This window comes from Grampus griseus, assembly GCF_964374135.1.
Source record: "Grampus griseus genome assembly, chromosome: 7".
Taxonomy (NCBI): domain Eukaryota; kingdom Metazoa; phylum Chordata; class Mammalia; order Artiodactyla; family Delphinidae; genus Grampus; species Grampus griseus.
This window is the reverse complement of record NC_139001.1, coordinates 107,521,044-107,593,132: the sequence shown is the minus strand read 5'-3', so window position 1 is coordinate 107,593,132 and position 72,089 is coordinate 107,521,044.

Here is a 72,089-nt window from a genome sequence, read left to right as displayed (position 1 = left end):
AGTTGGGATTTTTCATATTTGAAGTGCTCAAGATCATAAGTCCTGGAAATGGCAACCTTCAGAAAGCAGAAAACACGGTCAGGACACCCTAGCTTGATGTCTGAGCTTCTTTATCTGCTCCCAGACAAGTGGGGTCTGGGAGTGTTTCAGGGAGCCTGCCTCAGAGGAAGAGCATGGCAAGTTCTCAAAATGTAGACCAGGAGGACAAGGGAGACCTCAAGAGTGCTCATCGGTGTATTTGGATTGAGCTCAAAGCAGAAAGTCCTTGGGAAACCTCCATGTTGAAGAGTTGGTCAATAAGAATCAGAAATAAGGTATAAATGTTGGAAATATGAAGCTGGAGTCATAGCTTGGAGGTGGTAGAATTTAACAGAATTTAATGGTCGTAATTCAATCTGAACTGAAGGAAGATTTGGACATCAAAGACTCAGAGAGAATAAGGAATTAGAACCACAAAAATCTAGACGAAATTTTAAGTGTACTTCCTTGCCATATCAGAAAGGAGTGGCAGAGAAAATGCTACTTGATGCCTGCAGACATGTTTGCAGGCATTTGCAGATTACAAAAAGGACATAGGGTCATATATTGCCCCCAAATATTCAAGACTAAAGATGTCTATCATTTAACTCTAAAATGCCTAAACCTTTCCCTCCTTTCCAAAATATATTTTACTAAGTATCCTTATATTTAGAAACTTGATTAAATAGTGTGTAAAGCAAGAGTAGTTAGGGTTTGATTGAGATTCTGAAGATGGGACAAATATCATTGTTTTCTCTTTGCTAGATGGGCAGTGGTGTTAAGTGCATGTCATGTAGTCACCAGTCAGTTTTTTATGATGTTAAGCATCATGAACAAGACAGTGTCATAGAAGTGTCACCAGAGTCATTTGCCATGGTAGACAGCAGGTATGAAAAATCATGGTATTTGGATTCAGTCATAAAGGTAGTGGTAGGGAATTTTCACAATAAGTACCTCTGTTGTTCTGGCAGAACTGCTTAGAGAAATGTTTTTGCTATGGCCTAAGGTTGCTCCAGTGGCTGCCAGAGGGATTCTGGCCTGTTAAGCAAAAGTAAGTCAGACTTCCTGTGTAGCCACATTCTGTCATGTGAAAGGGCCCACTGTGGATCTTGATTTGTCTCCCCTGCCAGCAGGATCCTCCAGATGTAGATCAATCTACTGCAGACACATATAAATATTCCAAGGTTGGATTCCAGGTCCTCCAAATTATCTCTTAAAAAAAAATGTCAAATATGAAAATCTATGGGTTCACACTTAGAAGATACAGAAAATTATCAAGCAGAAGAAATGCAATCACCATTCAGAGACAACAACTTGGCATTTAGGCAAAAATTTTTTCTATGTTTTTCTTGTATGTATGTAGTCATACATGTTTAACTTTGTATGTACTAAGTTGGAATTGTGCTGTCCTCTTGCTCAACAAATATCTTTTGGTGAATGTCCTTTATACTTAGGGAGAAAAATAAATATGGTAGCATTTGACAACTGCTGTAATAGAGGTACACAGGGTGCTACAGCAGTATGTGAGAAACTCCCAAACCTGTCTGGGTGAAAAGGGTTAATTACAAAAGAGATGATACCTGATAAGAATTCTAATGGATTAGTAGAAATTCTTCTGGTAAATGGTAGGAGGGAGAACAGGATATGTGAACAGAGAGTAAGTTGTTCAGAGTTACAAAGCTAAAGCTTGGTTGCAGCATATCAGAAAAACTGCAAGTGGCTTGTTATGGCTGGAGCGCAGCATTAGGTGTGGATATCAAGGAAGGGTGAATGAATTATTGGAGAAATCAGTTAATGGAGTGTCAGACACCCCTGTTCAGTATTTTGTGAAATCTGTAAACAGTTAACTGAAATACTGAATATTGAATTTTATTGAAAATACTGAAATAATGAATTATTTCATTATTGAAAATACTGAAATAATGAATTATTAGAGAAATCAGTTAATGGAGTGTCAGACACCCCTGTTCAGTATTTTGTGAAATCTGTAAATACTGTCTTAAAAATACAAACATTTGTGGGAGGATGGTGGTCAGTGAAAGTGCCAAACTAAGAACCTCCAAAAATGCAAAACCCCGCTTCATAATAAACAACAACAACAAAAAAACCTGGAAAATTTGTCAGAATAATTTTAAGGAGTCTGGAAATTAACCAAAGGCTTGCAGCAATCCAGGGAGTACTTATTCAAGAAAAGTGACTGAACCTCAAGAATAACTATGAGCTGAGGGGCTTTTTAACTTGTGCTTTTTTCATTCCACATCTCCAGCTCCATGTTAGCCTTAAAAATGAGCAGCCAACAATCATGGCCAAACCTGCAAGATGGCTACTGGAGGAGGCCAAATGGAATTGGTGCTCCTTCAAAGCTCCATTTCCAGGAATTGTTAAGATTGCCTTCTCTGGCTGTTTCCTACTCATTTGTCTTAACTTGGAGCTCCCTCAAAGTGAATAGCCTCTGCCCTGGGGCATTTGTTTAAAAAAGAAATAGCTGTTGTTTAACATTACAGCTGCCTGAGGCAGCAGATTATATTTTGAACAAATAATAGCTACCCAGAAGCCTTTAAAGGAAAAACTTGGGAATGAGATATTCATAGGAGGCTGTAAAAATGTCTGACATGTTCCTGGGATTATATAAGGCCACGTGCATGTGTGGGGCTCTGCACTTGCCCAGGGCTATGCACGGGGTCAGAAGAGTCATAAGGATGTTCTAACCTCTCGTTGCTAAACTTGAGGACCTGCACAAGAGGAAATAAAGGCAGAATTAACTGCCTGGCCTAGTGTTTAAGGGGTGCCCTGACACACACAGAGCCTATTGACAGAAACTGGGAGACTTGCTAGTTCCAGGCAGTTAAAGAAATTTTCATCTAATCATTAGGTGACACTAAGATATCCAGAGAGAGACTTCATTATACATACATTTCAAAGAATACAGACTTTGCAGAATTAGTTCAGAAAAGTTACTAAACAAACACACCACAATAAATAGAAACAACAACAAACCCTGAGTAGGGAAGAGAATTTTATTTCCAAAGTTACAACATATAATTACATATAATTATAATTACAACATATAATTTAAAATAAACTAATTCAGAAAAAAACAAAGTTAGACAAAAACAAGAAAGTATGGCTTATATTAAAACAAACAAACAAATAAACAAAGAACATTGAATTGTACATTTTAAATGAGTGACTTGTTTGTTCTATGCAGGGGGGTAAAAACTATCAATGGGAACTACCCCTTAGGAAGTCCAGACATTGGAAAATTTATGGAAAGATTAAGATGAGTACAAATTAAGAGAAAGATTTTAAATCAGCCATTTTACATATGTTCTAAGAAGTAAAGGAAACTATGTTAAAAGAATAAAAGGAAAGCATAACTGATATCTAATCAAATAGAGCATACAATGAAAAGGTAGAAATTTTAAAAACAAATCAAAGAGAAATGCTGAAGCTGAAAATTAAAATAACTGAAATGAAAAATTTACTAGAGGATTTCAGTAGCAGATTTAAGAAGGCTGGAAAAGGAATCAGCAAACTTGAAAACAAGTCAATTGAGATTATCCAGCCTAAGGAACAGAAAGAAAAGAAAAGTGGTTAGAGCCTCAGAAATCTATGGGACCGTCAAGGGCATCAACATGCACATAACTGGAGTCCTAGACAGAGAGGAGAAGCGGAGGCAGAAAGAGATTGAAGAAATAATTTAGAAAACTTTCCAAATTTGATCAAAAGACTAATCTACACATCTGAGAAGCACAATGCACTCAAAGTAGGGATAAGAAAGTCATGCCTAGACAAGCAATAATGAAACTGCTGCAAAACAAAGAGAATCTTTAAAGCAACAAGAGAGAAGTGGCTATTCACATATGAGGGATCTTCGCTCAGATTAACAGCTGATTTTGCATCAGAAACAGAAGGATGCCAAAAGGTAGTGAGATGATATAGTCAAAGTTCTAAAGGAAAAAGAATGCTAACAAAAACTTCTAGATCCATCAAAACTCTCCTTTGAAAATAATAGAGAAATTCAAGCATTTCTAGATCAAAAAAAAAAAAAAAAAAGAAAAGCAGAAAATTTGCCAGTAGCAAATCTTCCTTACAAGAAATAATAAAGGGAGTCCTTCAGAGGAAGAAAGAAAAAAACAGTAGACAGTACTTAAAACGACATGAAGAAATAAAGGTAACTGGAAAAGGTAACTGCATACATAAACATATAACGTGTGAATGCGTTTTTACTTGCAACCTTTAAAAAAAAACCTATCTGATTAAAAAGAAAACGAGTAAGTGATAATTCTAAATCATGGTGATTAAATTTTATGTGCCTACTAGGCTACAGTGCCCATTGTTTGATCAAACACTGATGTTACCGTGAAGGACTTTGTATACATTATTTTCACCTATAGTCAATTGAACATAAGTAAGGGTTATTTTCTTCTATAATGTGAATGGACCTCATCTGATCAGTTGAAAGCCTTAAGAACAAAAACTGACATTTCCCATAGTAAAAGAAAGTCTGCTTCAAGACTGTAACATTGAAATCCCACCTCTGTCTGCAGCCTGCCAGTCTGCGCCTACAGATTTCAGACTTAGGAAGGGAGATCAAGTCCTTTTGATTTTCCAGCCTAATGGCCTGCTCTATGGATTTCTCACTTGCTTGTTCCCACAATCGTGTGAAGAAATTCCTTACAATAAGCATGTCCTGTCGGTTCTGTTTCTCTGGAGAAACATGGCTGAAAAATCATGGGATGTATACAGATACACAGTCAATTCTCATCATTCATCATAGATATGTTCTACAAAACACTGAATTAGTGAATACCAAACCATTGTTCCTTGGGAAAGTCATAGATACAGATATAGACACAGATATAGATAGTATATTTATATATATGTAATCAATCTCATGGATTATAATATTAAATCCTAAAAACAACTCATCTTGGTGGATTCTGGTTTTTTTTATTTCACAAAGGAGAAAATGAGATTCAGATGTGTTAAGTGACTTGCTGGAGGCTCCCCCCACTAACAGGTGCCAGAGTTTAGATTCAAACCCCATCCAACTGGCTCTAGAGGGAGAAATTCTTGCAGTGCACTACACTTCTCCATGCCACTTCCACCCTTTGGTCATCTTTGTATGAGAGCTGAAACAACAGGCAGAGCACTGCCGTGTTTGACCTCAGATGTGAACGTACACGCTGGGTAACTCAGTTCTTTTTGCTATCATGTACCTGTCCTCAAATCACCACAAAAGTGTCACTAGTATTGCTTTTGGAGTTACAAATGTATTTTAGCATGTAGGGAAATGTGGAAATATAGAATCCATGAATAATGATGTGTGTTGACAATAAGCACCAAAAAAGGTGGAAGAACTATAGCTATATAGGAGGAAAGTATGTGTATTCTTCTGAAATTATGTTAGTATTTATACAAACTAGATTACTATAAATTAGGATGTTAATTGTAAACCCCAGGGAAACCATTAAGAAAATTATTAAACAACAGTAAGGGAAAAAGTAAAAGAATGGCAAAGTAATTAATATGATGCAATATTATTGAACACAAAAGAAGACAACAGTGAAAGAACAGAGGAAAGACAACAACAACAACAAACAGCATAAAACATACAGTTAACAAATAGCTAGCCAAGTAGCAGATGTAACTCCTGCTTTATTGTTAATTACATTAAATGTAAATACATTAATCATTCCAATTAAAAGACAGAGACTGGAAGAATGGATTAAAAAGAAAACAAAACTTGATCAAAACAAATTGTTGCCTACAAGTAACACACTCTAGATTGAAATACAAATAAATTGAAAGTAAAAAAGAGTGAAAATAGATATCCTAGGTAAACAGTAACCAAAAAAGAGGTGGAATGGCTGTACTGATATGAGAAAAAAATAGAACTTAAGGCAAAACTTATTATTAGAGATGGAGGATAATACTTATCATGATAAATGTCATTTTTTGAAAAAGATATAACAATATAAATATGTACCTAACAAGAAATCCCCTAAAGACATGAAACAAAAACAGACAAAATTGGAAAAATAGACAATTCTGCAATAATATAGGTGTCAATACCCCACTTTTAGTTACAATAATGTTTTAGATAACAGGTTTTCACAAGTGTGAATGAATTATAAACACTCCTTTCATCCTCATCTTGTGAGCCTCTACTCTCCTTCCAGGTCCTGCTCCAAGCAGCTCTTGATCAAAGTTTGGCCTGTGTGACACTAATTTTCCTCCTGCATCCATTTGAATTTGGTCTTGGCTCACACTATTTTTGGTTCTCTCATAATCAGGTATCTTTTCTTTGCTTCTCAGTCAAGAAGATGAACTCCATGAATAAAGAAAGCTCATTCTTGAGTATATGCTCTGCTGTAAGTGTATGCTTTATAAAATGAAACTGGGTCATTTGTAGAGACATGGATGGACCTAGAGACTGTAATACAGAATAAAGTAAGTCAGAAGGAGAAAAACAAATATCGTATATTAACGCATATATGTGGAATCTAAAAATATGTTATAGATAATATTATTGCAAAGTAGAAATAGAAACACAGGTGTAGAGAACAAACTTAGGGATGCCAAAGAGGAAGGGTGGGTGGGATGAATTGGGAGATGGGGATTGACACATACACACTATTGATACTATGTATAAAATAGATAACTAATGAGAACCTACTGTATAGCACAGGGAACTCTACTCAATGTGCTGTGGTGACCTAAATGGGAAGGAAATCCAAAAAAGAGGGGATATATGTATACATATAGCTGATTCACTTTGCTGTACAGTAGAAACTAACACAACATTGTAAAGCAACTATACTCCAATAAAATTTAAAAAATAAAAATATTTGAAAAAATGGAATGAATATCCATTAAGTTTTTTCAGTTTGTACTAAAAGGTGAGACTGGCTGAGTTATATAAAGATTGACACAAGTTTGAAGGGACTATTATACTAATAAGAAGTTTGAAAACAATTCTGGAATTATTCATTAACTTCTAGGGCTTTCCCAGTAACTCTATGACCTTTATTAATATAATAGGCTGATTAATAAAGGCTAAATATGCTTTCTATTTTCCAGAAATTATCAGTATTAACTTTATTGGAACTTCCCTCATGTAACAGTTGGTATTTTGTTTTAATTGTCCCATATGATTATTCAATAGCTGTGAAGTCGGAAATTAATAATTGAAGATGTGAGGGCTAAGCTATTTGGCCCTTTTCTTCTCAGATGGAAATTTACAAAGTTTTGTTTTCAAAAGTAAGGAAGGTTGAAAAGTCAAATGGATACAAGAAATCCCACAGAGAAACAAATAGAAGGATTGATACAAAAATCTCTGTTGTTCTCTTCAAACTTCCTGAAGAGTGTGTGTGTGTATATAAAACCCAGAAACAATTTTATATCTAACTGGATTTAAGTAATAAAGGATAAGGGTTTAAAACAGCTGCAAAGAGATTAGAAACATTGTTTTCACAGGTAATAATAAAAAGGTCAAATGTAGATGAATAAAATTTCCTTATCTCTTTTTTTTTTTTTTTCATGGTTTATTTTCTCCTTTCTGTTGGTTATAAGAACTGCCATTCTTATCCTGGACCAGTTATTGCAGACATTTTCAATAGAATCTAGTTAGTAAAAGGAAACTGAAGCAGTTTCTGTAAAGGGAAGGGCCTCAATTATATGGTAAATGGATTGAGGAGAAGGGCAGGTGAGATGGTCAACATTGTATTCATTTGCCAATCACTTAATCATTCTGGGCTGAGGGGAAGCAATTAGAACTCTGAATTGTTTTCCACCAAAGACCACTAGGAGCTCTTCCCCACTGTCATTTTGATGCAAGTGTGTGTGTGCACACTGCCTGTATTCTAATTTATACCATGCGTTTTTTTGTGTTTGTTTTAAAATGTTGGAAGATATGGGTAAGATATAGGTTACATTTCTGAACGCTTGACAATTGTAAAGTTTTAATAAAAAGCAATGCAAATTTTATTCATTCATTAGACAATTTTTCTTTTTTATTCTAGGCACATGTTCTGTACATCCTGTCTTATAAGAGAAGATTTTGGTCCAAAATTATACAAAACAATATATTTCATTCAGAAAGCTTTTTTTAAAAAAAATAAATGGCCTAGTAATCTACTTCACACACACCTACCTCTCAGAGCTCCTAAAGGGTGTGATATCTGGTGAGCTTCAAGAAAGATTAGAGAAGTGATTGTCATGGTGTGGTCTAAAGACCAGCACTGTTCCATTACCTTTTGTTATGGGTCTGCAATAAGATAAACACAAGCATTTAAGTAAGAAACTTACTTAGAAATTTGTTATTGCTGCAGTTCCCAAGCGTTGGATATTTTTTCCAAATTTCTTTTTAATTGAAGTATAATTAATTTACAATGTTGTGTTAGTTTCAGGTATACAGCAAAGTGATTCAGTTATATATATTCATATATATATATATATATATATAGATATATACACACACACATAAATACATTCTTTTTAAGATTCTTTTCCATTATAGGTTATTATAAGATACTGAGTTGTTTACCTATTTTATATATAGTAGTGTGTAAATGTAAGTCCCAAACTCCTAATTCATCTCCCTCCCCCATAACCACGTTGTCTTCTATGTCTGTGAGTCTATTTCTGTTTTGTAAATAAGTTTATTTGTATCATTATTTTAGATTCCACATATAAGTGATATCATATGATATTTGTCTTTCTCTGTCTGACTTACTTCACTTAGTATGATAATCTCTAGGTCCTTCCAGGTTGATGCAAATGGCATTATTTTATTCGTTATTCATTTCTCTGTTAATGGACACTTAGGTTGCTTCCATGTCTTGGCTACTGTAAATAGTGCTGCTATGAACATTGAGGTGCATGTACCTTTCTGAATTAGAGTTTTCATCTTTCCCAGATGTGTGCCCAGGAGTGGGATTGCTGGGTCATATGGTAGTTCTAGTTTTAGTTTTTTTAAGGAACCTTCAAACTGTTCTGCATTGTAGCTGCACCGATTTACATTCCCATCAACAGTGTAAGGGGAGGTACCCTTTTCTCCACACCCTCTCCAGTATTTATTATTTGTGGACTTTTTTATGATGGCCATTCTGACCAGTGTGAGGAGATACCTCATCGTAGTTTCAATTTGCATTTCTCTAACAATTAGCAATGTTGAGCATCTTTTCACATGCCTGTTTGCCATCTGTACGTAGAAGCACACAATTTATAATCTGAGAACTATAAAACATTGTTGAAAGAAATTGTACAGATCTCGATAATTGGAAAAATTATCCTATGTTCATGGATCAGAAGACTTAATAGTTATAACGACTATACTCACCTAATTTATTGAAAGACTCAGCACAATCCCCATCAGAATCTCAGCTGACCTCTCTATAGAGATTAACAAGCTGATTTTAAAATTAATATAAAATGCATGGGACTCAATATAGTTCAAATATTCTTGAAAATTAAGAAGAAAGTAGGTGGGCTCATACTTCCTGATTTCAAAACTTACTTAGAAACAATGGTAATAAAAAAAAAAGTGTAGAACTGGCACAGAATAGACACATAGATAAATAGAATTGAGAGTCCAGAAATAAAGCCATTCATCTATCGTCAAACAACTTTTGATAAGGATGCCAAGACCATCCAATGGGGAAAGAATAATATCTTCAACAGAATGTTGGAGAAGAGGGACAATTGGTAACCACATGCAGAAGAATGAAGTTATACTTTTACCACACGTCATATACAAAAATTACAAAAATGAATCAGACCTAAATGTGTGAGCTAAAACTATAAAATTCTTAAAGACATAGGAGTATACTTTCATGACTTTGTATTTGGGAAAGGATTCTTCAATATGATACCAAAATCACATGCAACAAAAGAAAATATAAATAAATTGGACCTATCTATATAAGAAACACATGTTTCAAAGCTGTCTGCCAAGAAAATAAAAAGACAAACAGAAAATGGAGGAAAGTATTTGCAAATCATATTCTGATAAAGGATTCATTTCCAAAAATATATAGATAATGTTTACAAAAATAATTAAGAATTAAAAAAGACAATTACAAATGGACAAAGTATCTGAATTGACATTTCTCTAACATATACAAATCTCCAAAATATATGAACAGCTAATAATTACATAAGATGCTTGACATTGTTAGTGATCATGGAAATGCAGATCAAAACCACAATGAGATGCCATTTCATACCCACTAGGAAGTCTGTCATCAAAAAGTCTATAATGAGTGTTGGTGAGGATGTGAAGAAATCTGAACCCTTATGCACTGCTGATGGAATATTAAATGTTGCAGCTGCTTTGAAACAGTCTAATAGTTCCTCAAACAATTAAACCTAAAATTTACAATATGACCCAGCAATTCCAGTCCTAGGTATAAATTCAAGAAAAGTTAAAGTGTACCTTCACACAAAAACTTGTAAATGGTTATTTTTAGCATCCCAAGTGTCTATCAACTGATGAATTGATAAAATAAAATGTGGCATATCTATACAATGGAATATTATCCAGCCATAAAAGAATGACGTACTGACACATGCTACCTAGATGAACTTTGAAAACATTATACTAAGTGAAAGCAACCAGTCACAAAAGCACACATATTTTATTATTCCATTCATATGAAATGTTTTGAGCGGATAAACTTATAGAGACAAAGTAGATTAATGGTGCTTATGGCTGGAGGAGGAAGATGGGGGAAGGTGGTGATAGCTAAAGGATACAGGATGTTTTTTAGAGGTGATGAAAATATTCTGAAATTGACTGAGGTGATGATGGTTGCATATATTTGTGAATATACTATAAAAACAATGCATTATACTGTTTAAATGGATGACTTATATAGTATATGAACAGTGTACCAGTAAAGCTGTTAAATATTTTTTTTAAATGTGCTTCTGATGAAATTCTGGCTTTGTATTTTCATCCATATATTCAAAAGGTATTAAGAACCCTGTTTATTTCATATACTTTGGAAATAACAGAGTGAACAGAACTGACAGAACCTCTACTGCAGTGCAGTCTGGATACATTTCTGCTTCTGCCAGAAGGAACTGACTCAGTTAATACAACAGATGTTTGCTGAGCACCAGCCATACACCTGATCTTGAGATATCAGGGACCAGAGCCAGTGTCTATGTCATCAAAGCAGCTCATCTTTTAGAGGGTAAGACAAAGAAATGGTGAGAAGATGACACAGGGCAGGAATTAAATCCAGCCAGAAAGTGTCAGGTCATAGAGGTTTCTGAAACCTTCCTGAGACATGTCACAGCTAAGTGGGCTCTGAACTGTCACTAGGTGCTAGCCATTCAGCTGAGGAACAAACAGAGGGGCAGCCACCCTAGGGGACTGACAGGGCAAAGGCAGAGACAGGAAGAGAAGCTTAGATGTCTGAGTCCCCCCACCTTTAAAGAAAGATGATAGAGGATTAGAGGGGAAGCTTCTCTATCACTTCTCTCTATCACATTTCATCTCTTGTTGCCTAGGAAGTAGAAATGAGCCCTGCTTAAGGTTCAGGAAAGAATCACTCCCAAGTGCTGAGGAAAGGTAGAAGTAGTGGTAGCCTGAGGCAGAGGAAAGATTAGGAAAAGAAGAATCCCTCAGTGTGTTAATAAGTATCCAGTGCTATGAAATCCTGCAAGTTTAAGGATTTTGGAAACTTTAGTGGACCATCAACAGTTTAGCTATCTAAGAATAATACCTGGGATTTATAGAGCACATTGACTTCCAAAGCACATTCCCATCTCTTTTTCCCTGCTCTCCTCCTGGCTGTAAGCAGGGGGCATGGGGCCTGCTAAGCGAAAAACTCAAGGGCCTCTCTGAACTTGTGCCAGGGACAGAACCCTCAGTGGCCCCTTTCCACTCTTTGCAGCCCAAGAGGTTCTCCTGTTACCGTTGCAGTAAGGGAAAGTCATTTTCTGAATCTTTACTGAAATCTAGACATCATGTTAGAGGCTCAAGAGGCATCTCATCTTCACAATAATCTCTCAAAATGTGAATTTTAGCCCCCTATTCCTACTGAGGAAGTTGCGGGTCAGGAGGGTTAAGTAACATGCTCAAGGCAATGCAGCCAACAAAGTGCAGAATTGAGGCTTAACACCTGGACACGGCTGTGTACTTTCCACTGTAGCATGCCACTTCCGAAAAGCAAAGCCTGGGTTTCTGCTGAAGACCATTGCATTTCCAAAATTGCTAAAATATAAAGGCGGATTATAAAATTTTTGGACAGGTGGTAATTCTTCCCCAAACTATGTGAACTTTTCCCACATCAGGAGGTCTTTGAAGGCATTGTTATGTATATAAAAGTACACTGTAAATGCATATAATTTATACATTGTATATATTTATATCATGTAAAATTAATCTGCATAATCTACATACCATATAATATTCATATAATAAATGTAAATATACATGACATGTAAATATACATGACACACAAGGAGTCATTGCCAATACCTTAACCTGCTGTCCTCTGGCTGACCAGGGAAAGCCTGCTGAAAAAGGGCTCAGTCAGTTTAAAGGGTCAGAGCAGCAGCAGTTAAGAGATGTTCACCTTTGTTAAGACCTTCACTGGTGGCTCTTTTGTAACTTACAGTATCAGAAGCTGTGTGTCTGTGTCTGTGTTGAGGGGTATTGGAAGGAGTTGAATAAATTCAGACTCCAAAGACCTTCAGTAACACAGAGGATAATCCTTAAGGTTTATTTGTTAGGGTGTTTGCATGTTGACATGCATTAAATTAGAAAGGTGACTACAGAAATGAAACCCCCTGACTTAATATTACATGTGAATTGCTCTGAGAGTTAAATCAGCACTTTTCCTGCCTTCAGCATATAGTTGAAAGGAGCGTATGCCCTTTTGGAGTAAACCAGTGAATTTAAGCAAAAAAACAAAGGTACCCTTCTAGGAGGACATTATATATAAAGACAAAAAAGACATCAGCTGCAAATCAATGCATATTGATTTAAATAAATAGGATCATTGACCTCTGGTAAACCTGGCTCAGAGGCTAAGCCAGCAGTATCTCTTGCTCAGAAACCCACTGGCTTTGCATTTCTAAGCAGAAACCCAAAGGGGCATTTCCTCCAGGACCTAAATTACCTGTACTCTCTTACAGTTTCTGATTTTATCCAGGTGCTATGCATATCCAAACAAAGCTGCACAGAGGCCCTGGGCTATGGGTAAGAAGAGATTTGCTGGAAGGTATCCATGTCTGTCTTAAATCAAAATGAGGCACTAATGAGACACTTCCACAGAGGAATTAAGGCAGCTGACCCAGGAAGTACAAACCAGGAGCATTTCTGTGTTGCTGTCCTGCTTGTCCCATAGCCAGTGCCTTGCCAGCTCCCAGTGTGGTCCCAGATATTGTGCTCGAGATTTACCTATATTAATTTTTAATTTAATCCTTATAATAATAACCTGATGAGGTAGGTTATTATTATAACCCTCTTGCACCGTGCTTCTGGCCAGCAAAGTCAGAGCAATATATTGTGACATATGACCACTTCATCCACAATCCCCCAAGAATCACTCAGCTCGTAACAGAAGAAGCTGCAGTAGATGAGTCTGGGAGTCTGGGAATCCAGTGTTAATCTTCCCCATTATTAGCTCTGTTATCTGTCATTAATTAGCTATATGCTCTTCAGGAAGTCCATTTTTGCTTCTGGGCCACAGACTCTTTCACTGAAATGTAAGGATGTAATTTTCTGGCTCAAAAGTTTCCCATCTATTACTTTCCTTTGATTGGGGAAAAAGGCAAAACCCAGCAGCAGGGGAGGCGTTTGGGTTTTGGAGCAAGAGACTTAGATTCAGATCTAGCCTCCCTTTTCCCCAGCAATGTGAAATTAAGCCACTTGCTAAAACTCATGCTTCCACCTTGTGAAATGGTAGTTTGAAAACCTGGTTGTCATTTGAGTTGACAGTGCATTTAACCACAGCCTCGAAATGCTAAAAGGGAGCTCACAAAATGTAGTCAGATCATTGAAGGGAAAGTTCAAGTGAAAGGTCTCATGCCTTGCAAAAATCACATATAGGAACAATGAGAAACTTCGGGCCATGGCTGCCACTCCCCAGAAGTACTACTGTGGCAGCGTAACAACAAAAAGGCTTCCATCAACTCTGCTTGTTCCAGGAAATGGCTGGTCACACAGAATCTTCTGCCCCTAATATTTAATAAAACTTGCTCTTTCAAATTGTTTCCAAACAACTTTCTTGACCCTTTGTAGCCACCCGACTGCCAAATGTGCCTGCAGACCAATTAGAGAGTCTCCTAAAATACCAACTTAGTAGCATGCTTGCCCTTTAGTGTTTCCCCTTTTTACCTTATAAAATTAACTTTGCTTTCAGGTATTTTTGAGATATTGCTGAAACAAAAGTGACAGTAAATGGGTTCTTTTGCCACAAATCGATGAATAAACAGCCTTTCTTAATTTTGTCTTAAATTTGGTTCTGTCTCTGATGGCAAGAAAGGGTTGAAGCAGAGAGGAAAAGTCCAACATGTAGGTGCTGGCTCTTTCCTACAGGCTAAATAAATAAGAAAATCTGTAGGTCAATAAACAAATACAAACATCATCAGTTCAGGCTTTCAGCATGTTACAATTTATTAGTGTACTACCTAAACATGGAGTCTTCTGTTCTTCAGTGTTTTCCAAGGTATTGGTACATTTTGACTTGTGGATAATTAGATTAGTGCCTTGTCTCTGGAGGATGGTGATTACTGCCTATGACAAAGCCTCAAAGTTATGCCAGGTACTGAACTAAGTACCTGTATCAGGTACTAAACAGGGCATCAGTCTTTATCTAGTTGAGATGGTAGGACTTTCGTCAGTCACAGAAATTGACTTGCCAGTCTCCAATGTTAACAAACTTTCTAAAGCTTTTTCAGTGTGTCTTTGTTTAGCAGAAAACTCACCTTTCATGCAAATCCCATTCTATAATGAATTCCACCCAGACATTCATTTTTATAGACTTTTTTATACAAACGTACTGCAAAGGCGTTTCACATTGTGCCATATAAATCATAATGGTGGGTTGATGGGTTTTTTCCTAGACACTTTGTCTTTTCTCACACCTTTCCTATTGTTATTAAATCAAGCAAATGTTTACACATTTTGATGGAAATACCACAAACAAGACAGGACACCCTTGTGTATGCTAAGGGGCTGGCTAAATGAATCATTAAGATCCAGGCTTGTGGACACATTCACACTGCAGGCAGATGCTGTCTGCAGTGTGAATGGGAAGATAAAGTTCAGAATATACATATGTAGATTATGCAAATAAACCTGCACCATTGAAATATTATTGTTGAAGTCATAAAAGTTTAAATACTATTTGTTTAATTTTATTTTTGAAATGGAGTTTGCAGAAAACTTCTGCCTATTTTAAAATTTTGAAACTTCACAGCCTACATTCATCAAGGGTGCGCACATTGGTAAGATAAAGAAAAGTCTGTAGATTGGACTAGCCCTTTTTAAAACAGCGGGGTCAATTAAGTTTGCTCTTAAAACCTTCCAACTAATTTTTCCTTGGTTCTTTTGTTTCCCCAACAGGGTAAGGTGATCAAGAAGATTTCATTTAGCAGATAACTTGGCAATTGTGATTTTAAAGACCAGATGGATGCAGACATTTAATGATCTGAAGGAAAATTACCCTTGCAGACATAGTGCAGAGAAAAGTATTAAGGTACTGTTAAACTTGGCAGGTTAAAGAAACAGGAAGAAGGGGCAGATGATGATGCGGAGAATACAATAAGAACAGGTGGGAGGGATGGGGAGGTGCCAGACATGTAGGGATTTCAGGGACAAGATCAGCATTTGTATCAATAGTTTATTCTAAATGCAATGGGAAGCCACCAGGGACTGTATTAGTAGGGTTTTCACTAGGAAATATATAGCACCCTTCAAAGTGTTCAGTTCAAAAGAAATCAGTGAAGCGTTTTGGGTTTTTTTTTTTTTCTGTTTTTTTGTTTTGTTTTGTTTTGTTTTTGTTTTTGTTTTACAGTTGTGGAAAGAATCAGTTAGGAAACAAGAAGAGATGTTTGGGGTTCCAGGGATTAGCAATTATTGGAAGTTCTTACCAACCCTAGGCCTGAAGGCAGAGATGAAGTGGTCAATATTATCATAGTAAATTAGACCCAGAGACATGGATGAAAGACTGCCAGCTAGGGCTATGTACCTAAAGAAACACAGCTGCCCCTAGAACTAACTAACAAGAGACAGCAAGGGAAAAATGCCACAACCTCTCATTTCTCTCCTTCTCTTTGGTTTCTGGTGCCAGAGAGCATGGCAGCCTCAGTGATGCAGCTTGTTCAGGTCAAGTTCACAGGGTGCAGACTAAAGCAGAGAAAGATGAGGGATAGGTGTGGCAAACATAGATTAACCACATGGGGATTTTTATGGAACTCATAGAAGAAAGTGCCTAGGACTTAAAAGAATTTTTAAGCTAAAATGAGCAGTGATTTTTCTGAAAAATAAAATGGTTTGTGATTTTATTTGGAGCACAATAAACTAAGGAAGTGTAAGAACAGCTATGCAAAGCCAGTGGAGCAGTTTCTACATCATGGCATTTTTGTCTCAAACAAGCAACACTATCTTTGGATGAAAACTCACCAAAGACAGATAAAGAGAATATTCAAAGGCTGAGGTGCACCAAATCTCTAATTGTAAACTGATTGTAAAGCATACAGTCATTTCAAAACCAGACTGCATAAATTACTTGATTGGTTCTAAATAAAATGCAGATTACTTGAACCCTCTCAGACATATGGAATATTTTTATGATCTCTCCAAATAATTCTGATCAGAGTCATATTTGGGAATCACTGATATAGTGCATGGAAAGCAAATTTTGTCAACACAAACAATTAGGCTTCATGTTGGGCTCTATTGATGCTGTAGTTTTTGTGATGTTCACCTCTTTGATTCTCATTACCTTTTTATTAACTGGAGGTAAAGATATTACTTACATGGTCATTGCAAAGAATTGAAATATGAAATGTAAAGTAAATGGTAGTATTTTGCATATACTAGGTCTCTGTAAATGTTAGTTACTACTATGTCTATTAGTATTAAATGATAATAAATCAAACAGTAAAGTAAATAGAGCATGTAGTCTTTTGAATTGTACTTTACATGGTCTCTCATGATAGTTCTTTGGTGAAAAAAAAAGCTTTAAAAATGGAGTAAAAATTATCTGGTACATCAACATGTTATTTAGTGAAAATACAGAAAAATACTAAATAGTACTGGTAACAGTCAAGAAAACACTCTTCCAACAGCTTGCCTCAGGATAAGACAATGTCAACCATGTCCTGAAGCACATTTTTATTGATGACTTGAACAAAATTAGGGAAAGCACATTCAAATTATTCCAAGGTGATGCTGAGCTAAGGAATGAAAACAGCAATCAGGAAAGTGGAATAGATCAATGAGCCAAGTTAGGCAAACTACAATCTAACTTAAGATATGTATGAAGTTCAATACTCGGGTCCAAATAATCAACTACAAACACATCATAGATGAAATTTTGATAATCAAGATAATTTAATTTAAAATTTATAAAGTTACATCTGGTTTTAGCTTCAACAGATAAATAACTTAGAAGCTGTCACACCCATACTTAAAAGAAAGTTGAAAAAAATTGAGGAACAGACTTATTTTCTTGGGCTCACCAGAAAACTGAGGATACAGGACAAACTGTCACCTTGAAATCTGGAGAGATAGCAAATCCAAAGATTCACAAAGACCTACTTAACTGGAGATGCTGAAGCCATAAACTGGTAGGAAGACTTAAATGGTACTAATGGCAAATTTTTGGAGGTTGAGTATGATTAGTATAACAGTGGAAACATTGTTGGGCTCTCCACACTTTCATTAGTGTTACTTCCATGACCCCAAGATGTCCTCATGAAGTAGAGTTAGGAGATATACTTAGGAGGTATACCCCTGGCTCTGACAGAAGAAGATGAAGACTAACCCTGGTCTAATATACCAAGAGCATTATTCATAATTAAACCTACTTTACAGGGAAAAGGACTTTGTCAGAGTCTTATTCCAGAATTGTAGATGAGAAATTTGTAGGGAAGCCCAAAGTCAACATGGGGAGAAGGATGAAAACAAACACATAAGGATACTAGAAGAATTTGAAAACTATGGCAACTAACCCCACCACTCCCCCCCAAAAAAGCTCAAAAACCCAACTCTACTCCTAAAAAAATTAACAAAAACCTCACACTAAAGGGTTATTTACTCCAGTCCCTATAACACGTTGTATCATGTCAGACTTTTGACAACCAAAAATTACAATGTGTGCTGGAGGCAAGAAAAAGTACAGTCTGAAGAGGTAAAGCAAGCACCAGAATCAGAATCATGCATGACAGATATTGTAATTATCAGAAAAGGAATTTAAAATAATTAATATGTAAAAGACTCTAATGGAAAAAGTGGATCAGATGGGGCTAATATAAGAAGAGAGACTCTTTAAGAAGAGCCAAAAGGAAATTCTGAAAATAAAAAATAATGTAACAAAATACTTTTGATGGAGTTATATGTAGATTGGATATAGGTGAGGAAACAATAAGTGAGTTTAAGACAGATCAATAAAAACTTCCTACATGAAAAGAGAAAAAGAATTTTAAAAAATCAAAATGAAACATCTGAGAAATATGATATAATTTCAAAGGTTCAACACACACATAACTGAAATGCCAAAAAGATAAGATTAAAACAGAAAAATTATTTGAAGTAATAATGTTTGAGAAATTTCAAAAACCAAACTACAGATTCAGGAAACTCAGAGAACACCAAACAGTATTAAAACCAAAATGCCTCCACCCAGGCATATTACATTTGAACTTCAGAAAAACAAAGACATAGAGAAAATCTTGAATAAAATCATAGGGGAAAAATCACATTATCTATAGAAGCAAAGGGTAAAAACTGAAGAGTTCTTGTTAGAAATCATGCAAGCAAAATGTTAATTAAGTAGAATATTTAAAGTACTTAAAAAAATAAAACATAGAATTCTATATCTTGTGAAATTATTCCACAAGAATAAGGGGCAAATAAAGACTTACCAAAAAAAAAAAAAAAAAAAAACGACTGAGGAATTTCATTGCCAGCAAACATGCCACACAAGAAATGTTAAAAGTTCTCCAAAGAGAAGAAAAATTATATATGTCAGAAGTCATTATCTTCATAAAGAAATGAAAAATATCAGGAAAGTAATAAATGAAAGTAAAATAAAATCTTTATTTTATTGTTAATTTATCTAAAATTTAATTGCTTAAAAATATAATAGTAATGAGACTTTCCTGGTGGTCCAGTTGTTGAGACTTTGCCTTCCAATGCCGGGAATGCAGGTTTGATCCCTGGTCAGGAAGCTAAGATCCTACATGCCTTGTGTCCAAGAAACCAAAACACAGAAGCAATATAGTAACAAATTCAATAAAAGATTTTAAAAGTGGTCCACATCAAAAAAGTCTTAAAAATAATATAATAGTAATGATGTATTAAGTGATCATATCATGTGAAAAAGTGAAATAACTGACAGCAATGTCATAAAGGATGGGAAGAAAGAAATGGGAATACTCTCTTATACAGTGTCTGCAATACATGATGTGAGATGAGGCTATATAAATGTGGATTTAGATAAGTTAAAATATATATTTCAAATTCAATCAATAGTATGATATTTTTAGTTTTGAACTACATTTTAAAATTTCCTACAGGATTTAAAAGTCAAAAGCATAAAAAGTATGAATCTGAATTTTTGGGCACACATGCATAAAGATAAATTTTTTTACCACAATAATGTTAAAAGGGGAAAGAGTTGTATAGGAGCAGATTTTTTGGTACCACGTTGAAGACATGTTACTATCAATTCAATTAATTGTTATAAATTTAAGGTGGCAAATGTAATTCCCATGATAACCACAAAGAAATTATTGACAGAATATATACAAAAGGAAATGAGAGGGAATAAAAATGTATCACTATAAATAATGAACTAAAAAAAAGAATGGCAATAATGGAGACAATCAGGGACAGAAAAGTTATAAGACACACTGAACAGAAATAGAAAAAAAGACAGAAGTAAATTTTTCTTATCAGTAATTATTTAAATGTAAGTAGATTAAATTTCTAATCAAAAGACAGAAATTGCAAGAATGTATATTTAAATATACAATCCAACTATATGCTGACTACAAGAAACTCACTTTAGATACAAAGACAAAAATAGGTTGAAAGTAAAACGATGGAGAAACATATCCAATGCAAATAGTAAAACAAACAAAAAAACTGAGGTAGCTATACTAACATCAGGCAAAATAGACTTTAATTCAAATATTATTACAATAGATGAATAAGAAAATTATATATTGTAACATGGGCCAAATTTTCAAAGATGAATAGCAATTATAAATATGTATGCAATAAACTAAACAGAGTCCTAAAATATATAAAGCAAATATAGACAGAACTGATGTGAGAAATAGACAGTTTTATAATAATTGTTCGAGACTTTAATACTCCACTTTCAGCAAAAGATAGAACCTCTAGACAAAAGTTTGGTAAGGGAAGGCTTGAATAACACTACAAACCAAGTGGACTTAACAGACATACAGAACATAAATGTGGAAACCCAACACTATCTATTGACGAGACTATTCTTTTACTATGCATGGGTTTGGCAATCTTACAGAATCCAATTGGTCATAGTTGTATGCCTTTTAACGCTACTGTTAATAATCTCCTCAGCTAGATAACCAGTTTTGTTTATTGTACGTTCTACCTTCCACAAAACACTAGAATACAACTCAGCTAAGTTGTTCGCAACAAGTACAGCCTTTCCTCTAGATTCCAATGACTATTTTTCATTTCCTTTGAAGATTTCACCAGAATGATTTTCAACATACCATATTCCTACCAACTGTCCCTTCATAAAAATCTAGGCTTCTCCAGAAGAACACACATCAAAACTCTTCCAGCTTCTACCAATTACTCAGTTCCAAAGCCACTTATATATTTTTAGATATTTTTTACAGAAACGCCCCACTCTGGCACCAAAACCTATATTACTTTGTTAGGACTGTCATACTGAAATACCACATACTGGGTGCTTAAACAACAGAAATTTATTTTCTCATTGTTACTTACTTTCTCAGTAAGTCCTGGGACATAACAGGACTAAGATGCCAGCAAGGTAGAATTAAATCTGAGGCCGATTGTCTTGGCTTATATGTGGTCATCACTTCATTCTGTGCTCACATGGCATTTTCTTTGTGTGTGTGTGGGAAGAGACAGAGCAAGATTGAACAAAAGAAAGAATGAGACTGTGAGTAAGAGAGATAGAGAGAGAAAGCAAGCTCCCTGGTGCCTCTTCTTTTTTTTTTTTTTTTTGGTGCCTCTTCTTATAAGTGCACTAATCCTATGAGTTCAGTGCTCCATCCTTAGGACCTCATTTAACTTTAATTATTTTCTTAAAGTCTACCTCTTCAAGTACAGTTACACCATAAGATAGGGCTTCAACATATACTTTGGGTGGGGAGGGCATAAACATTCAGTCACTAACAACAAGTATTGGCAAGAATGTGAAGAAATCAGAACCCTCTACATTGCAGTGTAGCTGCTATGGAAAAGAGTTCGCAAGATCCTCAAAAAGCTAAACAAATAATTACCATATGATGTTGCAATTCCTCTCTTAGATATATATTCAAATAAAATGAAGGCAGGGACTTTGATCCTTGTATGCCTTGTATGTCTTCATTGCTATGTAATTCACAATAGACAGAAACTAAAAACTACCTGACTGTCCGTGAACAGATAAATGGGTAAACAAAATGTTGAATACACATACAATGGAATATTATTCAGCCATGAAAAGGAACACAGTTCTGATACATGCCATGGCATGGATGAACCTTGAAAACATGCTAAGTGAAATAAGCCAGATACAAAGGACAAATGTATGCCTTCACTTATATTAAATTTCTAGAATAGGTGAATTCATAGAGACAGAAAGTAGATTAGAGTTCTCCAGAGTTGGAAGTATAAGGATGGGGAATTACTGCTTAATGGTTATAGTTTCTACTTTGGTGATGAGAAAATTTTTCAAATAGTCATACAATATTTTGAATGTAATTAATGACACTGCATTTTACACTTTAAAAAGATGGCAAATTTTATGTTACAAATAGTCTACCAAAACTTAGAAGGTAGTAGAGTACTCAGAAACATTGAAATGCACAGTTTAACTGGATGAATTTTATGGTATGTGAATTATATTTCAACAAAGCTGTGAAAAAAAGAGATTCATAAGATAAGCTACAAACTGGGAGAAAACATTTGTAAAACACATATCTGATAAAGTTCTTATATCCAAAAAGTATACATGCAAAGAACACTTCAAACTCAACAGTAAGAAAATAAACATTTCAATTGAAGAAAGAGGCTAAAAATCTGAACATGTTTCTCACCAAGAAAATATATAGATGGCTAATAAGAATATGAAAATATATTCAATCATTTGTCATTAAGTAATTGAAAATTAAAACAACAATGGCATGCCATTATACAACTATTAGAATGACTAAAATCCAAAATACTGAAAATACCAATTGCTGTCAAGGATTTGGAGCATAAACAACTCTCATTCCTTTCTGATGGGAATGAAAAATAGTACATATTATCCAGCAGTCATGCTTTTTAGATATTTACCCAATTAAACTGAGAACTTATGTCCACACAATAACCAGCAGATAAATGTTTATAGTAGATTTATTCATAACCACCAAGTCTGGAAGCAACCAAGGTGTTTTTAAATAATTGGGTAAACTGTGGTATATCCATAAAATGGAATATTTTGAGCAATGAATATACATGAGCTTCCCACAAAAAGATACAGAAGAGCCTTAAATGCACATTCTTATGTGAAAGAATGTAGTCTGAAAATACTGTGTAGAGTGTGATTCCAATTATATGACATTCTGGAAAAGGTAAAATTGTGGTTACAATATAAAGTTCAGTGGTTTCCAGAGGTTTGGGAACAGGAAGTGTTGAGTTATTGAAGCACAGAGGATTTTTTTTTAGGGCAGTTAAACTATTCTACAGGATACTGTAATGGCAGATATTGGACATAATGCATTTGTTAAATCCATAGAGTTGTAAAGCTCAAAGAGTGAATGTTAAGGTATCTAAATTAAATATATATGTTTAAATATACATAGTTAGGGGATCTCAGGATGGAATGTGAATGTGACAAAATAATCTAACCATACTATAAATGTATGAAAAAAATCTCACTGAAATTGTGGGGAAAAAAGTGCTAAGATAAGTAATATTGGGGATGAGCAGAGTCTGTGAAACTAAAGGTGAAGGAAGCTGTATATAAGCGCTTTTCTCTAAATGATAAAGTTATTTTATTTTTTAATTCCTTTATTGGATAATGAATTTCTAAAAAGGAACAAGTGTACAGTAAACTTCATGTTATGATAAACTACTGTTCAGAAATAAAATGACATGGGTTTATACTATCATCACTTCTAGTAAAAAGTGTACTGAAAATACTAGATATTGAAATAAGAGAAGAAAAATAAGTATATAAAGACTTAAAAAGAAAAAGAAATCAAACAGTTATTCATTTCAAATATGAAAAATTCAGGATACCAAGAAAATGGACCATTTGAAATGCTGGAGCCAACTGGATGTCTTTTAGTGAAGACACCATGTAATAAAGTGGAGTTCTTCTAGCCTCCATTAGTTGCCAAAGCATTCATTGCTCCAGAGCAATGACAAGGTTAGTAAGAAATACTGAAGGCAGCAAGCTTGTGTCCTTATCAACCTATATATATAGACTCTCTGTAAAGCTAGATATAAAATAGTCAAGAATTGTAAAGAGTACACTGAAAATTACTAATCTGTCAGAAAAGATGTCCTCTCTACATTTCAAACTTTTGTATCTTGGTGCATCTTTTCATTCTTCCTCATCTTGGTTTGTAGTTCAGTCTCAAATTTTACATGATCTCAAAGAGGAGGGGATAAAAAGTCCCATGATTATTTTCTCCAAATCAACTTCTTACTGAGTAATAAGAATATACATTAGAAATAAGTGAAAGTTTTATATTTTCTTAAATATTTATCCAAGTATGTAGTAAAAATATTTTCATTAATTTCCTAAAAGATTATCATATTCTCCAAATTCATATTCATTAGACTTGTTATCAAATCTCTGACATTCTATAATTATCCAGTTATCTGCTCATTTATTCATTTCTGGCATGAACTAATTAAATCTGGAATAATTAATGAGAACATGTACTCATTTTACTGTAAATAATGCATCACCAACAATTATTAATTCACCTTTTTAGCACTTAGTTAATGTGATCTAAACTTTCTTCTTTTTTTTTTTCCCCTCTGTTAATTTTCATTGAACTCTCTCTTATTCTAGCAATTAGTAATGTTTATTTATGGGTTCATGAATTAATTGAAAAAATCCATCTCATGAAGAGATGAGTTTCATTTAAAACTGTACTTTTATGTTTAATAGTGATTAATTCAAATTTTTAGTATAAAGTCATTTTAGTCAGTTGTGTGCTACTAAGAAATGTAATGATAGCTTAATCCAGAATGAAAAAAAAAATGCTTAATGCTTTTCGGTCACCAGAAACACAAAGAAATATAAACATCTAAAATTTAAATACAGAGATATTTTATGGCAGTGATGCATAAGAAAGTGATAAGTAGAAGATTTTCAAGGATAAATATATATTACATTAGGATTAAATTCTGTGCACAAATACGGAAGGAACACACAAAGTTAAAGAGAAAGTAGAACACTGTAAAATGTATGACTTTTGAAAAATCTTTTTAGTTTTAAGTAAATGGTTGTAGGTGTCTAATTGTTATGGTATTTCTACTTCACTGTATATGTTTATATAACAACTTTATTTTTAAATGTCAGTATCTTAAAAAATCAACATATATAACATTTGTAACTACAGTATTTAAACATAAGATGAAAATATTTTAAATCAGTTTACAGTTTGTAAATATATTCATATTTCTCACATTTTCTTTTTCTTTCTTTTTTTTTTTTTTTTTTGTGGTATGCAGGCCTCTCACTGTTGTGGCCTCTCCCGTTGCGGAGCACAGGTTCTGGATGCACAGGCTCAGCGACCATGGCTCACGGGCCAAGCTGCTCCATGGCATGTGTGATCTCACCGGACCGGGGCACGAACCCATGTCCCCTGCATCGGCAGGCGGACTCTCAACAACTGCGCCACCAGGGAAGCCCTCTCTTTTTAATTTAGAGAAATTATTGAGGTATTGTTGATTTACAATGTTATAGTAATTTCTGCTATACAGTAAAGTGACTCAGTTATACATATTTATATATACTTTTTCATATTACTTTCCATTATAGTTTATCACAGGCTATTGAATATAGTTCCCTGTGCTCTACAGTAGGACCTTGTTGTTTATCCATCCTACTTATACTAGTTTGCATCTGCTAACCTTAAACTCCCAGTCCATCCCTCCACCACCCCTCCTCCCCCCTTGGCAACCACAAGTATGTTCTCTATGTCTGTCTCACATTTTCTTTAGAGGGTGTTACAGCAAAAACATTAATGATCACTAAGCTAGACCATTTCTCAGTTCCATTGAAAACTGAGACTTGACTTTGCACAAACTTATTCCAGGTCAATTTTAAGATCCAGTCTATGAAACCTGGGGTGAAGGAATGAGGAAGCATCACTGAAAGTGCAGACAGGAAATTCCCAGGCAACAGGGACACCTGGCTCAAAACTCTGGGGAAAGCCCCCAGGAATAAAAGGCATTTAACCCCGATCCAGAGAATTCTAGGCAGTAGCTTTGGCTGGTGGCAGAGGAGAGTGATATTGGGAGCTGAAGCTGGGTTACTTTTGAAGTGGGCTCAGGCTTTTGGGATCCACCCAAGTCTTGAGGCTGTGAAGTTCCTGGATAACTCAACCAATCCCTCCAGTTTCCTGGACTTGCTTTTCCTCCACACTGGAGATTAAGACACTCACCCTGCTCTACTCACCTCTAGTGACAGCATAGACCTCTCAACCTCTTAGGTTTCTTCAGCTCTAAGAGTGAACCATAAGAGGGATGTTGTCATTCCACTTCTGTCTTTTCTAGCTCTCCAGAAGCCTGGACTTAAGCAGTCAATAACTCATTTGTTACCCAACAGGTCTTCAGAGTATAGGAAAACAATGCAAAGATAAGACATACCTACCCATGGTGTGGTATCATTTGCTTATACTCAGGAACTCCCTTGTTACAAGTGGAGTCTTTTTCTCTTAGAATTCCTCAAGATTAGTTGATCCCCATTTCATGGGATCCTGGAGAACAACATTCATCAAGGCATTTTCTTCTAGAGTGTATAAATGTCTAGAAGAGTTGCATGTTAGGGGCAGTTTTGTCAATACAGACTTTTTCCTTATTTGCGATGCCAGGATTCTCTCAGATGCCTTTGTACATCTGACAACTGGTAAAAATGCCTCTCACTGCCCAAACCCAGCTTGTGCAGAACTTCTATCCTCAGATGCTAACCCTCACTGTGCTCTTCCTCACTTTCCCTCGTACCTAGCCTATACAACCTTATTGTAATTAGCTTATCATACTGTAAGCCGCCCTTTGCAGGAAACTGCCCTCCACAGGGAGCCTCTTTTCTTGTCACTTTAGCAAAGCTACACTGTAACTAACTTTTAAGCAGGCACCTCCATGCTCTACTTATCTCTGGACCAAGCACACCTTTCAAATTATTTAATCAGGCAATACTTTTCCTAAATTGTGGGTTCTTTACATAGATCAAAGAAGTAGAAATGAAGAAAAGAAATTAACAGATGAATAGATGTCTTCCCTAGCTTACCCCTCAGTAATCTCACAAAAAATTGTGTGACCAAACTGTGTTAATAAGATAGCATCTACAGGAAGATCACGAGGAGTTGACAAGCCTGCATGCAGTGGGGGATGGTGATGACTCTGACCCTCCCCCATCTCAAGGATTAACTGATATTTCTTCACTGTTTCCCTTTAAAAATTTCATGGCTGAGCAGAATCTTCAGAGGTGGTTTTTGGGGGACACTGAGTCCATCATCCCCCCAGATTGCCAGCATTCTGATTAAAGGCCCATTTCTCCTCCATCATTTATGAGTATGTAATTGATTTTTTAAGCAGCAAACAGGGGGATTTGATCTATTCAGTAACAATATTTCAAAAATCTGTGTTCCTGTCTGTCTACTTTATCTTTAGTCTTGATTTACAACAAGATACGAACATAAAGTCCTCATTCTAAAGATGCTCATCCACTCTTCTTTCTCTCCAAAGTGCTCAAATTTTCTGAGCATGTCTGAAATAGTATATGCAATCAAAGTATTTAAAGAACACAGAGCTCGTCCATCTACTAAACTCAAATTTTAATCTAACTTGATATCTAGCTCAAAGCTTTGAAGTCAGAGAAAGGAGTTGGAAACAAATCCATGGAAGTTTGGGTAAGTGCCTTAGGCTTGTAAGCAAGACACAGTCCATAGCTCATTCTGTTTAACCCTCATAACAAGACTATAAGATAGGTATTATTTAGACCACCTGATAGATTAATATAAATGAAATTCAAGGGTACCTTACACAGAGTACCACAAATATTACAGTATATCCAGGGTTTAAGACAACTCTTTTCATCATGCCATGAGAGTAATGTGGGATTCATTACTTTGGCAGGGTAAAATAAGTAGTTTAAAAAACTTTGGACATGCTACATGTCCAGGCATGCTAAGTGACATCAATTCAGTGAATGCAACTCTCCATTTGATCTGACATTTCACAAAGTCTTTAATCCATTTTAAATAAATTTGTCTTGTTAACAATGAGAAGGGCTAGGAAATTATAAAAAAGACACTTTTTCTTCCAAGTACTTTATATTTTACAGAACAAGGAAAAATCTTTAAAATAACTTAAAAATATGTCATCCTAAAATTGTCACTCTTCTCCAAATGACATAGATTTCCACTTCTTTCCATAAAGCCAATGCCCATAATTTAACACATTTATTCTTTCACTAGTCTTGAACTGCAGGCATCCTGAAACATTGTAGAAACCTTGTAGAAACGTTTTTTTTTTTTTTAACTTCTCACAGAAGACGGATACACACCAAGGATTTTTTTTCAGGACTTCGCAAAGTCCAATTTAGTGTTTTATCAATTCTTATTTAAATTGTTCCCAGTCCTCTATGCAGTGATTATTGATAGAACTATGCCACAGGTTTTATCAATACTAATAAATCTGTCATGTATTTGTACAGATATTTCTATAGACATACTTTAAACACAGTATCATAGGGATAAATTAATTTGTCACCAGATTTCTTTTGCAGGAACCATGTGGGCAGTGCAGGTGAAAAAGTGATACCTCCATTGTTGTCCGATTTTCCAGGTAAACTGCTACCTGAAAAAACCCAGCTTTCAATTTGGCTTCTACAGTATTTTGTTTACAGTCTAGTATATCACATAGATGCATTGCAATGTAATTCATCCATATACATGTCTGCCTTCTCCATTAGAAAGATAAATTCTGAGAAAATGGATCGTGTCTGTTTCATTTTAATATTCTGTGACCTTCCGTGGGTGATTGTACGTACACAGACAAGTCCCATGAAATTCTGAATGAATAAATGAATGGTAGCTCAGGGTTTCCTGTCTCACTAACTCCATGTATTCCCCTTTTCACTCATATTTCTTCTAAAGAGGGAATGTTTTAATCTAACAGCCCTTTGAAGTTAAGCTATGAGAAGCAATGTGCTTGGCAGGTGGAAAGTTTGTCTCATAGAGGATCTATTTTGGCCAGTCTAAAATAGCTACTCTTTCTTCCGTGGAGAATTGTGAGCCTACACATACTACAGAGAACTCAAAGCATATGAGAAGGAGGAATGATACCCCAATAGTCTTGATCAGACAGCGCTCAGCCAGAATGGGACAGGGGCAGGGTGAGTATCAGGAAGAAAGGGTAAAAATGCAAAAATAGAAACAGGGAAACAAACACAGAGGGAGAAAGTTCATCCGAGGCTGATTCCATAGGAGAAAAAGGATGATGCAACTGTAAAATTATACACTCCGTATGACTCTCTAGACTCTGTATATGTTTGATGAGTTGGCTGGTGTTCTGTTCATGGACTGTGCCTGCTTGCCTTTCTGGACATTTTGGGGGTATAATGTTGGGATCACAAAATGAAACAAATTATAGTTGAGAGATACAAAAGAATTAAAACTGTTTCCAGATAATGTCCTTATTTCATAAAAAAAATTAAGGGCATTCACCAACTACCCATTTCACTAGTTCACTAAATCCCCCACATGATACCTCATTTCTCTGGAAAACAATACTGTATAAAGCATCCTTTCCATGCATTTCTCCAGCTTAAAAGGCCCATAAACCACCCATGTTTACCCATTCTATCTCCCAGCTCCCACCTAGCCCATTGACCTCAAGCACTGACCAGAAATAACTGGCTTCAGTTATTTTGGAGGATACTCAAGTGTGTATGTGAAATATAGTCTCAGAATGCTTTATTTTCTATAAGGCTCTAGTGGGATTTGGTTTTCTTCTCCCAAATCTAAATAATATATTCAATTTACTACAACATACTCAGGAGTGAGGCACATAAAGAAGTTGTTCTCAATCAGGCATATAAAGTTAATATAAACAGAATGAAAAAGGAATATGAAAAGGCAAAGAAGCAAGGGGAGAAGACTTTCACCAGAGTGATTTCATCAAACATTGATTATCTAAATTGTAATTCATTCAACAAATTAATATACAATGAGATCCAGTAAATAAAACAGAGTAACAGTAACTAAAATTATAGTGTTCAAAAAGTATGTGCACACACCATTTTATATTTCTATCAAAATATACAAAAGGTTCTGTTTCACATACATACTAACTTTGCTACAAAGAAAATAGAATAGTATGTAACTATAAAGCAGATAAATGTAACAAATGTACTTCACTGGCCAGAAGATGAAAAGAATAGTGACAATGGAGCATTTCTTAATCTGGAGAAAAAATAAAACAACAAACGTAATTGTTGCTGAGGTATTGGAGAAAGTGCTGATTGAATAAAGAAGGGCATACTTTAAACTTTTCATGTAGTCCAGCAGACAGACTTCGTTTTCTCCTTCTCTTTCTGCTTTTGCTCTTGAGAGTTATCAAGTCACGAGTATGAGAAGGGGCCATGGAAGAATACCAACACCTTGGGCAAATGTAGTTCTCCTGCACAACAGAAAGAAATAAAGGATGAAGCAAGGTCATCCTCAAGGCAAGCCTTACCAGCTGTCCTCAAGGGGTGAGACACTCCAGGGCTTAATAAAATGTAGAGGGGCTTTTCACAACTGATCCTCACACTACTTTGATTAGCAAGCACTTACTAGTAGTGGTACTACTACTATGAAGCATTTGGCCTACAGGAGCAATTTTATGAACAGAAAAGACGATTTAAAAAAAATCATTTAGTTAATAAATATTGCAAGCCAAATGTGTGTCAGCCACTCTAGGAGAATTTACCAGTACTATGGTTAAAAATACGTTATCTCAGGGCTTACATTCTAATGAACTAACAGAAGTTGGCACAGGCCAAAATGCACTATTTAAAGAAATTTTAAAATATTATATATATATTATATATATATATATTTATATATATATCTTAGAGATAATTTTTAATGTTTGCCATTAACAGTATTTTCTCTGTATTAAGTTTATTTCACCAACTACTGGTGGTCATTGGAGAGAAATATGAACAGGGAGTAATATTTGTAGAAATAAGTTTTTAAAGTAAAAATTTGAAAGGCATGTTGAGAAAATTAATTTGTATTATTGATTTTCTTTTTTGTTTTTCCTTTTCTTTGAATTAGAAAATGACCACCATTATTGTATTTAAGTAAAGGAAAACCTTAATTCAGCTGGGAGAAGCATAGTTTGAGAACCACTGATGTAGGAAAACTATTGAGTCAAGTGGAACTTGATGGCTGAGCAAGAATAACAGTTATTAGAAATGATTAAATGTTCAGAAGCAAAATCTGAGCTTCGTAAAAATAGAGTTACCATATGATCCTGCAATCCTACTCTAGAGTTTCTGGAGAAAACTCTAATTCAGAAAGGTACATGCAGTATTCACAGCAGCACTTTTTATAATAGCCAAGACATGGAAGCAACTTAAATGTCCATCAACAGATGAATGGATAAGAACATGTGGTACATATACGCAGTGGAATATTACTCAGCCATAAAAGAGAATGAAATAATGCTATTTGCAGCAACATGGATGGACCTAGAGTTTATCATACTAAGTGAAGTAAGTCTGACAGAAAAAGACAAATATTTGACATCAGTTATATGTGGAATCTAAAAAATGATACAAATGAACTTATTTACAAAACAGAAACAGACTCACAGACACAGAAAACAAACTTATGATTACCAAAAGGGAAACGGGGGGAGGGATAAATTATGAGTTTGGGCTAACATATATATGTGACTATATATAAAATAGAAAACCATCAAGGACCTACTGTATAGCACAGGGAACTGCACTCTACATCTTGTAATAGCCTATACTGGAAAAGAATCTGAAATATATATATATATATATATATATATATATGAATCATTTTGCTGTACACTTTAAACTAACAAAACATTGTAAATTAACTATACTTCAATTTTAAAAAAACCTGAACTTCTTTCAGGCAGGAACCCAGAACTAAGGTGTTCCCTGAAGGTAACTAGGGACAGTCCTCAAAATCCAAGTGGGCAGCAGAGCTAGGACATGACAAGAGCACTAAGAACAGGAAGCTAAACGTGTTTTGTGCAGGCCAAATCCAAGGTGCAGAGACAGGTTCATGGGTGGGGCTACAATATGAAGATGCAGGGACCAGGAGGAAACAGGAGGGTCAAGACAAAACCAACTGGAGGGAGAGCTTCTTTGTGCTGTTTCGAGAACTGAGTTACGTGGGACGATAGCCACTTCCCACAGGTAATTACTGAGCATTTGAAATACGAGTAGTCCAGAGATGTGTCATCAGTGTAAACTACACATTGAGATTCCAAGATATAGTACAAAATATATAAACTAATGTAAAAAAGACCATTAATACATTTATAATTCTACATGTCAAAAGGATAATAGTTTATATATGCCACAGATCTATACATATGTGGCTTCTAGGAAATGTAAACTTATAAATGGTGTTTATATTTCTACTGGACAGCATATGTTTGGAGAGTGGATTCTCAACTTTCTTGAACACATACCCCTGTCAGTAAACACAATTTAAATGCATCTTCTACACTTATTTTTAATTGATAGATCTGCCAAGCTCTATAAAAATTTGGTATATTTTTGTAAAATGTGTGGAGAAATAGAAAATTTAAACAGGTAAAATAAAAATAGAGATAGAAATTCTAACATTTTGTTCCAGCTCTAAGTAGATCATGTGATACACTTTTGGAAGCTAAAATCTTTTATTTCTAGGAGGATTATAAACCAACTAAACAATCTTATGTGGATGATCAAGCCAGGCTTAAAAGACCAGAAAGAGAGAATCCAAAATACGTGTTTACTTATAAGTACATTTTAAGTCATATTTCAAATGTTGTGTTGGGTTGAAATGTAACACTATAGTAAATCTATTTTATGTATATGCATAAATACTAAATTACCATAAATATTAATTTTACGTAAAATAAAATATGATTCTTTCATTGAACAAGTCTATGGAAAATCAGAGTGCTGAGATGGGCAAAACCATAAATATGAGAATAATGTCCACCTACTGGCTGATTTCTCTAACTGTGAACGAAAAAAAGTATGAAAAGATGAAAAAATAATACTTATAGAGGATATGCTGCATAAGCTTTGATTTATTAAATGGCAATAAATGCCCAATTATCTCAATTACATAGTAATGTATCCTAAGCGCATACATTATTTAACTCATACAAATTAGGATTACAAGCACTCAAAGCTGGCAGGAAAATCAATAAACATCTCTTCCTGTCTTTAAAAGTGAACATGCAGAAGCCCAAAATTCCAATGATGGGCAGAAAGCACGTGGTGGAGAGTCATGGGGGCTAAGATCACACCCTGGTGCCAGGCCCAGACTCTGTCTCTTTCCCAGTCAACATCATCTTCTGAGTTCACAACTATAGCACCCTATACAGAGACAGTTTTAAGTTTGGTTTGGTTTTGAGCCATGTTTGATTATTCTACCTTCCCCTTTCTCATGGACAATACTTTTATAACTCATAAATAAAGACATTGTTTCCAATTTTTTCCTAACTCAGAGTCAAATGTTTGAATAACCTTAATTTCCAAACTGTGTAGGGTCTGAGTTAATAAGATTTTACTGAATGTCACAGCAAGGGAAACAGCTCCCAGGTCTGTAAGCCCATTCTCTACACACGTCATGCTTTTCCTTTTGTTGTGATTAAATGAAACATTATGAATTCCCCAAATAATCACAATATGTTTTTATGATAAAGTACGCCATTATGTTCAAATATTTATCTTACTCAGTGTAACAGTAATGATGTGAGCAACACTTAATATTCTATTGCACTTTCCCTGTTGATATTCTGGGTTAGAGTGGAGCAGATGTTCATATATTATAAACCATATTTTAAAGTGCACATGTGCAAGCATCAATTTCCTTGTGTGTTAAAAATCAACATAGCATTTTTGAATATGAGAATGTTAAAGAAAGGAGAAGCAAATATTTGGTGATTAGGGCTTTTACCATTCACAGGCTAAATTTTATATGCTTCCCTTTGATAGAAAGATTAAACTTATAAAATGAAGAAATTATTAAAATACTTTTGTTTTTTGTATTTAGTCAAATCTGTTGTAATTATGTCTATGTACTTTTTAGAAAGAGAAGAAACTGTCGATTGTTACCTTGCTGGTATACAGTTTTTCCGATCAAATTTTGTAAGAAAAGAGCATGCTACTACAACCTTCGAGTGACATTTTAGTTTAGCATGCAACCAGAAAGAAGATGAACTTTGAAAAACACTTTTAGGGTTTTCCAAGTAGTGAAAAATGTCTCTTAATTCTTCGATAGTTAATTAATTATCTCTTGAACCATCTATATTAACTTTAATTTTTAAATGTTACATGCTTCAGCATTTCTGTGAATTTGCTACATAAACTTTGATGTAATTTGCTATCTACATGGTATCATATTACATGATTTTGCCCCATTTAATAATTAGTATATTCCGACAAAGTTACTGATGTGATGGACAGGAGAGATATTGATGATGTAAGATTGAGTGAGACAATTTTTATAATTAGCATATTTCTGTAATGGATATTTTTCTGATCTAAAAATGTTTCTCTTTATAAGTCTCAACTTCTGGGATTCTGATAGAGCAGTGCTACTCAGAGAGTGGTACCCACATCACAGGGAGTTCTGGACCTACTTGATACTGATCAGCTAGGAGACAAAGGCAGGGATTGAGAGTTTACATTCAGGAAGTCTTTGAACACTTCAGCATTGCCACAGCATCCGGTCCCTGCCTGGTGGGACACAGCAGAGCCCAGTTCAGGTGATGTCAGACTTGTGAAGGTAGGTCTCATGGGTGCTACTCATGCACAGTGAGACCGTGTACTGGGATGTACCATGAGCTGGAAAAATTATTCAGAAAAATAAGTTTCCTTTACTTGTACCTCAGCAAGGTAGCTAATTCCTGTGAATCCTCCCTAAGAGCAGAAATATATGTCCTCTAGAGCTGTGTGGCCCTGTATGGTAACCACTCACCACCTGTGGCTATGGAGCCTCTGAAGTGTCCCTAGTCCAAACTGAAATGTGCTGCACTGTACGTGTGTATGACACACCGTGTTCTGAAGCCTACATAGACAAAAAAGGAAAATAAATCTCATTAGTAATTTTATATTGAATTGCTGTTGAAACAATAATTCTTTTGATATTTTGGATTAAACAAAATATGGTATTACCCTTAGTTTCATCTGTTTCAGTTTATGCGGCTTTTTTATGCAGCTCTTCAAAAAAATTTAATTTAAATGTGGCTTGCATTTTATTTCTATTGGATGGTACTGCTCTAGATTATCTTCAGCAGACTATGACATCTAAGCTTTGTGGTGAACACTAGATAAACATTACTTAATCCATGATGGTGTTTGACTCTCTGAGCCTTCCTTCATATCAAAAAGTTACCAGAGGGCTTCCCTGGTGGCGCAGTGGTTGAGAGTCCACCTGCTGATGCAGGGGACACGGGTTCGTGCCCCGGTCCGGAAAGATCCCACATGCCGCGGAGAGGCTGGGCACGTGAGCCATGGTCGCTGAGCCTGCGCGTCGGGAGCCTGTGCTCCGCAACGGGAGAGGCCACGACAGTGAGAGGTCCACGTACCGCAAAAAAAAAAAAAAAAAAAAAAAAAAAATTTACCAGAATGCAGTGAACGAGTTTAACTGCATGAAAGTTTGATTTGGGTTGGTTAGGGTAGAAGTTGAGTGTGTTGAAGGATTATTTTTAATCTGTTAAAAGATTTTAGCTACAGCTCACAGTTACTTATAACAATTCATTTATTAAATGCCAGAAGAAAAAATAGAAAGTAAAAGTATATAAAATAGATTTTCCATGTACTAGACAATACTTAATCATTGAAAATCATATTTTTAAACTTAGAAAAAAGTGAAGAAAGAAAGTAAGCATTCATAGAGCCTTGACCTTAATCACCGTACTGTATTAATGTAGGTTATAATATTGTGATATCAAAAATGAATAGCAAAAATCTCATACAAATAGAAAACATTCTATTTACTGCATGTGCCCAGAAGTTCCCTCAGGGCTGAGTTCCAGGGATAGCGTGTTTTTTTTGTTATCCTAACAGTCCTAAACATTTGAAAATGGGTCTATTTTCCTCTTTGTTTTCATCATTGGGAAGCTGTGAGGCTTTTTTATGTCCCAGCTTGAGCAGCTCCCTAAGGAGTCCTGAATCTGTAATTGTAATCTCATGGTAGATTTAACTAATTCTTTTCCAATTGTGTTTCTCTAACTCCAAATCTTGGGTTAAAATGATAAAAAAAAGAAAAGAAAAACTCAATAAATGGTCTCTAAAATATTTTATCTAAATACTATAATAATATAGTATTATATTATATATTATATTATATATATTATATATATTATATAGTATTATATTATATATTATATATAATATATTATATATATTATATAATATCTAAAATACTATCTCTAAAATATTTACTGAACAGCTCATGCCTATAGTGGTTCTTCCATGCTTTGTGTCTTCCAGACACATATTAGCAGCTCTTTTGCCTCTTCCTGTTTGTCTGTTTTTGTTCCCCTTAAACCTTAATTTTAAAAATGAGATCACCATGCAACATTTAACCTAATTCCTGACTTATGCTCTACTAAATGTACACAATGCCTTACATAACCAGTTGACTCCTTTTTTGGATTAAAAGGAGTAAGAATGAAGAATTAAGTAGTTAAAGAATGAATGACTCTCTACTCCTAGTTTCCCCTGAGTAAATCTGCAGGTGGACCCCACAGACACAGATGGACCACGTGGGCATGACAGCATCCAATTGCAGGCAGACCACACAGGCAAGACAGCATCCAAAAGAACATCAGGAGAAGTCAGCAGGTCTGCACGCAATGGAAAAATGATGAAGAATCTGACCTCCTATCTCAATGATTAACTGAGATGGCTACCACTTTTCCCTTTTAAATTGTTGTGGCTGAGCAAAATCTTCAGAGTTGGTATCTGGACATGAGTCTACCTTCGCCCCAGATTGTTGGATTTTCTGAATAAACTACCATTCTTCTCTACCAACACTTGCCCTTTGATTACTGGCTTTTCAGCAGGGAGCAGCTGAACCTGAGTTCCTAACACAGAGACAGCCCTGGCAGGAAGCCCATTTAGCTCTATCATACAATCAGGACACCTGATTAAGTCAATACACACAAGAGAGATGGGTTGCCATGTATGGGCAGCAGAGGATGTAGGACCAAATGCTCTTGTGTGTTTAGGAGCACAGAGAATATCCCACAGAATCATTTTCAACATGAAAGCAAAGATTTGGTTTTATACTCAAACATAAAACTTAAGAAGCTTTTCCCTCTGAGAGAATAACCACCATAAGAGGGCCACAGAAGCTGCACTAATTAGGAATTGTGTATCTTAAGGCTACCTCATTAACTGCTCTGTGCCTCTCTTTCTTCCTGAGTGAAAAAATAGTGCACACTTTTCAGAATTCTTGTAGCTAAATCTTGGGCATTCAACAAGCCATATTTATTATTATTAAGGTAATAGCCAGTTGTTGATAACTTTACAGGTTGCAAAAGAATACTGATCCCCAGGAGAAGGACAAGCACAGAATAGGAGAGCTTGACTGTGCACAGGATAAACTCCACTGCTTTTCCATTTTGACTTTTTGATGTATTGGGTTAGCCAAAAATTTTGTTCGGGTTTTTCTGTAACATCTGTCCAAAAACCCGAGCGAACTTTTTGGCCAACCCAATAGTTAAATCTCCATTGTTTCTGCAGTCTCTAAAATTCTGTTGTTCATGGACCTCTGACTTGGAAGAGAGGCAACTGAACACCTGGCAAGGATGCATAATACTCAAAACATAAAGTTGCCTATTTAAATATCTACACTTTCCTTTCATTTATCCTCTCAGCTCTATAACATTAATTATGAAGTCTTGGAAGCCTACTCTAATTATTTGATGTTGCAATTTTGTTTACTTTAGACAGTTGGAGAGAAGATATTTCTCAATTAAATATCAGGAAAGTAGCTAAAATATCTCACTCTGTGAGAAACAGTGTGGTCTGTAATATCTATCAGTTAGGTCTCAAGATTTCAACAACTTGCTGCTTTTACACATATATTCTCTTCTGGGAACTCAAAGACCAGCAAATAGTGCCTTGAAATGATAAGCAATTAAGAAGCACAGGGAGAAGTTTCTCAACCAAAAGGAAACAAGTCAAGGAACGTGTTGAGAAGCAGAAAGATCTATCAATAGTTAAGAACATAGTTCTCAGCCAGTGCTACCTCAGCAAGTAGCTATGCTGGAAACAGCCTCGTGATGTCCTGAAAGTGAAAGCAAAACATATGTTTCTGGCAGGAAAGAATATAAAAGAGTTATTCATAGGCTGACTCTTGAAAGAATATATTGAAGGACCTTATTTTTCTGTCTGGTAAACAAAAATCTTTAATATGGTCATGTAGTAAATAATAGATTAATTGTGATTGTGAATATTGCAATCCCACCACAGCTAGAAAGTTCTGGAAGCCAGTTGATGTTTCTTTGCCTCTTGACAGATGCTTAACATAGTCATTTGTTCACTTATCCATTAATTCATCCACATTTTTAAAAACTGTGTGTAACAGGTTCACTGCCGGGGATAAGAAAGTAGAAAAAAAATCACTGTCTTCGCAGAATTTACAGACCACAAAATGTCTCTCTCTTTTGTAAAGAATAACAAAGGAAAGAAAAAGAAAGAAAAGTTCAACAACCCCTTGGAAATCAGCTCTTAGTACATTTTTATATTCTTGTAATTCATTCTACATTCTCTATTAAAAAAGAAAGAAAGAAAGAAAACATTGGAGTTTAGAAACAAATTGATCTTTAAAAGGCAAGAAGCATATGCGCCATTTTCTGCTTAGCTTGAATTATTGAATTATGGGACCAGCCTCCATACTGGTCTTAGAGAAATGCTTCTTTTTTCAAAAACGTGGCAGATCATAATACAACCTAGTATCATTATAATAGATTATTAACCACTGGACTATAACCTTGAATAAATTGTCCTGGAGTTGATATCCAGCAATTTTTGCCATGATCACTGACAGAAAAGAGCAAAAGTTGTCCTTTCCTTGTTGAAAGACTAAGGACTCAGACAAGAAGAGAGAATAATGGCCATTTAATGATAAGCTGTCAGCTTTATCTAAATCTAAAAATTTGGTGGGAGGTCTCTAACAAATACACATTTGGTCTATATTAATTGATTTTCTTTTACATAGCCCAAATAACTTAACTATTATTAGATAAGAAACAACATGGGCTCTGAGAAGAGCCATGGCCAAAAGGATAGAAAGGATTTAACACTGCTAATAAGCTTAATCACATGTAAATATTTGCACTGATCAAATAGAAACTATGTATCATTTCGAACATACATGGAACAGCCAAAAACACCCACAACAAATATTAACAAGTTTGTTGTAATACCAATAAGGTTTTCAAAAAAAATAGAACTCAAATCTAAAATCACTGATCAGAATGCATTCAAATTAGAAATAAATAGAAAATAAAGGGAAAAAAAATCTGTAAACCTAAAAAATTATGCAATATCTTTCTAAAGAACTCTTGGCACTACAAAGAATTCATAAATAAATGATGATAAAAATATTAAATACAAATCCCTCCATATACAACCAAAACATAATCAGGAAAAACTGATAACCTAAAATATTTTCAATAAAAATCCAGAAAAAGTAAAAAAATGTAAATTAAGCTTCAACTGAAAAAGTTGCCTCATTAAATAATAAAAGCAACTAAAAGGGTAAGAATAAATTCTTCTAAGAAAAAAGCAAAGATTAAGAAAATAGTAGATTGATAAGTGCGATATGACTATATATTTTACAAGTTCAGAAAAAGGCAAAAAAAAGACAATTAAAAGGTACAAATAAATAGGAGTAATACATTAAACATATAAACTCTTTCTTAAATAAAAAATAGAGAATATTTAAACCATCATTTATTAGATGCTTAGGATAATAATTGATAAACTAGACAGTACACAAAGCTTTTCTTTTCTGAGGAAGTATAAAATCTTGTCAGGCTGATAAAATAAATTTCAGTGAATGTTCTATACTTCTATTTTACACACACAGAAGCACATACATGTGTACCAACTTCTCCCCCATAAGTTTTACTTCTCATGTTCTACTCTGGCATCAAGAAACAGATAATATGCATGTTATATATCCTGTTTCAGAGCCTAGAAACAAATGCACAGCTAACTAAATCATTTTCTAAGAACAATGTAGCACTAATTCCCAATGTAGAAAGGGAACATGTAAGATAATTCTGGACAACTATCATTGTGATATCATCAATATCAATGTTAATAAAACCTTGGCAAATTGAAACCAGAGAATATCAGATGAAGTCCTTGGACAAGCCATCCTAGTACTTCCTGAGTCACCAGGATATTTAATATTAGATAAAAAATTAATGCAAACCACCATATTAATACATTACAGGGAAATATCAATAAAACAAAACTGGCGGTTAAACAAATCATAATGATTATAATACATAATTCCAAACTAAGTTCCCAAACTCAGTATTCATAGCAAATAATTATTAAAGGAATCACTCTTAATCTATTAAAGATAGTTCATCAAAAGAAACAATTCTTGGTGATGAAATATTAAGAGACTTCTTATTAAAGTAAGGAAGAGGGTAATGATGTCTGCTAATACCCCTATGAGTCAACAATCAGAGCACTGAAGGAAGTAAAAAAATATTAGACATACATACTGAAAATTAAAAGTTAGAGCTGTCATACTTCCAGACGTTATCATTATCTAGGGAATCTAAGGGAAACAATGAATAAGAGTACAACCAAAAAGAGATTTAAAGTGAAAAAAATTAAGGAGAAACATCTTCAAAATGCCAAAGTCAAAGGTTTTCTTTATACTGAATACTCTTTTGCATACCAAAATACTACTAAAACTAACACCCAAAGCATAGAAAATCATGTTGCCTCCTCTTGACCATCATACTCAAAGTGCTGCTTCATGGCAGCTTGCTGGGTCAGCTTAAGCCATGCTGAGCCACCAGGGAGACACTCTGTTTCAGCCTCCATGTTTTTGTTTTTGTTTTTTTGTTTGGGGGGCATTGGGGGTTTCTGGACCTGCCAGGTCTGCAGTTCCCTCTTGATGCCTACCTGGATGTACCTGATATTTCTTCTTCTTCCCTCTCCACAAACATTTCAATGGTTGAACCTCTTTTTCTGCATCCTTTTTCTCAAACCAATCTTTGTATATGTACAAAATATCAGACGATGTTACCATTGACCTCATGTTGAAATTAAATAATCATCAAGGCCATTGTTCATGAGTTTATTTCCATTCCCTTTCAGAGTTTGCCATGCTCTTCCAACATGTTTGCATGGGTATTTCTCCAGGAGAAATTCATTTTCAAATGGTCTACAAAAATCTGACACATTCAGATAAGTTTTAAAATATACCATTAATCTTTCATAAGGAGATTATTTGAATGTGGAAAATTATTTATTTTGTGTTTGTGTGTGAGAGTGGGAGACAGAGGGGTAAAGACATAGAGACAAAGAGACAGAGAGATAGAGAGACAGAAACAGAGATAGAAACAGAGAGAGAGAGAAAGAAAGGGAGAGAGAGGGAGGGAGAGGGGGGAGAGAGAGAGAGGGATGGAGGGAGAGGGAGAGACACCTGAAGAGACACTTGTGAACTGAGTTATCAAACAAGTAAGCACATTTCTGAAACATTTTAAAATGTACTATCATATTTTAATTCAGTTCCTAATAATCATTTGTTTTATTTTCTAGTATCATCCTGATGTACAGTCTTTTCACAGAAAGACCATAAAACTCATAAATGCTTGATTTTTTAAGTCATATATTAAGCATGTGACTTGTTGCTTTATTATTCTCTGTTGACTCACTTTTTCCAGAAGCAGCAGAAAATGTCAGTCAAATATATTGCCATAATATTGACATACATTTGACTTTTTCCTCTTAAATGTTTGTGTTTAAAAATAATTGTGTTGTGCTCAAGAGCATCCATTCCAACCTTCTGCCCATTACACCCTTGAGAGAAGCAGGTCCCTGAGTTTGCATACAACTGATTTAACAAATGCATCTTATTTCCTCGACCTTTTTGCCAGCTCTTACTCCTTGACCTAAAATATTAAAATGATATTCAGGATCCCCCAAAATGGTTAAGTATTTTTTTTTAACATCTTTACTGGAGTATAATTGCTTTACAATGGTGTATTAGTTTCTGCTGTATAACAAAGTGAATCAGCTATACTTATACATATATCTCCATATCTCCTCCCTCTTGCTTCTCCCTCCCACCCTCCCTATCCCACCCCCTAGGTGGACACAAAGTATAGAGCTGATCTCCCTGTGCTATGCGGCTGCTTCCCACTAGGTATCTATTTTACATTTGGTAGTATATATATGTCCATGCCACTCTCTCACTTCATCCCAGCTTACCCTTCCCCCTCCCTGTGTCCTCAGGTCCATTCTCTACGTCTGCATCTTTATTCCTGTCCTGCCCCTAGATTCTTCAGAACCACGTTTTTTCTTTTCTTTTTTTTTTCTTTTAGATTCCATATATATGTGTTAGCATACTGTATTTGTTTTTCTCTTTCTGACTGACTTCACTCTGTATGACAAACTCTAGGTCCATCCACATCTCTACAAATGACCCATTTTTGCTCCTTTTTATGGCTGAGTAGTATTCCATTGTATATATGTGCCACATCTTCTTTATCCATTCATCTGTTGATGGACACTTAGGTTGCTTCCATGTCCTGGTTATTATAAATAGAGCTGCAATGAACATTGTAGTACATGACTCTTTTTGAATTATGGTTTTCTCAGGGTTTATGCCTAGGAGTGGGATTGCTGGGTCATATGGGAGTTCTATTTTTAGTTTTCTAAGGAGCCTCCATAATGTTAAGTATTTTTTTTATTTAGATTTGACATAAGAGTCACCATCTTCTATTCATTACCCTCTGGCATATGCAATTTACATATTTAATTTGTAAAAGCCCTTCTGTTACAGGAATGGTCCAGTGCATTCAGAGTTCTTACCTTCAGGGAATAAAAGTACAGTGCATATTAAAACACAAAAATAAGTAATACTGAAATACTCTGACCACTTAAATTGTGTATGTGTGTGTGTTTGTGTGTGTGAGACAGAAAGACAGAGAGAGAAGCTTATGTAATTACCAAGAAATGACCTGGATCCCTTTTCAAAGATGATTTGCAGAAAGCACTGGTACTGGTATCAAAGCAATGTGTTGCCTAATTCTGTTGGATTGGGGTGTTTTCATTGTAATCTAGCTTCATAATGACATATTTTTAAAAACTATCTCTTTAAGGATGGAAAAAAGGGGGATGTGGACCAACAAATCATGCTGTGGATGTAGGGTTACAATAACAGTTTTTGACTAAATTCAAACTATGGTTTATAGTACTGTAATTCTATATAGTAGGATATACATTATATAGTATATAGTAGGAGATTATCTATCTAGAGACTTCATTTCATTTTATAACTTTCATTATTTATTTTCCTTCCTGATCTTCCACCTTTCCTGCTTTATCATTTTCTTTCTGTTTAGAATACTTCCTTTAACTATTATTTAGAGTAGGTCTGCTGGCCACAAATTCTCAGTTTTCTTTCACCTGAGAATGCCAAGGTTTTCCATTCATTCCTGAAGGTTATTTTCACTGCATTCATTATTCTCGGTGAAAAGTTATTTTCTTTCAGCATCTGAAAAATACTGTGCCATTTTCTTCTGGCCTCCATGGTTTTGGATGAAAAATCCATTGTCATTTAAATGAATTTTCCTCTATAAGTAACATAACTTCTCTGTCAATGCTTTTAAGTTTGTTTGTTTTTTTAAATTTGCTTTTAGTTAAAACTATGACTATGATGTGTCTTCATGTGAATTTCTTTGGGATTATGCTATTTGGAATTCATATAGTTTCTTAAATCTATAGGCTTTTGCCCTTTCCCAGCTTTGGAAAGTTTTCAACGATTATTTCTTTGGGTACTTTTTCAATGTTACTTTCTCTTCTCTTTCAGGGATTCCAATGACATGAGTGTTAGATCACTTATTACAATAATACAGGTCTTTGAGGCTCTGTTCTTTTTTTTTCTTTTCAACCTATTTACCCTCAATTGTTTAAATTGGACTGTGGCAATTTTCCATCTTCAGAATCACTGATTTTTTTCCTCTGTCCCCTCCATTCTCTTCTTGTGCCCTTCCACTGAGAATTTTATTTTCTTTATTGCATTTTTCTCTATTAAAATTTCCATTTGAGTCTTCTTTATGTCTCCTCTTTCTTTTCAGAGATTATATTTTTTTATTGGTTTCAAAGGTGCAAGCAATTTATCATTGAAACATTATTTTATGATTATTGCTTTAAAATCTTTGTCAGATAATTGTAACATTTCTGTATCTCAGTGTTGTCAACTATTGTCTTTTCTCATTCAGTTTGAGATCTCCCTGGTTCTTGGTATTGTGGACGATCTTCTTCGGGAAGATGGATATATTGGTAAGTATACTATGAGCCACTAGATCTTACTTAATCCTTCTATTTTAGCTGGGTTCCTCTGATGCTGCTCCTTCAAAAGAAGGGAAGATACTGCTTGACTTCTACTAAGTGGGGGTAGAATGCAGAGTTCCATGTTCCCCACTTGGCCTCAGTTAAGTCCTCCACAGGGTTGTGAGTTCCAGCTCCTGCCTACACCTCCCATGAGACTCCTGCAGCTGAGAGAGGTGTTAGCATTCCCCACATGAGCTCTTTTGACACCATGATGGTGAGGAAAGAAGGCAGATTAATTCCCCCAGGAAGTATTGAAATTCCTGACTCTCCCCTAGGTCTCCTCTGACACCACCTAGTAAGAGAGGGGGACAGTCACCTTGTTACTGCTAGATGGGGATAGAAGCCAGTGCTCCCAGCATTGTCCCACTGACACTTTGGGTGAGAGGTAGACAGATGTTAGGATCTCCATTACTTCCTACTGAGGAAGAAACTTCCATCTCCATAGTAAGTCCTCTGGCACCCCCAGAAGGGACAGGAGGGTGAGAGCTGGGGTATCTGTTACAATCTTGTGAAGGTGGGAGTAGTCTATACTCACCACTTGGCCTTTGCTGGCTGGTGGGAGTGTTTTCTGTGGCATTTAACTGGATTAGAGCAGATATGTCTATAAGTTTTCTGTCTCAGTAGGTTGCCCTTTTGCTGGTACTTTGTCTAGAGAAGGCAGGCTTTTTGGTGGCTTTCCTCCCCACTCCCCACCCTCCCCACCCTGCATCATTGCCAACTTTGTCTGCTCCACGTCTGGAATATATGAAGTAAAAAGAAAACCCAGGGAGCTCATAACCCAATCATTTCTCCAGCCCTGAGGTCTCTAGTCAGCCTGCCTTCTTTCCTTCATCTTTGAGAGTCTTTGTGTGTGTGTGTGTGTGTGTGTGTGTGTGTAGAGAGAGAGAGAGAGAGAGAGAGAGAGAGAGAGAGAGACACCAAGATTTTAGTAGTAGTTGAGAGAGAAATAAGGCAAAGTACAAAGTGCATCTTCCAAAACATAATAGTTGCTTTCTTATTTTATAAAATATTATTTCTAAATTGTGCATACAAGACCTATTTGACTTTAGGTACTAAAGATATAGTTTCCTACTCAAGGATGTGTTTTTTCACTCTCTCAGTGATGTCTTCAATAATAGCTCCTCTTAATATTAATACTATATAATTTAACAATATTTTGATTAACGATGAGTACCTTTATGATTTAAGATTTTCATTTGCCTAAATTATGAAGATATGATCTTATGTTATCTTGTAAAAAAAATGTTTTTGTACTTTTCCCATTATTATCTCCAACTTATTTAGAATTATTTATGGAGAATCATGTGAAATACAGATTAATATTTTTCCCCTATGGACATTCAAAACAGCATTAAAAGAATACCCTATTGCAGTACAACAGCAACTTTATCATAAATCAAGTGTTCATATGTTTGGGTATTTTTTTAGGACTCTCTAACTGGTCTTTTAATTTATTTGCTCAGATTTTTGCAATAGAATAATCTATTAATTAAAATAGCTTTGTAATAATCCTTGTTTCTATAAATGCAAGTCAGGTAATCTTACTTGTTTTTACATACGTGTTTTGGGTATTTTGTTTATCTTGTCAATTTACAATACATACCTACACTCCTAAACACATACACACTGGCTAAAATTTTTATTGGGGTAGTGTTTAATGCATAGACCAGATGTGGATTTGACATTGTTATAATGTTGAATCTTCTAATACATGAACAGAGTATAATTTCTCATTTATGTATGTCTTTTGAAGTTATCTCGATCCTGTCTTACATACTGTACTGAGGTCTTTCACACCTCCTTTATATCTGTTCTTTGGTATTTAACAATCATAGATGTCATTATACATGACATCTTATTTTTCATTTCGTTTTCTACTATTTGGTTGTTGGTATAGGACAACAAGGAGTTTTGCATGTGGACTTTTTGGCAACTTTGCTAAAAATCACTTACTAATTTTAATAGCTTATACATAGATCATTTTCAATAATCTACATAAACAATTACATCATCTGTGAATGAAGCAAGTTTCATTTCTTGTCCCAGTCCTTGTACCATTATTTAGCTTTGTCAGCTTATTAGACTAGTCAGAACCTTCGATAAAATGTGGTGTAGAAGCTATGATAATAGGAATACATCAGGATTATCACCTGGTTTTTGTTCTGTACTATGTTAACATGTTGACTTACATTGATTGATTATTTCACAGTTTCCATGGGTCAAGAGTGTGAGCACAACATAACTGGAGGGTCTGCTTAGGATCTTAGAAAGTCAAAATCAAGATGCTGTGTTCCTTTCTGGAGGCTCTGGGGAGGAAAACTTCCAAGCTCATTCAGGCAGTTGAATGGTACAGAGTTGAGGTCCTCCTTCTTCCCTACCTGTCAGTCAGGGATCTGTTTCAGCTTAAGACCAACTTCCCTTCCTCCCCACAATTCCTTCTCATATGACTGCTTCATCTTCAAACCAAAAAACAGTGTGTTAAGTTGTTCTCACACTTCTCATCTCTCTGACTTCCATTTCTGCTTTGTACTTCTACCTTCTTCTACCTTCCTGTTCTGCCACTAGCCTGAGAAAGATAACTGCTTTGAAGAGCACATGTGATTAGACTAGGCTTACTTAGATAATGTCCCTTTTCTTAGATAAGCTGTGTCATATAACACAATCACAGTAGTGATAGCTCATCACTTTCACAGGTGCTGGGAATAGGGGGCATAGAATTTTGAGAAGGTGAGCTTTACAAGCATTCCTAGAAATTTTTCACACTACAGATAATATTCTTTTCTTGGCAAGAGATTTCTGAAAAATTCTGTGCAAATTTTGTGTTAATTCCTCTCTAGATATTCTTGGAGTGGGTTTTCTTTTGGAGATGTGTACTATTATTTTATTTAAAATTCAATTTAGTAATTTTTTCAGAATTTTTGCTTATTCTTTTATCAGATTTAGTAAGTGATTTTTCAAGGAATTTATATATATCATGTAAATTTCCACTTTAACTGGAATAGCATTTTTGAAAATTTGCTCTAATATTTTTAAGCTCTATAATCTGTTTTTATATCCTATTTTATTCTTGATATTATTAATCTGTGACTTCTCTCCTTTTTCTTTTTCATGCTTAGTATATAAGACATTTCAAAGGACTAGCCTTTGAGATTATTAATTTCTCTTTTGAAAGGTTTTTCCTATTTTATTTATTTCTGCTTGATTCTTTTTTTTTCTTTTTCTTACCTGTTTAGATTTATTTTGTTTTCTTTTGTCTTCAGGTGGACACCTACCATTAATTTTCCACATTTTGGTAGTGTATATATTTAAGGCTAGAAATTTCCACTGACCCATTAATCTTGTATCTTCATCCCCTTAATTATACATCGTAGTTCAATTTTATTCAGTTAAAATATTTACTATTTTCCACTGCAATTTATTTTATAAAAGCATACTTTATATTTTAGAATAGTTTTATATTTACCAAAAATTGAGTAGATAATAGAGAGAATTCTCATACCTCCACACAAACACACATATACATAGTCCCCTACTATTAAAATCTTACATTATTATGAAAAACTTGGTACAATTAATGAACTAGTATCAATATGTAATTTTTAAGTCAAATCAATACTTTTTTCAGATTGCCTTAGTTTTTACCTTGGCTTCTTTTACTGTTCCAAGATCCAATTCAGGATACCAGACATTTAGTCATCATACCTCCTTAGATTTCTCTCAACTGGCACAGTTTCTCAAGCTCCCCTTGTTTTGGATAACCTTGGCAGTTATGAAGAGTATTGGGTATGCATATTATAGGATGAACTTTTATTGGAATTTTTCTGATGTTTTTCTTATAATTAAAGTGGGGTTAGTCATTTTGTAGAGGAAGATTACAGAAGTAAAGTGCCATCTCATCATATCGGGGAATAAGCCATCAGCATGATTTATGACTGTTGATATTGAACTTGATCACCTGGCCAATGTAGTGTCATCAGGTTTTTCCACTGTAAAGTTACTCCCTCTGTCTTTTTCAGACTTAACTCTTTGGGAGAAAATCTCTATGTACAACCCACATTTAAGAAACAGGTAATTTCTCTTTTGTTTATTGAGAGTCATTTGGTTTAACTTCAAAATGTTTAGTAATTTTTCTGGCTATCTGTTTTTGCAACTGTTTGCTCTTAATTACTAGCTTAATTTCACACTGTGGTTAGAAAACACAAACTGGATTATTTCAGTTTCTTGAAATTGTAGAGATTTGCATTACCACTCATTCCATAGGAAACTTTTGGTAAATGTTTTATACATTCTTGATAATGATGTGTATTTTCTAATTGTTGGGTGCAAAGTTCTATATATGTGAATTATACAAATTTGTTAAACTTATTCAAATCTTCTAAAACTTTAGCAATTTTTTATCTGTTTCTGTCTGTTATCAAACAAGATATATTAAAAACTATTTTCAGCTTTTGATGGAAACACAAAAGACCCCAAATAGCCAAAGCAATCTTGAGAAAGAAAAGTGGAGGTGGAGGAATCACATTCCCCAACTTCAAAACTATACCACAAAGCTACAGTAATCAAGACAGTATGGTATTGGCACAAAAACAGAAATATAGATCAGTGGTTCAGGATAGAATGCCCAGAGATAAACCCACACACATATGGTCACCTAGTTTACAACAAAGGAGACAAGAACATAAAATGGAGAAAACACAGCCTCTTCAATAAATGGTGCTGGGAAAACTGGACAGCTACATGTAAAAGAATGAAAGTAGAACACTGCCTAACACCATACACAAAAATAAACTCCAGGTGAATTAAAGAACTAAATGTAAGACGAAACACTATAAAACTCTTAGAGGAAAACATGAAAAACACTCTTTGACATAAACCACAGCAAGATTTTTTTTGACCCACCTCTTAGAGTAACAGAAATAAAAACAAAATAAACAAATAGGACTTATTAAAATTAAAATCTTTTGCACAGCAAAGGAAATCATAAAGAAGATGAAAAGACTACCCTTAAAACAGGAGAAAATATTTGCAAATGAAACAACAAACAAAGGATTAATCTCCAAAATATACAAAAACAGCTCATGGAGCTCAATATCAAAAATAAAAAAAGGCAATCCAATTAAAAAAATGGGCAGAAGACCTAAATAGACATTTCAAAAAGGAAGACATACACATGGCCAAGAAGCACACGAAAAGATGCTCAACATCACTAATTATTAGAGAAATGCAAATCAAAACTACAATGAGGTATCACCTCATGCCAGTCAGAATGGCCATTATCAAAAAAATCTAGAAACAATAAATGCTGGAAAGGGTGTGGTGTAAAGGGAACCCTCCTGTACTGTTGGTGGGAATGTAAATTGATATAACCACTAAGAGAACAGTTTGGAGGTTCCTTAAAGAAACAAACATAGAGCTACCATGTGACCCAGCAATCCCACTACTGGGCATATACCCTGAGAAAACCATAATTCAAAAGAGACTGTTACTACAATGTTCATTACAGCACTATTTACAATAACCAGGACATGGAACCAACCTAAATGTTCATTGATAGATGAATAGATAAAGAAGATGTGGCACATATATACAATGGAATATTACTTAGCCATAAAAAGAAATGAAATTGAGTTATTTATAGTGAGGTGGATGGACCTAGAGTCTGTCATACATAGTGAAGTAAGTCATAAAGAGAAAAACAAATACTGTATGCTAACGTATATATATGGAATCTAAAAAGAAAAAAAAAGGTATTGATGAATCTAGCTGCAGGGCAGGAATAAAGATGTAGACATAGAGAATGGACTTGAGCACATGAGGAGGAGGGGGAAGCTGGAACAAAGTGAGAGTAACATCGACATATATACACTACCGAATGTAAAATAGTTAGCTAGTGGGAAGCAGCAGCATAACACAGGGAGATCAGCTCCGTGCTTTGTGATGACCTAGAGGGGTAGGATAGGGAGGATGGGAGGGAGGCTCAACAGCGAGGGGATATGGGGCCATATGTATGCATATGGCTCAGTCACTTTTGTGTACAGCAGAAACTAACACAGTATCGTGAAGCAATTATACTCTAATAAAAATCTATTTAAAAAAAAAGGAAAGAACAAAAGGAGTACAGGAATGAATTGGTTTTGGAGTCCAGGAGTTATTCTATTTAAAAATATTCTTTCTAAGGACAGGATTTATCACATTTTTCCCAATTGTCTGTTTTCCTCATTCTCTGAGACTTCAGGGAAACACAGGAGCCAAAGAGGTACCATCCTCTTGAATATGCATCCTTCCTCCATTCTGACTTCCTCTTGCAATAGAAGAGCTCTTACCTTTCCAGTATCAGCACCTCAGCTTGTTTTGAATACAGATACCCAAATCTCATTTCCTCTCTCTTGTCTAAGCTGCTGTGGCACCACGTTCTCTTTCTTCCCTCCTCTATCTTAATGCTTGTTGTTGGCTCTACCTATTTTTCCTCTACCTGCCTCTAAATGTTGGCTTTCCTCAGGATAAATATTAGAGTTCCTCAGATTTTGGAATTGAGCTTTCTTGTCTCTAGTTTTTCAAAGTGATTTTCTTCCTTTCCAGAATTAGAAACACCATCATTGTTTTTGATGGTTCCCAAAGACATATCTTCTTCCAAGACAGTTTTTCAGCTCTAGACTTGAATCGGAAGTTAATCCTCATTAATGCCGTTAGAGTTTATTTCTAACCACCAAATTGATACTTGTGACAGTTTTGCGGTCATTTGTGGACATGCACAGAGCAACAAAAATTTTGTTTTTCATCGTACACCTACCTTCCCAGTTGAGGTAAAAGAAGGCAAGTCTCTTCTTGTTTCAACTCTTATACTGTAAACGAGTGTTCTTTTTGAAATCCATTTATTGCCATGTTTCTTTCCCATTTTTATGCTTTTTTTTGTGATTTCTCTGTTTAAAATGACCTCCAAGAATAACGTTGAAATGCTCTCTAGTGTTTGTAAGTACAGAAAGGCTATGGTGCAGTTTCAGGCAAAACACACGTTTTAAAAAAAGGTTACATATTGATTGGTTGATGAAAACATGCCTGGAGGCTGGCAGGAATCTAACCCTGTATTTCCCCCCTAGGGGCAATAGTTCGGTATTGGCAAATTCATTGTCTGTGGTGAAATCATAGAGCATACTACCATGAATAATGAGAATCAACTGTATTTTCTTCACTTGGGTGACATAACCATTCACACTTTATTATATAAAGCACTGACCCCTTTCTAAAGTCATCCACCATCCTATATACCATTATCCTATTAGTTACTTAAGCCATAACTCTGCTACTCTTTTTTGATTTTTCAATGTTTTCTGCTTTCCACATCCAATCTGGTACCTAATCCTGTTGGTGCTACCCCCCAATTTACACAGAACATATCCATTCCTCACCAACATCATGGCCACTGTCTCTAAACCAGGACCCCACATTCCCCTCTCTTAATTCAAGGCAATGTAATTCTACCTCAATTAGGTTCTGAAGTTTAGGAAGCAAACATGTTAACTCTTCTACCTAAATCCTTTAATATATTCCCATAGTTTTGAATAAATTCCAAAGTTTGGGGAATAGTTTATAGGCCTAGCATGTTTTTGTCACTCACTACCTGCCGGGGGGGAGGAGAGGCAAGTGAGGAGGGCAAAATAGGGAAGCCCAAGTTGAGGCACGTTAACTCTGTAAGCCATGAAGATTAAGCTTCTGGACCCTCATCTGTACAAACTCTTTACTTAGTGTGTTCACATGGCCATATATCCATTAAGCTTTGCAGAAGTAAGATATATTGTCCATAGAAGGTTAAAACAGACACCATTTGTCGGCTTCAACTCCCTCTTCATGATACTTCATGTGTCCTATGGTGTTGGAATAGTTGTGAAGAAAAAAAAACAAACAAAAAAAAAAACAAAAAAAACCCAAAAACAACAACAAAACTTCTTTTGAGGATTTTTATGCTTCAATCTCCTCAAATTATGTTATTTTTTATATTGTGATATTCATGATATTTAACAGCTTTTAAAATTTGTAAATTTTGTTTTTTTATTCTAATTTGATATTCTCTCTCTCTGTCTTTCTTTCTCTATATATATACAGTAAAATTTGCAAAAGATATACTCATGGATATTACACCACATATTTAATTTTTAAAAATTTTATACAAGGAACCTGAGCATCTGGAGATTTTGCTATACACTGGGCCTCCTGAAACCAATCTTCTGAGGATAATAAGGGATGAAAATATATACCACATTTTGCTTATCTATTAATTGTTCAATGGATACTTGGGTTGCTTTCACGTTTCAACTATTGTGAATAATGGCACTATGAACATGAGTGTGAAAATACCTCTTTAAATTATTTTAGGTGTATACTCAGAAGTGGATTTGCTGGATCATATCATAATTTTATTTTTAATTATTTTTTAAGAAAAGGATATACTGTTTTCCATGGTGGCTTACCATTTTACATTCCCATTAACAGTACACAAGGGTTCCAACTTCTCTGCATCCTCACCAACAATTGTTTTAGATAGATAGATAGATAGATAGATAGATAGATAGATAGATAGTAGCCATTTTAATGGGTTTGAGGTGGTATTTCATTATAGTTTTCATTTGCATTTCCCTAATAATTAGTGATGTAGAGCATCCTTTTACATGCTTATTGGCCATTTGTTTGTCTTCTTTGGATAAATGTCTATTCATGTCCTTTGCCCATTTTTGAATAGGTTGTTTTTTGTTGTTGAGTTGTAGGAGTTCTATATATACTCTGGATATTAATCTCTTATTAGTTATATGATTTGCATTTTCTCCCAAACATTTGCATCATGTTATACTATCTCTGCAGTTTCCAGTAGTTCAAGGACTCAGTCTTATTCTCTTTGCATCCTCAACTAAGCTTTGTAGAAAGCTATCAGTTACACTGTAAGGGTGAAATTAAACTTGATTTGATCCTGGCTGGTGGAACAGTATTATAACATTATATCAACTGAACAAGGTCTTGTGGTTTATCAGTTCCTCCCTATTTATGTGAAGCCTGGTAAAATCAGTCAGAATGTCTTTCTCATAGAGATATGACTTTGGCTTTGGCTTTGACATATGGGTCATTGAAAAATGTTACTCATTTCCATTTGATTCTTTCAATTTAATTGGCATAATAAACTGAAGTGTGATTTTGTGTTCATTTGAGGCTCATGTGAGTCTTATATTTGAAATATTAAGTATTCCTAGAAATTTAATGTAGGAAAATTGCTTCCTGTAAGTCCTTTTGAAAATGGAAATTCAGTAGTTTTGCACAATGCTTAAGTTTTTGTTTTTAGAATTTCATTCCTTCTCTATCACTATTCTTCTAACTTCCTTTCATCTCTCAGACCATATTTTGATTGAAAATGGTTCCTTATTAATAGCTAGCTAGCTAGCTGAGATACATACCCATACACAATATGTGCATATACATAATCATACATAAACTGAATATGCTATGTCTATATATATAGAGAGAGAAACAGAGACAGAGTCAGACAGAGAAAGACAAGGTTGAAAATAGCCTCTGAATGTGCAGGTTCAGATTTAGCTTACATATGTTAAATGCTTACTAAGTGCCAAGTACCATGCTAGCTTACCAGTCTGTTCCCTTAGCATATCGGCACATGTTTTTGCTGAACATCTTGATATGGATCATCTGGTACTTCCTTTTTTGTTTATATTCTTATTAATAATCATGATAGATAAATATAATAACATCACCCATAAGTACAAATTCCATACTTTTGGAAACATAAGCATTTATTTCCCATATCATTCTTTGAGAAAGTTATTGATAGCATGAAATACACAAAACTCTACCATAAGATAGTTCTGGCTCAGCATTTTTTCAGATAATGATAAATTTGAGGGAGTCATGGGGAAATTTTTGGTTGCAAGTTCCAATTTAAAATATTATTCATTAATTCTACAAACTTTTACTAAGAATCTCCTCTGTTCTGTCTTTAGCTTCTAGCAGCCCAATATACTGAAATCAGAGAGATGTGCAAACCAAAGAATTACAGCACAACTTGATAAGTTTTTTATAAGAGGTATGAAGAGAGCTGTCAAAGAAAGATTTTAAGACCTCTGCTTGCATGAATCATGTTCAGTAAAATTCAGTGTAAGCTCAGTAAAACTTGGTATAAATTCAGTAAAAATTGCAATTTGTCTTTGAAGTCATTAGAAAATCACTTAATATAGTTACAAGTAACTATTTCAAGCTACTGTATTCAATTTGAGGTATATCTTCCAATATCATTTTATCAAAGACCTACTGATACTTTTTTGTTGAGCACAATACAAACAAATACTGCACTTTTGAAGATCAGAATAAATCAAGTTTTAGGACAGGCTGAACTATATTTAGCATTTTTCATACAAAAGGACTTACTAAACAAATTAGTGAGGTAAGAAAGACAGAAAGGGGACATTTATCTAAGATAGGGAAGCAACAACGAAAGTTAAAAAGCAATTTGCACACAAATACATGCTAATTAAAGACATTATGTTTATATATTGAAGCGATATTTGTGAGTCCTTTATTTATTGAATTTTTTAAACACCTGACATTAGTAATGTGCTTAGAGATAATAAAATATTTTTTGCAACATTTAATGATTAAAACTATAGTTATTATTCCATACTTAGTCTTAAAGAGTTAAAACGTTATATTAATACATTCCCCTAAAATACTTTTTTGTCAGTGTCATAAGATATATCAAAAAATAAATATATAGAACAACTCACATGATTACAAAATATAAGAAGAGAGTGCTCAAAAATCATCTTTTATAGAGTAAAAAAATTAGATATATTTATCTAAGTCATAGATTCTTGTTTTTGCATTGCTATCAGGAAAGGTCTAGTATAGCCTGGAATTTTACTAATGCCAAGCCTCCTTAAGTAAAAAGTAGCCTCTACCAGAAAGCAAGTCTTATCAGATATCAGAAGCCTCAATGATGTACTCAGTGAGTAAATGCAGGCAGTATATGCAAATCAGGCTGGGAGACCTTAGGCCAGCTCCCAAGGCTAAGGGTAGAGGGACTGTATGGTAAAGGTGACTGTGTTAAAAACCACAGGAAAGCTATGTTGCTGATGGTACGTGCCATTCCTCTGTATTTTTACTCTTCTTCCCATGGTGGGGGGGAAACCTCAGGCACTCTGGGAAGTTACATATATTATTGAAGTTCCAGGGAAGGACTATGTCATGGCATTTTTTTCCTAAGAATCACAGGACATTTAAATAAGATTTAGTCTTTCATCCAAGGAGTGACATAAGGGTCCACCATGTTTATGATATGGTGGGCAAAGGACAAAGTTGTCACCATCATTTTCTTAATTAGGCAGAGCAATAGAAGCTAAACAAAATCAAACTGCAAACCTGATTAGAATATTAAAGCTTCAGATAACCGGAAGACCACAGGAATATTTGGGACAGCCTCTCTCATTGTTTAAAAAGAAAAATCAACTGAGTATATTTGAAGGTGAAATCGGCTTTACTCAACAATTTATGAATCAGACAGCATCAAATCTAATGGATCAGAAGGAGCTCCAAAGAACTGTAGAAGAAAAAAGGTTTCTAAAGGCAGAAAGTGGGAGCAACAAGAAAGTCACAAATTAAAAAAAAAAACAAAAACGGGGATAGAGGAGGTGGATCATCTCACTAGTGCTGGATGGGAAATTCCAGGCTGACTGTGTAAGATGACATTCCTAAGAGAAGCAATTAGATTAGGCATCAAGTCTTGGTTTGGTGACGTGGGTTTAGAACAAGTGACTCCATTTTGGGTCTATTGTTTCTTTCTTTGTTTCTTTCTTTGTTTCTTTCTTTTTCTTTTTTTTGTGGTACACAAGCCTCTCACTGTTGTGGCCTCTCTCGTTGTGGAGCACAGGCTTCTTTCTTTTTTAGATTTATTTTATTTATTTATTTGTTTGTTTTTGGCTGTGTTGGGTCTTTGTTGCCGTGCGTGGGCTTCTCATTGCAGTGGCTTCTCTTGTTGCAGAGCAGAGGCTCGAGGCACATGGGCTTCGATAGTTGTGGCACATGGGCTTCAGTAGTTGTGTTTCACAGGTTCTAGAGGGCAGGCTCAGTAGCCGTGGCACACTGGCTTAGTTGCTCCGTGGCATGTGGGATCTTCCCGGACCAGGGATTTGAACCCATGTCCCCTGCATTGGCAGGCGGATTCTTAACCACTGCATCACCAGGGAAGCCCCTGTTTCTTTATTTTTAAACACCAATTTACAGCATTTTTTTTTGGGGGGGGGGTAAAACTATAGATACTGTTAGGTATGCCAAGGCAAGAGAGAGAACTTGTCAAATAAGTTGGGAAATCCTAGCCTATGATAGGCTAGGAAGCCTTTTTCAGGTTTCAAAAAACGAGTAATCAGATGAAAGATCCAGCAATCTGGCAGAAAACAGACTTGTTTAAATTTGTCTAATCCGGCCTGTCTCAAACTAATTTGGTATCTGACTTTGTAATTTATTTGATAATATCCTACCGATCTGTGTTTTTGGGAACTGTAGACTTTTTTTTTCTTTAATTTATTTTGTATTTTTTTTTACATCTTTATTGGAGTATAATTGCTTTACGATGGTGTGTTAGTTTCTGCTTTATAACAAAGTGAATCAGTTATACATATACATATGTTCCCATATCTCTTCCCTCTTGCGTCTCCCTCCCTCCCACCCTCCCTATCCCACCCCTCCAGGCGGTCATAAGCACCTAGCTGATCTCCCTGTGCTCTGCGGCTGCTTCCCACTAGCTATCTACCTTACATTTGGCAGTGTATATATGTCCATGCCTCTCTCTCGCTTTGGCACAGCTTACCCTTCCCCCTCCCCATATCCTCAAGTCCGTTCTCTAGTAGGTCTGTGTCTTTATTCCTGTCTTACCCCTAGGTTCTTCATGACGTTTTTTTTTCTTAAATTCCATATATATGTGTTAGCATACGGTATTTGTCTCTCTCTTTCTGACTTACTTCACTCTGTATGATGGAACTGTAGACTTTTAAAAGCTGCTTAGTTTGAAAGATGTGTGTTAGAATCAGCCTGGAAATGAAAATGAACCCTGATCCAGGCTTATTAAATACTGATGGATAAGTGTTGAAGAGTAATGAGAAATTGTTAACTGCTAAGTTTGCACTATTTTAAAGGATGTGTGATAAATTATTATATACTTTAACATCTATATATCTAGTCTTATTTCTATATTTTTTAAAAACAGAATGAAACCATCATTTGGGATAATTAGTCATGGGCAATCTATAGTTAAGTTGTTGGGTAACATCAATTTTGTAGAAGAGCACATCTAGAAGATAGACTCTGAAATGCTAGCCTTACAAAAACAATTCACATGATTAAAATCTTTACAAAACATTATGACCTTTGTAGTTGTGAAACTCTTCTGAAACTGTATGCCAGGCAAGTAACATTGAGCCAATACGCCCAACCAAAGCAAGAAAACAAATTTTCATTATTTGTTAGAATTTAATAGTGTAAGAGGTTCTAGTTTCAGAATATTACAAAGAAGATTAGATCTGAGACAATCCATTTGCCACAGAGCCTAGTGATTTTGGACTGCTCACTTTAATCACCCAGTCTTACCTCATGTGCAGACAGGAAGATTCAGTGATCCCTGCGAGAATTGGGGGTGGTATTGAGGTAAGAACTCTAAATTCCCTTCAGTTTCCGCGTTTTTTCAAGATGGGAAAGACAAATATGGACATACCCTTATTTCACCTATGGAAACTGATGGAGAAAAAGAAAAGGTTTTCACATGTCCCCAAAGAAAGAAATGTAGTTAGACTCTTATTCTTTGGGATTTTGTCCCCAAATACTCACTCTAACAACATTGAAGTTCCAGTTCATATCTTATATTCAGTGGAGGTGAAAATTTTTTAAAAATTATTGAAACATCCATATAATCCAAATACCTTTCATGGAAACATCCTAATAAAAGTCACTAGCTATACAATGTTACAGAAGGCATGACCTTCTCCCAGAAGCAGCTGGTAAGGGAGAGATCCAAATTATAAAGAAAACAAATATATGTGTGTGGGGGGTATGTGTGTGTACACACACACAGAGAAAGAGAGACAGGCATAAATCAAAAAACAAAAAAAATCATAAAACACAGAGAAAGCCTTATAACAGAAGTGTAGACGTTTGTAAGTGGAATGATTCTCTTATCCCACCAAATGGATTTTACATTCCTCAAGGTTTGCACCCATCCTTTACCTCTTTATATCTATTTCCCATCACCAAGCACCCAGGACCCAGTAAAGCCCTTGCAATAGCACAGACAACAAAAAAACAAATTTCTTCGTGTTGATTGCTTGATTTTTACAACATGGCTTTGCATTCTTTATTCACTCACATATATTCATTCATTCACTCATCTGTAATTAATTATTTCATTCATTTGCAGTTTACTCTGGTTAGATACTAGAACTATGGAACAAAGTTCAAACAATAAGAACATTTAAGCCCTTCACAGTCGCAAAAGCTTTGTTTTTGATTGTTTTTGTTATCTCTGCTAACAAGGATGCTGCAAGGAAATTACCACACGGGTAGCAGGCTTGGTGAATCAATATGCTTCGTTATCATTTATGCCCAGCTGCAGTGCTGCTGTTGCCCTGGCTGCCAAGCACTCTAACCTCCTGGGAGACACCTAGAGAGGTTAATTAGTTTACAGCTGGCCATAATTAGGATCAAAAGGCAGCAAGAAAGAAACTCTTAAGCATCCTGACAGAAAGCATATGCAGAGGTGAAGCTATCAGCTTGAGCAAACTCCAGTGTTTTAATTAGAACTCAGACATGTAAAAGTTTGGAAGTTGTGAGATAGGAATGCCAAGAGAAGGTATAATTAGGAAGGATAAGAGACTCATTCCTCACCTCATTCACATAACTCTTACCGCTTCAGAACCACCTTCCCTCACCACCACCTATAAAAGTACCTCAGGTCTCTTTATCTCTTCACTATTTTAAATTTTTCTTTATGGCATTCTACTTTTTTGTTTATCTTTTTTGTCTGTCTCTTCTAATGAAATGTAGGCTCCATGAGGACAAGACAGTTGAGTCTTTGGTTTACTCCTCTATCCCTGGGACCTAGAATTGTGCCTGGAGCAAAGAAGCAACTGGACACATACTTTCGAATTAATGATTGAGTGAATGAGTAAAAGATGGATGGATGAACAATGAATAAACAATTTATAAATGGGGAATACGAATCTCCCAGAAGTTAAGTAATTTGTACAAGTTACATTGTTAGGAAATCTATGATGAGAGCTCGGACTTGCTTGCATCTTTACTAACATCCAATACACCCTGCCATCCTCCCAAGACTGACCTGTCACTTGCAACCTCTGTCCAGTCAAGAAAATTGTCAGTAGCTTTCTGATATCCCACAACATGATTCTAATGAATAAGGGTTAAGAGTGAGTCATAATGGGTTCTTATTAAAATTAAAGTATTTCTTATGCTCCTCAGAAGCTATGTCCAGGTCAGGCAAGAATTGCTTTGTAGACTTAAATGAAAATAGTCATACCAGAGGCCATCATATTAGTTCTTGTAATCCATTTACTGATATGTATCAAAACTCTTTAATGTGTTCTTAATCTGTGATGCACTAATTTCACATCTGGAAATATATTCTAAAGCATAACTACAAAACAAGCTAGATGTGTGGGCTTATTTACAACCACAAGTCTTTTTATGATTATAATCTTAATGCCAAATAATACTACATCAGTGGAATATTTTAATGGCACATGAAAATTCTTATGAGATAATGTTAGTTGATTAAAAATAGTTGTATATATAATATAGTGCCATATATTACATATGAAACAATGTAGTAATAATGGTGATTGTATGTGGCAGATTTGTAGATACTTTACAGAAAAAGACAGGTTTTTTTTCTATTATCCAAGTTTTTAATGGGTATAATGCTTTATACAAAATTTGAAAATAAAGCAGAATGAGACAAAACCAAAATTAAATAAATTAACAAAAGTTGCCGCCTGTCTAATCAATTACTGGTTATTTTCAGTATATAATTCACTGATTAGATGATGACAACCAAGTATGAATAACCTTGCAAAATTAGCAAATATGATTAGGGATCGACACACAACCATGATTAGTCTTTGCTATAGATTGAATGCTTTTGTCCCCTCGAAATTTATATGTTGAAACTTAGTCCCCAGAGTGAGAGTATTTGGAGGTGAGAACTTGTGGAGGTTATTAGGTCATGAGAGTGGAGCCCTCATAGTGAGGTTAGTGTCTTTACAAAAGAGGCCTCAGAGAGCTTTTCTGCTGCTTCTTGCTGTGTAACGTTATAGCAAAAAAAGCTGCAATCTATAAACTAGGAAGCAGGTCTTCACCAAACACCAAATCCGCCTAGACCTTGATCTTGGATTTCCAGCTTCCTAAACAATGAGAAATAAAGTTCTATTGTTCATAAGTCATTGGTATTTTGTTACAGTAGTCCCCATGTTTATTTACATTAATTTCTAATGTTCCACCTAATTGGATTTTCATTAGGAAGTTCTATGGTGAGTGCACAGGAAAACTACAGAAAAAAGAAAATAAAATCAGAACATCTACATCGTAAAATGAAGTTTTATTCAAACAATAGGTTTTTTTTTTTGTTTATCCTGTGAAACACATTCAGTATGTCTGGGTTAGACACGGCAAAGTGGCTTGATATAGGGTTGCTAAATTAACAGCAGGTCAGATATCTTAAATGTACAAAGAAGAATAAATTTAGAAGAACATGTCTACTGAGACAGTACCAGAAGAAATTTAGGCATTGACAGGTGCAAATCAAACTTGACCTTTCAGACATCAGCAGAGGAAAAGAAGAAAGACTATTTATGCGACTTTAAGCAGTATAATCCCTGGAATGAGACGAAAAAGGGAATTTGAAATAAAAAAAGTGTAGTTTTCAGAGTTTTATTTCTTTTTCAGTATTTTCAATTACGTATTTGAACATCATAACTGGAAGCAATACATCATCAACTTACCTGGGATTACATAGGAGGGTCATCTCAAGATAATATATTAAAGCAGTTGTTGCAAAAATAACGGCAAAAGCTCAAAAAGCATCTGCTTTTTATTTGTCAACTTAATTAGAAAACTATATAAATTGACTTAGAGGATGACCCTGAAAATCTTACAAGTGAGGAAATGCTTTTGCTAGACAACTATGTTTTTGGACGTATGCATCATCACTCTTTTGTGCCATCTTTCTCTGACCAGTGTTAGGTGTGTCAGTGATGACCCAAGCCCAATTAGTATTTTATTCCTCCCAGGAAATGTCTGAAAATTCTGTTCAAGCAATCAGACTGCATTCATTACTCCTTTAAACACTAACTTAGTCACATGGCTTCACTGATTACACACCATGAACTAGGCTTTGTGCTGGGCAGAGGAAAACAGAGATAAATAAGGCAGCTTCCCTGCCCTCAAGGATTTCACAGTCTAGTGAGGAAGTCAGACAAGGAAGCAATTACTATAGAAAGAGTTAGATGCTCAATATAAAGCTGTATGAGCGTGAAGTGGCACCCAACCTAATCTAGAGGAATCAAAAAAGTCTTCCTAGAAGAGGAGACAGGTGAGCTGAGATTTTAAAGACAGCTTGATATTAGTAGGAAAAAGAGTAAAAATTGAGTGAGAGAATTTCTGGCAAGAATAAAAAAGAATTTCATGCTGCTGGAAATTATCCCATGCCTTGGCACTTTTCCATAACTGTAAATTGTTTAAAGCCCTTATTTCACTGTTTTCCCCTACCTCTATTTTCTATATGTTTATTCTGGGAGCCAGTTTCCAGATGTTTGGAGGGAAACCTAGAAATAAGTAAGTTTCAGTAACAAACAGTAGAATATATTGGTTTATCAACTAGCTTCTGGAAACTTAGACTGGGTTTCCTACCTTTAGAACTTCAGAACCAATAAAAAGTTAATGAGAACCAGGTAGGTGCAAACCTGGATCTAATCAGTTTAGTCGCCTGTATGTGTAACAATATTAGTGACGGGCTGTATTTACACAGGATGTGAGGGGAGGGATGAGAAGTTTACACTGACATCAGAGTTTATCTCTAGCCCAGGAACTGCTCTGTTTGGAAGATGATTTTACATTAATTGAGGAAGCATTTAAGTACTGGGCACTGTGCTAGGGAAACAGAATGAAATAAGCACTGACAATGCAGACTGAGAAAGTGAGATAGTGCAGAATATGCTAGAAAAATCAAGGAGTTGAGTATGGATAAAGTAAAAGAAGGGGGATGGAATGGTGTGCATGGAGAGAGAGGAAGAATCTAAATAATGAAATCCTCAGTTTCTCACTGACTTCATTATCTTGAAGGCAGGGAGGACACCCTGAATTATTATTTTTAAGTAGATAACTATGGATGATAAGTTGGGACAACTTCAAGTAGGGTTACCAGTTTTTTGTCTTGTTTTTGTTTTTTTCTTAGAGGGAAAACTTCCCCCAGCGAGTGTGACAGCTGTCCTGCTTCTGCAGGAGGTGCTACTGCCCTCCAGGGGCTGTGATGCCTCTGGATTGATGTACAGAGGTGATGCATCCTTCAACAAAAAGGCAGATCCCACAACTCCACACAGGAGTCCCTCCTTCAGTCCAGAATTTTTTGATGCTATTGCAAATGGAATTCTTTTCTTAATTTCATTTTTAGGCTGTTCATTGCCGTTATATAGAAGTACGATTAAAATTTAATATATTAACCTTGTATTTTGCCACCATGTTGAACTCACTTATTCTAATGATTTTTAAGTGATTCTTTTTTTTTTTTAGAATTTTTTATTGTTTACATCTTATGTCATTTGCAAATAATGAATTCAGTTCTTCTTTACAATCTAGATCTTTAAAAAAATTTCTTTTTCTTGCTTAAGAGCTCTAGATAGAACCTCCAGTACTATGCTAAATAGCAGTAGTGACAGACAGTACTTCAGACATGTCAAACCTCATTAACAGTACTGGTTGCAGTCATAACAGGAAAATGCCGTATCAGTTTTCAGAAAATTACTTCACTATCAATGATTTCTGTGTCAGCTTCTTATAATTCTCTCTCCTCAACTCAAATAATTGCAACAAGAGTTTTGATTATTTAAATTTAGTGCAATGTATATTATATCTAACTGAGATCACATTAAATTTCAAGCTTCATTTTTTATAACTGCCCCTGGGATAAACACACTAACTCACCTCTTTTAACTGACACCAAATAATTGCCTTCTTTCTTCATTCTCTCTTCCTCATTACTTATAGTTCTTTAGTTCTGCCTATCTTTCTTATTTTAGGAAACCTCTTCACATTGCTCGGCACAAGACAACAATATTTAAGTTTTCCTCTTCAGTTCATTCGACTTCAACATTCCTAATATGATTTCTTCCTGTTGACTCAAGAAGTGCCAGTAACCAAAATATCATATTATAATGAAGCACACTGTATGGAAATTCTGCATGAAGGCATCATGAAGGAAAGGGAGAATAGAGAAGGCTTCAAAAAAAAAAGAGGATGCCATTAAAATATGATAAATCCATCAGTTAGCACATCTTCAGAAGCTTGCATGAGGAGAAAAAAGAACCTTCAGATTAATACCCTGTGGAGCTGAGTCTCTTTTTCTTGTATCATCCACTCAGCTCATTTACTTTCTTTCTGTCACTAAGAGCCAAATCACTTCCCCAGGAGACTACCATGTGGAGATGTCTCATTATTTCCAGAGGGAACTCAGTATTGGCAACATACACTGAGATAAAAGTATGCTGTCATGTTGAACTTAATCTGAAAACATGAGCTCTTTATTAATGAAAAGTATGGATTTAATTTCGATATTCAAGAATCACAGACCACTACTAGGAAGCTAGATATCAACCAGCAGGTGAAAAAGTGTTTATTGATATGTATGCATGTGTACATTTATTAACATGTATGTATTGTCATTTACCACAGAATCACATTAGAGGAAAATAAAACCAGTTTTAGTAAAGACCAAAGCCTACTCTCCTAACTCAAATTGGCATCTATAGAGATTAAATTCCTGCTTTTGCTGTGTGATCTAGTCAGTATCCCCCAGACTAGAAAGGTTGACCTGTGTTTTTGTTGAGAAAAAAAAAAAACAAACAACAAACTTAGTTCACTTGCTCTTCCATCCAGGCTGGATAAGTTGATTTTTAACTAAGAGGATGAAATGCCTAGCAAGTACATCATGTGCATCAGGTGAAGGTAAGGTCCAGTGAGGGCAGAGCTGGAAGACTCTAGGACTTTCCAAACTCTTCACATAAAAAAGAGGAGCACAAGAAGGGTGTTTTTAGAAACTCGGTAAAAATTGTAAGGAGAATTGACTAGCACTGTCAGATTCAAAGCTGCTGTGAGATCTTCCTCCCCAGCACTCCAAAATTCTGAGCTTTCTCTTCCTCCAAACACACCTCCATGAGCTTCTTGATAATCAATATTAATAATTTTGCATATTTTACATGTTTATGAATATAGTTTATATTAATATTTTCTGTAGTTATTTTTTTCCTAGGATTTTTTTTAGCTTTATATACATGCAAATATTTTCCTAAAATCTATATTGATTCTACCTTTTCTCCACATATATAGATAAATACTGCTTACAAAAGGATTTCTTAAATTAGGAATTGGTAAAACTATTTTTAAGTAGTCACTTTGTAATATTTGGAGAAATTTATAATGTAGTATTTGATCAACTATGCGATGAAGCTCTGAATTAAAATTATATTACCAATTCTAACAAAATAATGGCTATACTCATTGAATTATTTTATTTTACCTGATAATTTTTTAAACTTGTCTATCTCATTTAGAAAATCCATGTAAGTAAAGACATGATTTCAAATTTTCTTTATGTTAGAAGTCTGAGTAAATCTCAGTAGAACACTAGGTCTAGTTTATTTTTCTGCAGCTTTTATGTATTCATTGGTTGATTTCTTTATCACACATTTATTGAGATATTCTCAGCTTGGTCACATTTCTAGTCCCTTGATCATGTTTCTTTCTAGATAAACAAGTCTTAGGTTCTGCCCTAGGAGCACACAGTCTCATGGGATAGGTCAACACATAAATCCAGAAGAGTAATGTGGGTTAGAAAAATTGTGGAGGTATATTCATATATTTCCATGGAAGTCAGAAAGAAGAATAGTCCTGCATGATTCCAGGGAAACTTCAAGGTATGTTCTCTTGAAGTTGGGTCTTCAAAGAATAAATAAGAGATATGCAGGGAAAAGGGTTGGAGGGACATACTAACAGGAAGATCAACATTTTCAAAAGCACAGAAACATTTGGATATATCCCAGGGCCATCAGTGGCCAGATGGGGTGGTAACAACAAAGTTAGGGCCAGATTAAGAGACACCTATGTTTTCCTAATGAATTTGTGTTTTATCTTATAATCATAAATCAAGTTCTGCATTTTTATTATCTCACCTCTGCCCACATTAGTGTGACCAGTGCTTAATTTATCTAAATTTCGCTATCTTCATCTCCTACTATAGAAATGGGCAGTTTTTCTTTCTAGCCTTTTAATGAATAATGGAAATTATGTGAGCATAGTAAGCATGCTTTATAAGTATAGTTGCTCATGAAAGTTAGTGACATCACAATTTCCATCCTTAAGTATAGAACTGCTATTATCAAGTCTGTTTTAAAATGATTCTACTAGAAATTGAAAACAGATGAGATTAAAAGTAGGAGGTCAGCCAGGAGTCTAGTTCAGGAATATAAATAGGTGCAGTCAGAGTGCCAAATGAGTGTAGGATACGAATGGCATGAATAGGAGGCTAATTCAAAATAATAATGATTATTATTATTATATAAATGCCATTATATAATTGTTATTATTATAATAATAATTATTATTATTATAATAACAACAACATTAGCTACCATTACTAAATGTCAAGTTCATGAACTCTCCTAGGCACTCCAGCTGTTATCTCATTAACTTTCACAGCAATTTATGTGAGAATAATATTTTCATATTTTTGATGAAAAATGAAATTGAAGATGTGAAGACTAACATAGTTCACCCAAGGTAAATGCCCAAAGTAGAACTGGGTATCAAATCCTTATTACTTTAACTCAAAAGTCATTTTTTGGAGTGATGTTACCAAAATCACAACATAGGAGACCCCAGCCACCATACCCACCCACAAAAGGTCAACAATTAGACAGCTGTCTATGAACAAAACACTGCTCTGTGAGGCCTCTGGAATCTACTTAAGAAACTTTAGCAACACAGTGGAACAAAAAAACTTGAGAATAACCACAACAGAAGAGAAAGAATACAGCTTCAGTTTTGTACATCATCACATCCCCATAGCCAGCATTGCTCAGTGTCAAGAAATTAGCAGCTAGAAAGAGTTCACGTCACCAGGAAAGGAAGTGTAGGGTTCACCAGTATTTTGTGCACCACGGGAAGGTCGCATTCAGTTTCAGCCCACCACGATGGGCAAAGCTGAGATGCATAGAGATGGCGCGGAACAAGAAGGGTATCCATGGCAGCCAGACAGTGGGAGCGATCACAGTTCCTAGTGACCCACCTTGCAGACAAATCCAGCAGATTTTGCCACTGAAGAAGCCATCAATTAGCACAGCTGCCCTGGATCCCCTGCATACAACTGTCTTCCCCCACCCAGGTATTCGCATTCCCTGAAGCCAGTCCCCTGAGCTCTTCCCTATTCCCCTCCTCCACCCACACTGAGGATTAGAAACACACCAACAGCCAGCTCAGGCCTCTGCAGCTGCATGAGTGCAAAAAGCCAGCCTAGACTCCTGCAGCTGACCTCCACTAGCATGTGTGTGCTCAAGCCTAGCCCCTCCAGCTGTGCACGTGCATACTGCCAGCTTGAAGCCCTTCGCAGGTCTCCACTGCATTGCGCACACCTGGAGGGAGACGCGGAGGTCCCAGGAGAGCACACTAACAACCATGGCCCCCTCAGGTGCTTGTGGGTCTGGATCTGGCCCTGTCTTCAGTCACCAGCCTGCACGACCATGCTTACCAGCAGCTAGTCCCTCTGCCTGGTGCCAGCCTGGTCTTGGTCTGATTTGATGATTGCCCTTCACTGCAGCACACGGGCATGGGAGAAGACTGTGCAGTCACAGGAAAGCACGCTGAAGGCAAGTTCCACCCACCACCGACCCCCCTGCAACAACTGAGTTGGCAAAACTGGGTCCCAGAGTCTCCAGCACAGGGCTCTGAGAGTCCCAGAATCAGCCCACTGGTGGGTGAATCTAGAATCCAGGGATTCCTGTGGTTGGTGTCTGCCCACAGGCTGGTGAGGCTGGTTCTAGGCTAGTCCTGACCCACTGGGCAGGGCGGAGAGCCATGTGCATGGGTCTCTGGCTTCTGGGTCCTGAGGCTTCCAGGGCTAGTACTGAACCACTGCTGGTTGGGTCCAGGTCCTGAGCCCTCTGGTGGATAAGTCTGGGTCTTGGGGCAGCTATGGGCTCAAGAGGTCTTAAGGCAGCCAGCCCGCTGCTCGGTGGGGCTATGTCCCTGCCAGGCTAGTTGCTTGGCTTGAGATGTCCCCAAACTGGTTCTGACAGGCTTATGGATGGGACCAGTTCCCATACTAATAAGCTAGAGGGAGAATTACAAAATGCACTAGCCAGCACCAGTGTCCTTGGGGTAGAATGAGCCCTAAAAATGGCCAATGCCCGTTTCTAGGTCCTCAGGGTGAACTGCAGTTTCCTCCTGCCTCTCTGGAAAGCTCTCCAAGACCAGTGAGTGGGTCTGATCCAGTCTCCTTTCAAATCACTGCTTCTGCCCTGGGTCCCTGAGCATGTGAGATTTTGTGTGTGCCATTTAAGAGTGGAGTCTCTATTTCCCATAGCCCTCTGGCTCTCCCCAAAGTAAGCAAACCCTCTCGGGGGTTGTCTTTCTGGTGCAAAACCCCCAGCTGAGGAGCCCAACATGGTTTTCAAATTCCTCACTCATTACAGAGAAACTCTGCCATTGTAATTATTCTCCCATCTGTGGGTTGCCCAACCTGAGGTATGGGTCGCCCAACCTGAGGTATGGGTCTTGGCTATATCACATTTCCACCTCTCCTACACATCTCATTGTGGGTCTGTCTTTACATCTTTAGTTGTAGATCTTTTCTGCTAGTCTTCCAGTTTTCTCATCAATAGTTACTCTGTAAATAGTTGCAATTTTCGCATTCCCCTGGGAGGAGGTGAGCTCAGGGTCTTCCTACTTCATTACCTTGGCCACCAACCTCTGGTGATTCTTATGCACATTAAAGTTTGGGAACCACTGCTCTGCACTACCTTTGTGCTTTTTCCTGTAGAGTCTTGTACTTCTCACTCATTCTTACATCTTTCAGTGCATGTTCAGGGAATGTGATGCCAAAAAGCCAAATCACAGCTAAATCAACAACTCTTCACCCCCTGCTGGATGCATGCTCACCTCAGGGTGTTTATTCAAAGGTTCTCTCCCCATTGTACTTCCTCCACCCCGTCCCACCTTCAATAAAAGGAGGAATTCTCATAAGATCAAGGACTTTGGGAAATTTAGTGGTTACTCCTTGAAGAAGTCCTTCTGTATGGAATCAAGTTTAGTTAAAGTTTTCTTTTTTCTTGAAATTCATTTCTTTTCATTCTGTTAGAGTTAGGAGGTCAGGAATGGCAAGTGAACTGTTGCTGGAGACCAGAAAGAATGTGTTAAGGAAATGTCAGGCCTGCTCCTTGGTTAGCAGAAAGCAAATATGCAGCTCATATTTGTAGGAATAACAGAAAATACCTCCTTAATGATAATAATAACACTAATATTTCTGAGTTGGGCTCCCATATGTACACAATTGGCTGTATCCCAAACCCTCTAACACTCTGCCACTATTATTAGCTCCATTTTGCAAATGAGAAAAGTGAGGTTTAAATGACTTTCTCAAACTCATTCAATAAATTAATGGTGAGACCAGGGTTCTTTCCTGTACATCCTAATTCCAAGGCTCATGCTTTTAGCTACCATGCTTAGATGTCTCAACAAAAAGTTCCTGTGTATGCACCTCTTAGTTCGTGGGGTGACATAGTGGGTAGCATTAGCAAATAGTTCAGAAGAAAGGAATTCAAGTCTGACTGTCCTCTGTACTTTGGGGTTAAAGGCACAAAAAAATGAGAACAGAATGGGTTCCCTACAGTGTTTGATCATAGTCAACGTTTGGAGTTAGATATCAATTTGGGCCAAATTCCTAACAAATAATTAAGAGTGTACATACGCTTTATGTGTCAAGGATTTATGCAATAATTTGAGAAGCGTAGTTGTTGAGAAGTAAGTATTCGGACCCATTTTTTCTTTTCTTTTTTAACCTTAATTCTAACTCACTGTTTTTTGAAAACTGCTGTCACCCACAAGAAAGTAAATGTTTTGTTAGTTGCTTTGTTATTGTTGCTGTTATTGCTGGTGTTCCATTTTTAATGTAATCTCCTCAAGGTTCTCAAACACAGTTTGGCCATTTTATGAATATTAAGACAATCAGTCAGTTACAGGCTCTTGTGATTTTCCAAATATCTTCAGCTGGCATAATGAATAGAAATTCTCTTTTCAGAAGCTTACTTAACTTCCATATGAATTTCTAATTTAATGATGAATAAATAACAACCATCAATTATTTATAAGAAATATATTCAAAATTATAGCAATAATGATACTGATATCTTGTACATTGCTTTTATTCCAAAAGTCAAGTTATTTTTCAAAGCTGAATCATTGGTCCAGAATACGGCACGTGGGATCAAAGACATTTCCGAAATTAAGGAAAAACATTCAAGTGTATATCAAAGGCTGTATTTCTTCATAAGAATGTTGGGTCAGTGTTGACTCATTGCTTCCCTGCATCTGGTAATCATCCCCTATATCTGGGAAAATAAAACTATTGTGTGTGTGTGTGTGTGTGTGTGTGTGTGTGTGTGTGTGTGTGTACTGACTGTCCTTAGAAGAGGACCTCTTTCAGTTACTGGCTGCATCATTCCCCCTGATCCCCAAATCACTACTCTCAAAACAGCTTTTTACTTAAAATTATCCTTTTCTTAATAGCCAGTCAGTCTTCACATGTTTACCTTGTCATCGTGCTGGCAGAGGGATTCAAATTTTATGTTTTGTTCTTTCTTATCAGAACAAATCCAGTCCTGTTTCCAAAATTCCCAATAGTAATGTCTCCCATTAATGAGATCACACCAACATTTACCTTCTGCTCCTCCTCACCATGACTTGCTGTTCTACTCAAACACTTTCTTCCTGTCACTCCTATCTTCCAGAGCCATTTCCACCTCAGAAGCATTCCTCATATATCACTTCATGGATGATTCTTCCACTTCTCTCACTCTATCCAAATCCTACCCTTGTGTTGGTGGGGAAATGGTGTCACAAAATGTGCATATTGGAATGTACACAGGGTCAGCTTGACACATCCATCAGATTGAGAGAAATGTTGCTGGACATATGTTTATAATGGACACTTAGGATTTGTGAATAAGCTTGACTGAATTGCCTGTATAATTCAGAGACAAAGTCTTTTCATTCTCTGTAAATTTGATAACTCGTATTCAAAATCAAAATTTAGAAACTCCATGCTCAGATTTTTATTTCTTTATTATTTTTTGGGGGAGATGAAGTATAAAAGAATAACTTTACGGCTTTGACAGGTAAAGGGGACCACAGGAGGCTAATGCCCTCAAAACTGTATGTCCCAACCTGGGGGGGACTGTGTATGCTCAGAATTTTTAAAAATGTGCCATGTCCTTTCCTTGGGCTCCATTACAGTCACCTGTCTGTTCTTATTTCTCATGTGTCATCTGAAATGAAAAGCTAAACATTATCCTATTGTTTTTAACATTATTTTGTAAATATTTATTGGAGATTTTAATTTATTTTGTCTACATTAATCACAATATAGCTTTGGTTTCTGGTGAAAACAAGTTTGAGAAAGAAGAAAATATTGTATGTATTTTCCATACTATGTGTTCAGGACTGAAATGTATTCAGCCAACAGACATTTTTCAAAACATTATTTTCATCAGTACATCTATTCTATCATAGCAAAAAGTGACTTTTAGAATTTTAGCTAGCTCAATACTCAGAGCTTTATCAAACTCTCTGATGTAGTAAATTCTCAGCAGCTTCCTCTCATTCTGCTCTCGATATTCCAACCAACTCCAGATCCCTGATCTGATCCATTTCCTGTGACTTGATAAATCCACTCCATCACTGGCCACCTGCATGCAGCACTGGAAACTGGACCTGAAAAGAGATGACCAAAATTGGACAATGTTTTCATGATATTATTGTCAGGGTAGCATTGTAGAGAGAGCAACAATTCCTTTAGGCAGGGTATCACAGTCCCTGGTTTTGGGTGGACCTGGGTTTGGATTCTGGATCTCTATACTTTGGGTGAGGTACTTAATATTGTAAAACGTTAGTTTTCTCAGGAAAGTAATACAACATATCTCATATGTTTATCATGAGGCTTCAATTCAATGATGCATATAAAATGCTTAGCACAGT